We start from the raw sequence: 57523 nt of genomic DNA, 5'->3' as shown, positions 1-57523 counted from the left end.
TTATGGTTTTCAACATGCCGTGCATGCTGTCCAGACTTGACATGTCATTGGGAAGCACCTACAAAGAAATCCGTCACAATGAGAACATGTTCAAACCATTTGATTTTGTGACCAAAGGTGCTGGTGTAGTGACTTGTAATTGTGACAGCCCTGACACTTTGATATAAGTACTTGCTTTTGATGGATATATTATCTGTTTTGATTAAGGGACTTGCTTTTGAAGCATTGACTACTTATTTTGAACAACTGACTTTTCTTTTTGATGAAGTGACTCACTTTTGCAAGTTATCCACCATGTTTTGCAGTTTGCACTAATTGTTTTGAGAAGAGCCTTAGTAGTGGTGCAGAGATCAATTCTGTGAGAAATGCACCAAAGCAAATGAGGGAAAAACTGTAAAAGAAAAAAAGGCACTGTTAAGGAGTTTTTACTGTTTTATTTGATTATGCTTCAAATGTTATGTTATACTTATGTTCACATATTTCACCAGACAGTTTTCTGTTGAAACAAGAAGCTGACTCTGTGACCTTTACCGCAAGAGATCAGTACAGAAATACATATCCGTAGAAGTTGACTTGCAGTATCTTATTCTTAGAAATTGACTTGTAGCACACACACTCCGTGACACACACAGCTTACACACAGACAGCATCAGGACCTGCATAACAGGAAATGTGATTATATTTGCATATTGACGATGTAACCTATGAAAATAAACGAATACTGCAGTTCGGTGTGATTGCTCTCTGAGTATTTCACCCGTGCAGCACGTTAACTATCTCGAGTGTCTCAGTGTTGTTTATTCACCTGACTGTTAACTGTAAATCTCTGACAGGCACAGACCTCCAAAGTGGCCTGCAGAGTTACACTCTGTGTCGCCCACAAGGGAGCAGCAATGGAACACAGACAAAACCTGTAATCGGCCTGGCTGGTGTGACCCAAAAGGTTATAATACTTTTAAGTTATTGTAGGTACTGACGAGGCTTTTCTAATCATGTTTGTATATGTTAAGCCTTTGACTCTCCAAACATATTTTCTTTTAGCTTCAACCCTTAAAAACAAGTGTGGTTTTGGCAATATATTAATTTGTAACAGTACTATAGCACCACATGAATTTTACAAAACCACTGAATGGATAATAATCAGGTTTCATTCAGGGGACATTCGCACCTTTCAAAAATGGCCTTCTTTTTAAAGAAAATGTTTTACACTTTGACCAGTCGGAAGCAGTTGGTTTGTAAATGAGGTGTGGCTGTCAGCTGTAACGTATACTGACAGCCTAGAACCCACAAACACGTGAACGCACCCTATGCAAAGCTGGTTGGAGAGTTCTCCGCCGTAAAGAACGTCTTTATCGCAGGGAAGCAGCAACAGTAAGAAACATTTCTTTTTCCTGTACTACTGTCACATATCTTCTGAAAAAGTGCAGGCTGCTGGTTATATTCAGAGTGCAGTGGTTTTCTTTCATTTCCCTTTGTAATGGGGCTACAATGTGTGCGAATATGTTGTGCTAAATAGTTTTAATTGTCTAAGAAAATATGAAACGGAGCATTCTCATTTTGCCAAAAACTCTAACTAACATTTTTGAATGATCGTTTAGCCCCCAAGTTTATTTATCAAAAAAAAAAAAAAAAAAAAAAAAAGCGTTGTGGTGTACCAGGATCTAGTTAACTTTGAGCTGATTTGACTAAGGCTCTTGCTAGCACTGGGTTTTGCCTTCAGAGCTTCGTAGATTCAGCGAGGTTCTAGAAACATTCCTCAAACGACCATGATTTGAACTTCCTGTTCCACTGCATCCCAACGATTTTCTGTAAAATCTGTTGCGTCAAGTGACTCAGTGATCAATAAGAACAGAAACACTTTTTTAAAGTGTTTGCAAGCTGTTTTTAAAGCTGCCTTGCCTGGTTATAAGTACTGCAAATAAGCTACCAAGAGGTAAATAAATATAAAATAATTAGACAGCATCCCATTTCGGTAAGATGTTTTAATATATGTTTTAATATAAAATATTAATTTAATACAAGATATTACGTTTTCAGCTGGATAAATTAAAAGAAAGAAAATTATCTAGAATATATATATATATATATATATATATATATAGATATATATAGATATATATAGATATATATATCTATATATATATATATATATATATATATATATATATATATAGATATAGATATATATAGATATATATATATAGATATATAGATATATAGATATATATATATATATATATATAGATATATAGATATATATATATATATATATATATAGATATATAGATATATATATATATATATAGATAGATATATATATATATATATAGATAGATATATATATATATATATATATATATATATAGATATATATATATAGATAAGAACTGTTGCGCGTTACATCCTGTACCTGCTGATTTGTAAACTAAAGTCTGAAACTAAAGCCTGAAAGAAAGAGTACAGTAGCACTCCAAAATGCGAAGTTATATCTTTAAACACTGCTGTGCAGAAGTCTTCAACAAGCACTCAGTTCATTTGTAATATCATTGCTACATGTATATCCCCCAGTTCATCCAATACTGAGATGAGAGTGGGCATGTTTGAGTGTGAGACCTCGGTCTGAAACTTGATTGATAAGTGATCACTGTTAATAAGTGCCATACAAGGAAGCTACTGTAACAACCTCCAACAAACCACAGTGCGTGGTAAAAACCTGTTCCTCCTGAAGGTTGAAACGAAAAGCTAGTTTCATTACCTGACATATCCAATAATTCAGGCTATAAAGCAGGAAATACTATCAGCCAGTGATGAGTGGCTGAGTGCAAGTAAATAAATGATAGTTATTTCCCACATGCAATGCTAGTTGCCCTCCATATGACAGAAAGAGCAAACACATTGCACACTACACATTAACCCTAGCTCTAGTTTTTAAATGATAATGTCAGCACAGCAAAATTGTACTAATATTGTCATGTTTTCTAAAAGTAAGAACTAATTAGGAGGGAAGAATACGGACCAAATAAATCAAAGACATTAATTAAACTTCCCTACTGTAGTCAGGCTGATCTATTCCTTTGCATTGTGTGTTTCCTTCTTAATAAAAAATGTTTCCTTCCTTTAAATTATGATAACACTTCCTTTTGTGTCTTTTGGAAGCACAAATTTGACATCTTAAATTGGCAAGTCAGTAAGTCTGTATTTTCTTGACAATATCTTGGAAAGTGGAAACATTAAATGAAAGCAGATCTACAATTTTTCACAAACATAACCATTTACAGCTACATTCAGACTTCAGTTGTTAGGATTATGCGTCCGCTGGAGAAGCAGCCAATGTAGCTCAGTCAGTTATATAAAAATACCTATTAAAGACCAACATTGATTAATTGATGGTTACAAACGATCACAGATGGTCCTACAGACTTGACCTGCTGCCTTTCAAATGATTATCTACACAGGTTCTGTAGTTGTAGATTTTGTTTATTAAATCCCACAGAAACTATGATACCGACAAACTGCTGTTATTGTGTATATATATATTTATTTATATTTCTTCATACATTCTTATATAGTTCTATACTGTGTATTGTGTATTTTGTTGTACAGTTATTTCATTTTTAACCTTCATTTTTTTATATTTTATTCCTTCCTAGTTAAATTTACCCTTTTTAATTTTTCATATTTATTTCCTATCCTATTCATAGCCTTTTCCTTTTTGTTTTCTTTAGGTCACGAGCAGTTGTCTAAGCATTTCACTGCATATCGTACTGTGTATGACTGTGTACGTGACAAATAAAATTTGAATTTGATTGTGGTTACACAACCAATGATTTTCCAGTTCAGACCACATAAAATTGTGATGATTTGTGCATCTGCAGCATAATACGTCTTCAAATAAGGTTTGACAGTCCTAATAAAGTTAGGTAAACTTTATCTTTGAAATTATAAGTCTACAAGTTCAATTATTTTATGGTTTAGTACTTTGTACTGTAGTCTTCAGCACATGTTTGCAGTGTGCATGTCTGGCTTTCGGCCTTGCACCTAGATAGGTTTTCCATCGAGCACTAATAAAGTGTAGGCTCATTTCAAGTTTCCAATGACCCACTGAAACACAGTAATTCCAGTGTGAAACACATAATGTCTGTCCCTCCCAAGCCACTTTGCTTTATCAACCTGATGATATCTATACAAATTTTCTTTCTAGATGCACAACAGTTCTAGGAAGTGTGTTCAACTTGCTTTGCTTAGTGGAATTCTTCTGGTCGCCCTCTGTTATTTTTGGAAACCTAGCAGCAAAGAAGTTGACATAAGCTCAAGCCAGGTTACTGGGAAAATTGGAGACGCCACAAATGGTTATAAGGACATTTCCTACCACATAAAGGAGGAAATGGCAAGGTGTGTAAGTGTGACCTTTTCTTTTAAATTCAAGTTTTTGTTCCTATTACTTAACTCTTTGTTATTTCCAACAGTCATTTGGCTCAAAATGCCTGCGTATGCCAGGCTGATGAAGAAACCTTTCACCTACCATTGTCAAATCTGCTCTTTCCACACGTGTGGGCTCACAATCTTGATCAAGCATTTTTGGAGCTCCACCCTGATCCTGAAAGTGTAAAGCAGCACAGAGCTGATGAGTACAACAACCTTCAAGAAAGGTGAAGCATGTTTTGCATCTTTTGATTAAATAAGGAATGGTTTATAAGATTTTAGATGACAATCTGGAAATTTTCCCACATCAAGCAACCTTTTCGTCCAAGAGGCTTTTAATATACTTAGCAGAACGGCATTCTTGATACAATCTGCAATTGTCTATGATCATATTTTAAAGTAAGATATTTTATTTATTTTAGATATACAAGAGGATACGTGAATTTAGGTTTTTAGATGTCACCTGTTAAATTCACTATCAAGCCTGAGTTGATCAAATAAATTGTACTGCTCTAAGTGTACAGACTACAACTGTAAAAACTCACAGCTTTTATGTTGTAGTGTGTGTATATCATTGTCATGTTTCCAAAGGTCCTACAATCCTGCAGATGTGCTTAATGTAGCTGAGGCCAACAGTCCTCTTCAGTATCCTACCCAGGGGGTGCTGGTGCGACCCCTAAAGACAATCATCATTCCTGGTAAAGGCATATTTAACATGCAAAAAAACATTGAAACCCAGTCTAACTTTTACCTTTAAAAGGTCAGTTACACTGGGCCCTACTTTGATTGAAAACACTGTGCATGGTATAATACAGGATGCAGAACAATCACAGGAAGGTTAAGTGCATGTGTGGTCTTTTTATTTAAAGCTACAGAAAGCAAAACAAAACTTAACCGTCTGTGTTCTACATGAGCACTTTCTTGTTAAAAAGAGTAAAACTGCTATTTAAATGGGTGCATATTTTTAAATCTTCTATTTATATAATTTCACTTTGTCTCCAAAAATAACCGTTTCTCTGCAGGTTTAGCCCTTAAAGAAGAAACAAGATCAGTTCACATGGTAATGCCTCAATTATTGTCTTGCACTTTTTTTTTGTCATCATTTTAAATATGATTATTTTTAATTCTTTATTGCAACCAATGCTTATCCTGTAACAGGTATCTTTGACTGCAACACTTGGAAGTTTTGATGTTGCTGCTAAGGTGGACATGGTCTCCATCCAGGGAGTGGGAGAGAAGAACATGGTTCTGTCGAGTCCTCTTCTCTCTGCTCTGAACAAACAACTGCAGTTTGTCACCTATACAAACATCGTGTTTCATCCGAAGACAGCAGACACAAGTAAAGCTATGATGTGGATATGAAACTGATACTAAAAGTGCAATGTAGAATGAACCTGTTTGAACATATAAACAGTTAGTGCACCCCCACCCACAATGAGACGAAAGGAAGGCAAAGTTTGGTACGTAACTTTATACAAGCAATTATTTTCTTATCTATTAAATAAATAAATGGGCATTAGAATACAAATTTAAGGAGATTTAAACTCAAGTAGATTTTTTTAAAGCATTGACAGTATTTGATTAAAGAGCTTACACATGCTAGCTAAGCATTAACCATTACAGAATGATAGATGATATCCGTGAACTGGAGGTTACAGATGGCAGTCTGACAGCCGTGTGCATTTTACATTTACTGCTATTTCTTGACTCATTATGTATTTCAGGAAGTTAAAATGTAAGTGTACTATTCAGTTTTTTTCAGCTCCTAGTTGATGATAACATCAGCATATGTCACACTTGTAAAGACAAGAAAGAAACTACTTTAATCAGATCAGAATACTCAGAACTAAATTAAATAAATCGATATATTACAATGTTTATAAAGTATAAGAAATAGCTCTAATATATACAAATAGGACTGACCACAACAAAAATAAAAAGGAGTTGACCAATGTAATGTTTGAGGAATATTCTTGTCCAGAAGGTTCCAATAGAAATTCAACTTGACCACATGGTTTAAAAGCCAATGAAGTAGGTGAGTGAAGGCTTCTCCAGTGGGTTTTTTTAAGACATGTCATTGAGGGCGGGGCTGTGCTTAGGCAAATGCAGCTTACAGCTTCATGTGCAAAGGTTATTTTCACAACGATAACTGCCCATAAATTCTGCAGCTGGCCTTTATCATTTTGTTTGTTTGTTTCATTCTGCAGTTCAGTTTGCAACTAAAGATCACCAGTCATTTTTCACCATCAAAATTGAACACAGAAACAATCCGAAACTTTACAACTCGGGATACCAAAAAGGTTCGTGAGCAGTTACTATGAACACATGTAAAGTTTAGCTTTTTGATGCACAGTGTTTAAAAGTCACATGAGTATTTAATTTGTTGTTCTTGTTTCCCTTAGAGTACAATATTACAGCTCTAGTTACCATCGCCACCAAGACCTTTCTGCGCTATGACAAACTGAAAGATCTCATTGACAGCATAAGAAAATATTATCCCACCGTCACTATTGTGATAGCAGATGATAATGAACACCCTCAGCCCGTGACTGGTCCTCATATTGAACACTACATTATGCCATTTGGAAAGGTAAACAAGTTACTGTTTCTGTATGTAATAACCTGGGCCCTATTCCAGGAAGCAAGGTTAGTGAAAAACTCTGAGTTTGTTAAGCCTGAGATGAAGGACACTCTTCTGGGAGTTCCAGAAAGAGAGTTAACTTCAATAACTGGAATAACAGACTGTGAACTTAACCTGCTTGCTGGCAGGTTTTCTCCAACAATCTGAGTTGGTCTCCAACTCTTCCCCTTCTGCTTCACTTTAACCACCTTGTTTACTTTATTTGTAGGACCCAAATGCAACATATTTACTTTGTTTTTGTGTTTTTTATTCAATTTAAAAATGCCCTCAAACGTAATACTTTTATCTTTAGTTTGTGCCACCTATTTCCTTGTTGCTATGGTGAATCCTAGTATCAGAGCTCCCCTGATAATCGCTTTCTTCTCTCTGCCCAAAACTGTTCTGGAACCAAAACTCAGAGTTGCTCATCTCAGTCAGTTTGACCTGCTTCCTCAAATAGGATCCTGCTTTGCCATTTTTACTGTGGTTATTCTATTATTGATTGCTTTTGTTTATACAGGGTTGGTTTGCAGGTAGAAACCTGGCAGTGTCTCAGGTAATCACCAAATATGTACTCTGGGTGGATGATGATTTCATCTTTACTGCAAACACCAAGTTGGAGAAGATGGTGGACATCCTAGAAAAGACCACTCTGGATCTGGTAAGACGATGCAGTTGTTTTTGTTTGTTTGGTTGTTTTGTTTTGTTTTGTTTTTAAAGTGAGCTTAAAGGAGTGGCCTGAAACTTCATGCAAATATGCAAACTAGTAATTAGAAAAGCGCAATGTCACTGTGCCCTTACAATCTTTGATTATGAGCAGAATATTCAGTTGTTGCTGAAAGAAATTTAATCACTAGAATTACCATTTTACAAGATTAACTTGTAAAATACAAGTTAACTTCCTTTTCGTGTCATAATTTTCTGCCACTGTATGTTTCTATTTATTCATTCATTTATTACTTATAGTCAGGAGCAGAAGGGAAATGGTGACTGCGTTTTACATTTCTTTTCCCTGAAATTGCCCTGATGACAAGTCTTGGGTGCCAGTTTTGGAAGTGCAGTGGTGATGTAGATCTGAATTACCAGTCAAAAGTTTTAGGAAACCCAATTTTTTATTTATTTATTTTTTTAAATTGAAAGTCATGCAGTTTCCTGTTAGCCGCCTATCACAAAAGCTGTTGTGGCTTTGGGTCTGCCAGACCTCTTCCTGTCAGTTTGTCCCAGTTTCTGAGTCCCTTTACTTGTACTCACGCACACGTTGACTTTCCTTGCAAAGTCTCTGTGGGAAAGATTTTTTTTTTTTGCTAGCAACGCACTACTTTCTGCAGTACAATACTGTTCAACTGATGCTCACGAGCGTATGGTACCACAGTGTGTTTCAACACTGCTTTTATGCAGACAGAGGGGGTTTGTAAGTAATCCAGAAAAGCTGGAAAACCTGTAGCAACTTGTAGCACCAGCTTTCAAAGCTTGATCAACCTCCATTGCTGCAGAAAAGCTTTAAATTGTTATCCCATTTTGTGTTCCCTGAAAAGGCCTTTTTGTATAATTCTGAAATGTACATTATTTTTCAGTTTTGGGTAACCTTACCTTTTTTTTTTTTTTCCCTCTAAACCTCTGGCAGTTCACCACTGACCTTTGTACCATTTCAAGCTATTCACTGGGCTTCATGACACAAATTGCAATAAATAACGGGAAAAATTGGAGTATGCTACAACTTTTGATGGATAATTTGTATATTTGACACATTTTGTCCTCTTTGTCCACGGTGTTCTACCATGCAGGCAACGAATGCAAACAATGTAATTGTTTGTATGCCGGCTTGCACACATACGCGAGAGGCACGAGAGTTCTTCTTTACTGATGTTTACTGTGCTTCTCTTAACGTACACAGGTACACCGTAGAACTGGTGAATGCATATGTACAAGGAAATTATATTTCAGCAAACATATTGCAATATAAAATTCACAAAATATAAACAAACATACCACTTTGGCCTGCAAGTAGACAAACGGTGTATTTGGAACTTAGGACTTTTTATTTCTTCTTTGACATTCACCATGAGCAGCTTCTGACCTTTTTTCCCCAAAACAGGAAGTGACCTCTGCCCTTACCTTAAACTTAGAAAACTTTAACCGATTATTTACCATGTATCAAATTAACAGTACACCAATCTGGTATGCAAATAATAATAATATATTATCATGCTGTTTACAACTACATGAATGTACTAATTGCTGTGATTTATTACTGTTACTGAAGGTCCGCGGCTCCGAACCATAGTAAAGGGACCTCTGGCTAATAGGTCGGGCTCGTAGCCGAAAACTAGCTTTACTTTGTTGTCTGGGTCAACTTTGCTATTGTGACCAAGTGGTCGGCGGGGTTATAAACAAAATAATAAACTTGACAACGCCACCTAGGGGAATTGCACCCCCAGGAAATATATTTAAGATAAATAGATAAAAGGAATAAAAGGACTCCGCACAGATTCAAGGATGCACACTGAGGCAGGTTGGCTTCCAATACTAAAACAGTTTTATTTATAGAAAAAATAAATAAAATATTAAAAGTCAAGATGTAGCGTCATTATTGACAGTGTCCTACAGTAAAAAAATAAAACAATCGTGGAACTTGGACTTACCAGCAGCCGTGGAACCAAAAGAAAAATCACACAAAAAGAATCACTGCAGCCCACCCAGTGCTGTACAAAAGAAAGTGTGAAAACGACCCACCACCTGAGGTCCCAGGGCCACTGGCTCGTCCTCCGTTCACTGAAATAAAACACAGAAAAATATGTTAAAAGGATAAAAAGGACACTGAGCGTCAGGCTCGCTACAGATCATCAAAAAACTAAAACACACTTTAATAAAAGAAATCACACACGCACACACAGGAAAGGCTTATACCCCACGGGTCAAACTACCACTCGTGCTGGTAATAATTATTCTCAGGCGTAGGCCGGTCTGGCTCCCCACCGGCTGAGACCGGCAACCCAGGCGATTTGGAGTCTCAGCACGACGCTCGGGCAGAGTGTCACTTCCGCCCGATCACAGAAGCGTGGGTACGAGCAACAGTCCAAAATAAAATAGAAGAACACCAGGCGAACCAAAAAAAAAAAAAAAAAAAAAAGTGAGCCTACTTAATAAAAACAAGACAAGACAAGACAGCAGCTAGGCAGGCGTCTCGACTCTTTGCTTAAAAATCAGGCAGTTGGTCCCTGAGAAGGTGCAGCAGCAATCAAACCCTACAAACAAAAAAAGGCAAAGATAACCTTAATCGTCTCCAATTTACAAATACTAGCAGCTATAATATAAGCGGGCTTACCCCAAGACTGGAGGCGCTGTACTGTACGGTGAACGCGTCTCTCCACCACAGCTGGAGTAAAGACAGAGAAACAGCCGCGCTGTAGCGGGCCACAGAATTATGACTACCAGTTGCTGACTTTTGAGAGAAAGAGGTCGAAAGGAGGCCTACCTGTAGCAGTCACATAATCCGATTGTATCGGTAAATTAACCAATAGGCCAGCATTTACTGCTGTATCGCACCAGAAGCTCGGGAGGAATGATCCAACAAAAAACCGGCTTCCCTTTATACAGGTAAACACCCCCCTGTAATCAATATGCAGGTGGGTTCCTAATTAACCCAATCACATGATACAAGGAGCGAGTGCAGCGGAGAGAGAGCGAGGGTGGTAGAGCAAGCGAGAGAGAAAAAGAAGGGCGAGTAGCCCATCCGGCTACACTAGCGAGAGACAGAGAGAGGCGTTGAAAGACTGCTCCAACGGAACTTATTGTTTCAATAAGTTTCAACAAAGTAACTGTATTCTAAATACCACCTTTATAAACGGTAACTGTAACGGAATACAGTTACTCATATTTTGTATTTTAAATATGTAACGGCGGTACATGTATTCCGTTACTCCCCAACACTGAAGGTGTGTGGTGATTTGTGCTTTTACCAGTAAATGTCCTTTCTGAAAAGGCAAAATGTTAAAAAAAAATAAGTTTCATTCCACATCCTCTTAAAAACCCAGCACTTCCCCTCTGCTGTTGGACACATGAACAATAACCGTATGACTGTTCCCACCACTAACACATGACCCTACGCTGTGTTCACTGCATCATTCCATGTTTGGCACTGATCACTACCTGCACTCATGTATATATCATGTATATATCTATCTACTTAGCACTTTTAATTCTTATTCTTATTTTCATGTCTATTTAAGCGTAATTTATGACAGTATGTTTGCACTGAAGCACCGCAGCAATTTCCTAATGTTGTAAACCTGCTCAACATTTGGCAATAAAACCCTTTCTGATTCTGAGTTCACTTTTCCCCTCTGTGGGTGCCATGAATCTCAAATCAAATCAAAATCAAATCACTTTTATTGTCACATCACATGTGCAGGTACATTGGTACAGCACATGTGAGTGCAAAATACAATAATGTAAACAAGCAAAATACAAGAATGGCTACATCTGAAACTAATAAATATATGTACAATATATAATAGTATATGCATTTCTGGATGTGTATACTAAATATTTTTCTACGTGTGTGTGTGTGTGTGTGTGTGTGTGTGTGTGTGTGTGTGTACACATATTTTACAAATTAAATAGAGTAAACAATAAATAAAATATATAAAATAAAATATACAGAGTGAGACATGTGCAAAACAGTGGCGTTACTGTACAGTATGGAGTGCATAATGTTAAAGTTCCAGTAGTGAAGCTGAGGTGTCTATGACGTGTTCAGCAGTCTGATGGCCTGATGGAAAAAGCTGTCTCTCAGTCTGCTGGTACGGGACCGGATGCTGCAGAACCTCCTTCCTGATGGAAGCAGTCTGAACAGTTTATGGCTGGGGTGACTGGAGTCCTTGATTATCCTCCCCGCTTTCCTCAGGCACCGCTTCCTGTAGATGTCTTGGAGGGAGGGAAGCTCACCTCCAATTATCCGTTCAGAGCACCGCACTACTCGCTGGAGAGCTTTGCAGTTGTAGGCGGTGCTGTTGCCATACCAGGTGGTGATGCATCCAGTGAGGATGCTCTCAATGGCACAGTGATAGAAGGTCCTGAGGATGCGGGGGCTCATGCTGAATCTTTTCAGTCTCCTGAGAAAGAAGAGGCGCTGCTGCGCCTTCTTCACTGTTTTGTTTGTGTGTACTGACCACGTAAGATCCTCAGCCAGATGTACTCCAAGGAACCGGAAGCTGCTCACTCTCTCCACAGCAGCGCCGTTGATGGTGATGGGGGTGTGTACTTCTCTGCACCTCCGGAAGTCCACTATCAACTCCTTTGTCTTTGCGACGTTGAGGGTGAGATGGTTGTCTTGACACCAGTGGGTCAGGGCGCTGACCTCCTCCCTGTAAGCCGTCTCATCACCGTTGGTGATAAGACCCACCACTGTAGTGTCGTCCGCAAACTTCACAATGATGTTGGAGCTGTTAGTGGCTGTGCAGTCGTAGGTGTAGAGTGAGTACAGGAGAGGGCTCAGTACACACCCCTGTGGAGCACCAGTGTTCAGTGTGATGGGGGATGAGGTGATGCTGCCCAGTCTGACCACTTGGCGTCTGTCAGACAGGAAGCTAAGGATCCAGCTGCAGAGGGAGCTGCTCAGTCCTAGATCCTGCAGTTTCCTGTCCAGCTTCGAGGGAACGATGGTATTGAATGCTGAGCTGTAATCTACAAACAGCATTCTCACATACGTGTCTCTCTTCTCCAGGTGTGACAGGGCAGTGTGTAGTGTCAGGGCTATGGCATCATCAGTGGACCTGTTGTGGCAGTATGCGAACTGTAGAGGGTCCAGTGAGTCGGGTAGTGCAGAGCAGATGAAGTCCCTGACCAGCTTCTCGAAGCATTTGCTCACGATGGGGGTCAGGGCTACAGGTCGCCAGTCGTTCAGTGAAGAGATGGTGGAGGATTTGGGTACATGGACGATGGTGGCCATTTTGAAGCAGGCTGGGACTACAGACAGAGAGAGGGAAAGGTTGAAGATGTGCGTGAACACTCCAGCCAGCTGAGCCGCGCATGACTTGAGGACGCGGCCGGGAATCCCGTCCGGACCAGTAGCTTTGCGCGCGTTCACCTTCCTGAAGCACTTCCGCACATCCTCCTCAGACACAGTGTGCGCACTGACGTCATCCGCGGTGCGCACACTGTCCGGTCTCATGGTGTTTGCTGTGTCGAATCTAGCGTAGAATACGTTTAGATCCTCACACAGAGAGGCCGTGGTCTGCGGTGTGCTGGTTTTCCCTCTAAAGTCTGTGATCGTGTTTAGTCCCTGCCACATACTCCGAGGGTTGTCAAACTGTTGCTCCACCCTGTCCCTGTACTCACGTTTGGCTGCTTTGATCGTCTTCCGGAGTTGGTAATGTGCGTGTTTGTAGTCCGATGTGTTCGCGGAGGCAAAGGCGGTGCTCCGTGCCGCGCGAACATCTCCGTTAATCCAGGGTTTTTGATTTGGGAAGGATTTGACTGTTCTGGATGGGACGACATCTTCCACGCATTTCCTGATAAATCCGCAGACTGAGTCTGTGTATTCATCAATGTCCCTAGCAGCCACGTGAAACATTTCCCAGTCCGCGTGATCAAAACAGTCCCGCAGCGCAGACTCCGATTGGTCCGTCCAACAGTGCACCGCCCTCCGGGTTGGAGCTTCCTGTTTCAGCTTCTGCCTGTAGGCGGGCAGGAGCAGAATGGAGCGGTGATCTGATTGGCCGAATGGGGCGCGGGGGAGGGCTTTGTACGCGTCCCGGAAAGAGGTGTAGCAGTGGTCGAGTAGCCGATCTCCACGAGTGTTAAAATGGATGTGTTGGTGGAGTTTGGGTGAGACTTTCTTCAGGTTTCCCTCATTAAAGTCTCCGGCTGTGATAAACGCTGCCTCTGGGTGTGCGGTTTCCTCGCTGCTGATCGCGCTGTACAGTTCCCTGAGTGCACGGTCAGTGTCGGCTTGTGGGGGAATGTAAACAGCCGTAATAATCACTGCTGTAAATTCCCTCGGTAGCCAGAATGGCCGGCACTTAATCATCAGGTACTCCAGGTCCGGTGAGCAGAAGGATTTGACCGGGTGCACGTTCGCATAATCACACCAGCTGTTGTTGATCATGAAACACACACCACCGCCTCTGCTTTTCCCAGTAAGATCCTGTGACCTGTCCGCGCGATGCACGGAGAACCCCGGTAGTTGTATTGCGGAGTCCGATAGCCAGGTTTCTGTGAGGCAGATCACGCAGCAGTCCCGCATCTCTCGCTGGAATGAGATCCGTGCCCGAAGCTCGCACAGCTTGTTCTCCAGAGACTGCACATTAGCCAGTAATAAACTGGGTAACGGTGGTCTGTTAGTGCGCCGTCTCAGTCGAACCAGAGCGCCAGATCTTCTCCCTCTGCGTCGGCGTTTGCGGCCTCCGGGGCCAGAGAACAAAGGCGTCTCAGGTGAGATGAATGGGGGGTCTGCAAACGGAGCGTTCGTGTTGCAAAACTTGAACTCCGGAAAGTTATAAGAAAGACCGTCTTTTATGTCCAGTAAGGTTTGTCAGTCGTACACAAGGAGACATGTGCTACTCGCGAAAAAATGAAGGAAAAGTAAAATTAAACACAGAAAAAAGCTGTTGCTTGGGGGAGCTCGCGACGAGGCTGCCATACTCGGCGCCATCTTGTTCTCTTGTGAATCTGAAAGCTCTATGTCAAGCACCATTTGTGCAATCTCTGTGAGTCAACCTCTGTGAGTCCATCTCTGGGCTTTCTATTACCACATTTGTGGAGGCTGGGTTAACAGAGTACGTGACATTTCCTTTCAGAATAACAGGAATTGATATGTTTCACATTTTGTGGCCACAAGTGAAGTTAAATGATTCTGTTGCTAAAACCCAAATCGCTTCTTTAATGTCTTTGTCTTAACTTGGATTTTAGTGGGATTTGAGAAAACTACGGTAACTTTACCTTCCAAAACAAAACTTTAATTCGGTAACTCTGAACCACTACCATAGATTTTTAACCTGTGTCCATACTTAAAGAGGAAGAGAGACAGATGAGTCTAGAGTTTTACTTAAAATTGTGAAAGGGAAGTCAGACATTGGAACATGGAGGTGAAAGGTCAGAAGAAGACATGATATCATTATGAATGAGAAGACGTGTAGAAAACTAAATAAGAACCTTTATACACACACACACACACACACACACACCTTTATCACTGTAACAAGTATAACGAAATTAATTGCAGTGTCAAAAGAAAGTTTAAGTATAATTACAAAAGAATAGAATAAAAAAGTAGAGCATGATATTCAGTAATAATAAATAGAACCTTATTGCACATAAACACTATAGCACAGGATGTCATCCATTGCACTATTTGCCAGTTTGAATTGTAGGTGATTACTTGTGATTCAAAGCCCTAACAGCTAGAGAGTAGAAACTGCTATCTAGTCTATTAGTCTTTGTTCTGATGCTCTTGTATCTTTTGCCTGATGGCAGCAGTTCAAAAAAGATTATGAGTGGGGTTTGAGGAGTCTTTTATATTTCCTCCTTTCCTGAGACAGCAGAAGCGGTTGAGTATATCCAATGATCCCCTGGGCAATATTTACAATCCCCTGAACTTTTTTTTTCCTGCGCTGTCGTGCAGCTGGAAAACCACAGAGGGAGTAGCACAGGATGCTCTCAATAGAACAACGATAGGACCATAATGGAAGGCCTTAGTCATCACATGCTTAAACTCATCATATATTTTTGCATATGCTGAACAGGCAGTCAGACATGCTGTAACTGTGGGGTAGAAAACAGCATGAACACCATACAGCAGGGGTCTCAAACTCCAGTCCTCGAGGGCATGGAAAAGTTGCATGACACTGGCCCTTGAGGACTGGAGTTTGAGGCCCCTGTCATATGGAATATGACAGGTGTGGTTGAACTGCATGAAGACTCTGAAGTTTCTCTTCTCTTCTGGCAGGACAGGAATGTGGCCTTGTCCTGTGAGCCACCGTAAGGATGTACTTAAGAGTAGAACTGGACTGTCACCGGCCTCAGGCTCTTCACCCATTTCAAAAACAAAGCAGTCATTTAGATAAAATATTAGATATTGTTTACCTGTAAATGCACAAAGTAAATTTAGAAATGTAATTATTTTCAAGAATGAACAAGCACTGATAGTGTAATCTACAGCTGTGGCCAAACGTTTAGAGAATGAGAAGTGTTGTTTGCTTATTTACAAAGTTTGCTGTTTCAGTGATAGTTGTATATCACATTATATCACTTCAAACAGAGGTGATCCAGTAATGCTGCACTAATGAATTAGACTAACTATTCACTTTAGCTAAAGTTATTAAGTTAGCTAAAGAGTTGGGATGCTGTGTAAGACATAAATAAAGCTAAAATACAAAGGTTTGGACACCGTTTTGCATGTTTCCCTACTGTAGGGGTCTCTGCAAGCATACAGAGGGGGTACTCTGAGAGGGTACAAGATGACAACTTTGGAATTCTACTAGAAACAGTCGATCATATTTGTTTGTCAAAGCTGAATTCAGGGCAAACTACGCTAAATTAGCGTTTTTAGCTAACAGCTACAATAAGCATAACAGTTACTGTACGGCTATCATTTGTTAACATGACGCTTGTTCTTATACATGTAGTACATTTATTACCAACCTGAGAGTTTATCCGCTGGTCATTCGACATGACGAATGACTTCTGAAGTCTTAATTCAGCTCAAGACGCTGTAGATTCCCGTCAGTAACACTTTCGGTCCGCTAGTAAAACGTAGTTCTATTCATCTGCGCTTGAACCGGAACCGGATGTAAGTTCCAAAAAACTGAATTGTAGAACTGAAACTGAATCGTGAGAAGTGAAACTGAAATTATGTGAGAGCTGAATTTTTAAAGGATAAAATGCAGTTTCAAAGCAAATCAATTCATTTTCAAAATATAAAATTCAATTTCAAATTAGACTAATTCAAATTCAGTTTTCAAAAGCATTTATTCAAGTTACAATTCAGATTCAATCTCAGCAATTCAAATTTACCTTATTCAAATTCAGTTTCTGATGGCACAGATTTCTGCCCATGTTTCCACCCCATCTCCATTGATGTAAAGAGGTTTAATGTCCATTTTCTTTTTTCTGAAATCCACAACAATCTCCTTTGTCTTGGTTGTGTTCAGGAGCAGGCTGTTGTCCCTGCACAATGCTGTCAGCTGCTCCACTTTGTCCCTGTAGGCAGATTCATCCTCCCCCAGGGATGAGCCCGACCACAGTGGGTCGTCTGCAGATTTTATGATGGTGTTACTGTGGTGAGCGGGGGCACAGTCATATGTGTATAGTGTGAAGAGCATTGGGCTCAGCACACAGTCCTGGGGAGAGCCGGTGCTGATGCTGATGGCCGAGGAAATGTGGGGACCCACCCTTGTGTCCGGTTTGTCAGAAAGTCCTTAATCCATAGACAGGTGGATTATGGGAGTCCTAGGGTCAACAGCTTGCTCACCAATCTGTGAGGGAGGGTGGTGTTAAAGGCAAAGCTTAAATCAATAAAGAGGTGTGCGGAGCTCCTCTGCTTCAGGTGGGACAGGGTAGCATGGAGAGCAGCAGCGTCCTCAGTAGACCTGTTAGCCCTGTAGGCAAATTGGTGAGTATCAAACTACTGGCCGATACTCATTCAGGCAGGTTGTGGGTGATTTGTCTTTTTTCTTTTGGTAAGGGGACTATGGTGTAGGATTTCAGACGGGGTGACAGATTAAAAACATCAACTAAAAGTTAGATTTATTTAACTATTTACACTGTTGATTTCTGCAGTTAGTATCATAGTATGCAATAATAATGATAATAATAATGATGGATTGCATTTATATAGCGCTTTTTGGGGCCCTCAAAGCGCTTTACAATACCACTATTCATTCACTCTCACATTCACACACTGGTGGAGGCAGCTACAGTTGTAGCCACAGCTGCCCTGGAGCAGACTGACAGAAGCGAGGCTGCCATATCGCGCCATCGGCCCCTCTGGGGCTATAACTGCATTAGACACACACATCTCCTGTCTTTGTCAGTTCAGTTTCAACCATATAGAAATCTGCATGAAACATGAAAGCAGAACACCTGGTCACAACTGCCAAGAGTGGTAGCTCTCTGATAAGATCAAACAGTAAAGGTTTGAGAAAGACAAATGTCAAAGCACATAAAACACAGACAGATCAGCTCATCTCTGTAGATAGCATTTAAACTGAAAACATACCAGTGTTTGTGGAAAAACTCAGATAACCTAGAATCTGCATTTACTGGTTCTTTGTTTTAGTCAGTTCAGTAAATTAAGACTCTTTAAGATCAAAGTAACAAATGATCTTGATGTCTCTGGTAAGGGACCTCTGGAAGGTGAGACCTCTCTTAAACAGTATGCGACAAGGCTGTCTCAATCTGCTGAGACCATAGAAAGATGGGCCGCTGTCCTGTATGGCATTTGAGAAACCAATTCCCACAACTTCAGAGCCCTATACAATACTTCTTATCCATAATGAATAAGAAGTATTGTATAGGGCTCTGGATGTCGTCATTTATGCCCCTGCTTTCCTGTTCCTGCTTTAGTGCCTTTAGTGCCATCTCCTTTCAGCACTGACTGTGACTCATCTTCCACAGTTCTTCCTCACTCAGCTCGGTCATACCACGCATGACCATTATTGGTGCCATGGGTGATGTGATCTAACAACATTTAGGTGACTATTGGGTCAGCAGATTGAAGTTTAATCAAAAAGCTTGACTATGAGAAGTTATTGCTTAAAATTATGTTTTAGTGTTCAGATGCAGTTCTAATGTTCAGAAATCCACACATGGAAACGATGTCATTACATTACACCACATCATCCTGTGATCAAGACATGACCCGATGTCCACTACAAAAGACTTACGATTTTTTTTTTTTCAAAATCACAATTTTGCGGGGGGAAAAGCAATTGTAAGATATTATTTTCATGCAAAATAGTTAAATTATCTTTCAAAAAAAATAAAGATCAAAACATATTTTGCTCAGGCTCACAGGAGGAAATATTCCCCAAGCTGTGAATGACTTGCTATGTTTCTGTTTTGTCTTATTTATTTCCTCTGCACTTGATATCAACAGCAGCAAGGACACAGGAATGCTGCAACTGTTGAATGCAAAAGAATGCTGTTGACATCAAAGGCTGAGGAAGTTGGGGGAGGGTGGAGGCTGGGGGGGCTGTGAGTGGGTACCCTGTGGGATTGGTTGTCCATCAGCTCCTGTAGACATTATCAATTGGCCAAAATTGGAAATCTTTTCAAGTTACTATTCTCTCATATGTGCACTTTGCAAAACATTTGGATTTCTTTTTATTATTTACATTTCCATTCAAGGGCAACTCTGAGCACTGACACACAGGCTGTGTGAGTCAGAAACAGACATCCTGTAAAGGGATTTTCCAGATGGAAATGAAAACACTGGAAATAGTTCGTAGAAAGGAAATTCTCTACTGTGATAACACCATTTTATGTCCGCATATGGAAGAAGCACAAAAAAGAGAACAAGCAGCAAAAGAAAACAAATACTAAAGGAGGAAAATCCCTCAGACAGACCCAGAGACTGCGCAGAGACTGAGGTCACTGGCAGAGTCCTTTCAGCTAGGCAAAGAATATGCAGTTACATGAGATATGAATAACTCATACAACAGTGAAAGTAAGGATTCAGTTGTAATAGATGATGTTATATTTTCAGCATAGCTTAACTTTGATTTTCAAAATGTTATTACTCAGTTAGTCGTTTCAGCAATCCGATTACCTATAGACTGTGTTCAGGCAGTCATATGATATATTCTACCTATTGAAAGGCGTTAAGTAATATATATTTTTTGGAACAACAAAAATATACCTCAAATGAACTATGAAAATGCTTGAATAAAATATGTCATTGTCATTTCTACAGCAGATTTAAAGCCACAGGAGTTGATCCAAAGTGCTTTTCAGGTCTCCAAAAAAAGAAACCTGGTCTGTTCCAGAAAACATTTGGAAAAACTGTGAAGCTGTGTTTTGTTAACTTTGTTAACTACCAGTGAAAAGCAAAGGTCAGCTATTTAGTGCTCATTAAAATGTGCTCAGATTTAGCATTTTACTTGGTAAAACCAGGTTTGGTAGCTAATCATAGCTTTCTATGGCTGCCCATGCACATGGTTAACTGGGGAGCAACATTCACAAAGTCGATTAAGCCAGCTTCTATCAGTTTGTGCTCGAACTGAAAACTGCTAACAATGGCTTTCTTTCCGTACTGACGCACAACCCTAAATCAATGATCAGCCTTTCTTGAAGAGAAGAAACTCACAGTTGTCAGACTGTTTTTCTTTGTTTTTCTGTAATTTTTAAAATTTTTGAACACTACTCCAGAAATAGGGCCCAGATCCAAGTTGCAATGGTTGCCTAGTCAACGTATTGCTTCTTGAAACCATGCATATCTTTTCTGCCTTAACATTATTGTCTTACTGATTTCAGGTTGGTGGTGCAGTCAGAGAGGTGACAGGTTACACTGCAACTTATCGTCACACCATATCGGTGGAGGATGGCGGAAACGAGGGTGACTGCTTACATATCAGACTTGGCTACCACCATGCCATCAAAGGATTTCCCAACTGCGTGGTAGCTGATGCTGTCATCAACTTCTTCATGGCGCGGACGGTCAAAGTGCAGCAGGTTGGATTTGACCCGCGCCTCGCACGGCAGGCCCATCTAGGTGAGTTATTAATTGTTATCAGAATCACAATACTTCAATAATCCTTAAGGAATTTGTAGAACTTATAGAACTTGTAGAAATTACATTGATGAGTTTCTTCGCAATGAAAAAAAGTAAAGTGGCACAAAATCAAGGCTTGTGGAAAATGGAATACTTTCTTTTTGCAGAGTTCTTCATCGACGCTCTTGGCCACCTCCACATCGGCTCCTGTAGTGACGTCATTGTGAGTCACGCGTCAAAGATCATACTACCCTGGAGTAAAACAGACGTACAAAAAGCCTATGAAAAATTCCGCTACTCATCGTCAGCCACGAATGCTAAAACTCATAATGAAATCTTCTACTTTAAGAACAGGTTCAAATGCATGACCAGTCAATGAAGTGTGAGAAATAGTTTTGCTCGGGTAAAATAAGACAAACTGTTTATTTTGTTTTTTACTGACAAAAGAACTGGGTGGATTACCCAGTTATGATCTTTGGTATCCAAGGTTGGTGTTTGTTTGTTTGTCATTAAACATGATTTATTGCACAAAACTACTAAAGTAAAGATGAACACAGAGAAGCTCTTTTCTTCAGGGTCTCCAAGGCCAAAACAACAAATAAAACACCCTCTTTAACTATGAAATGAACCAAGAACTCTTTAGCCGAAAACAAAATACAATGGCTGAGCTCCCTGTCTAGCAAAAGCAGGAGAAAACGATTGAAACAAAAATGGCAGAGAACCCCTACCTGCTTCCACTGTGATTAACCAATTACCACTGTAAAGGCACACCGTTGCTCACAAGAAAGAAAGAAAGAAATGGGGGAAAGTGGAAGGGGCGTGGCGGTTTGAGATATGCCGTGGCTGACGAGCTGCAATACACCTCAGCTGCGGCTCATGAGGCAGACCTGGAACACAGGAAAGGGAGAAAAAAAACTCTGACAGAGGGAGAGCCACTAGAGGTCAGCGACCATAACAAACACTCAGGTCAGCACTCTTTGTTTTTTCCCTCTCCCCTAATGTCAGTGATTTCGCAATATCCTGCTGCTGTGACTGTGTCTCTAAATTTAATCTATGAAACCTTTAGTCAGTAATTTACGTAAACAGATGCTGTCTCTGTCTTTTCTTAACAGTATTTCTAAAAATGCTTGTTTAATATTTTTTAGAGTGTATCGTTTGTTTGTTTGTTTGTTTGTTTGAAAAAAAAACCTTAGCATCCATTTCCTGTTTATTTTTTTATATTAAATTTCTTGTTTTCTGGCTAAGTAATAACACAGAAAAACTGTGTAAGAGAGAGTGAGCACCCAACAGATTGACAGTCAATCTTTAAACAGAAAATATGACTTACATTTCGAGTTTAAGTGACACTCCTTTAGCAAATAGTGGCCTTGCACTTCTTTCCCAAATCCGATGGAACATTAAAGATGGTTCTCATTAATATCTACTACAGCCCCCTTCCACTCTAAGGGAGGCTCTTTTTTATGGTTAGTGGTTAAAGGTGTAATATGTGAATGAGTGTACATGTTTACCAAATTAGTACTTGTTTTTTTTCCCCAACATCTGCTGTTTCTTACTAGTAGAACCAAAGTTGCTCCTCAACTACCTCACTCAGTCTAGAGAGCAAGACAATCACTGGGCTGCAGAATCCTTTACATGACTATCATGACTTGTGAACTGAATCTGGTCAGCATTTACCTCTTTTACTAACCCCCCCTTTGCTGGGAGGTAAAGTTGGCAATGTTGTTAGTTCCACACCAGAATAGGAGCACATCAACCATCAGCTAAGTACCTACGTACACAGAAACAATCTAGCAATCATTTTGGGGTTGTTTTGTTCTGTGATATGAGTATTTAAATACAGCTTTGTTATATTTAAAATGATGTAATTTAAATAAAAAGCACAGATCCATTATGTGGCCATTGTTTTGTTAAAGCCTACAGGGCCTCAGGAGGAAGAGTGCGTCGTCTATCAATTAGAAGGTTGTTGGTTTAATATCTAGCTCCTCAAGTCAGCATGTCGAAGTATCTTTGAGCAAGACACCAGAACCCAAGTTGCCCCTGATGCGTTCATCGACACTCTTCGACATTGAACAAATGGGGTAAATAATGTTTGTCATAAAAAGCGTTTTGAGTGCTCAGTTAGAGTAGAAAAGAACTAAGTGGAAGTCCTTTATCCCTGTATTTTAGGAGAGAGGAAGTTTCCTCATCAGAGTTCATCATTTCTAATAACGAACACAAATTATGAATAAATAATGTGGAACCTATTTGTATACTTCTTTGTGTCTCACTCATATCGCCTCCAGCAATCCTCCACTCAAAAAAAAAAAATTGTGGTAACCTGAATATGATTAAAAATAATTAACAACACTTTTTGTAATGGTGTTAAAATCAGCCCAACTTTTATTTTCAAACACAAAGTATAACAGCCAACATACTGGACACTGTTCTGCTGAACAACAAACAATTATATTGCCATCACTGTTATAATCTTACAATGAAACAAAGTCTCAGATGTAATTATTCTGAAAATAAGTTTAGGCCTACCACAACTTTGTTTTGTACTTACTTATATAATCAAAATAAAATGTTTATTGTTCTGTCACAAGTGCAGTCTCTGATTTAAACAACACATTTGTTTTTCATTCCAACACAGGAGCTGGAATGTTGTAATGTTTTAAGGATGCTTGTTTCCAGTCCAGGCATTACTGCCTGAATGACTGTCATGGATCGAGGTGATCCAAATGTAGGTGCAGAAGAAAGTCTTTAACTTCCCTTAAGTACAGTGGCAGTGGATGTGGGTTGGAGATGCAATGAGCTTGAACCTGCAGGCGACCATCTTCACTGACCACACCATCTGTGACGGAGGACTCATCTTTCCTGGTGTCCTGCGAGCAAACAATCCTATTTTTTGGAACACAAACTTCATTGCCTTCTTAAAACATTTTTTCTGCATTTGGTATAAAACAGACTCCAATTTAAACAATCTCAGGCCCCCTCCCCACTGGAGAGGTGACATTCAACATCCCACTTGTCAGTCTAGATAGCCGTGACCACCACCCAACATACAATAATGTCATGAAAGCATCATTTTAAAAAGGGCTATGCAAACATGGCCAATAACTTTCATTCTAATGATCTTCAAAATGATTTGGGCAGAAAACAAATTTTGCTGTTAGAAAACTTGCAGACTTCACTATATGCAGTGTAGACCCTCTAAACTAAGTTTGGGGGATGTAATCTTTCAAGAAATGCAGACCAAACTGTTGTTTGTTTACTTACACAGCGTGTCATAAGATAAGATAAGATAAGATAAGACTTTGTCTGTGAAGGTTCTCAGTCATCCAGGTCATCGTAGTCAAAGGAGCTTGCAAAGAAAAGCGTCTGGACTCTTTGCAAGCTCCTTTGAATAAGACTTTATTGATCCCACAACGGGGAAATTTTTGTATCACCTCAGCTCAGGTACAGATATCAGAAGGAAATACAAAAATACAAATAAGTGCAATCAATGAAAAAAAGTAAGATAATACACTATATACAATGGTCGCATACACAGTATGTGGTTATGGATATGGTTGGAAATATGCAAGACATAAACTATATAGCTTGATATAGCTATTGTACCACTACTATTCCTATTTATAGAGACACACACACACACACGTGCACACTAAATATACATATGTGTATATATATATATATACATACATATATACCTGCACATGTCCATACACATGGAAGGTCCATTATGCATGAAGTGGTGACCGTGGATGTTCAGTGTCCAGTGACTTATGACATCGTGATTGAGGAGTTATAGAGTCTAACTGCTGTTGGGATGAATGATCTGTGAAAGCGCTCCTTCCTGCAGCGAGGGTGTTTCAGTCTCTGACTAAATAAATATATAAATAAAAATCCAACATTTACCTATTGGTAAATATTAGGGGGAAGGGCGCTAGTTAGTGAACGTGATTAGGCGGAAATCTCATCTGACATAATTAACACACTGCTGTTAATCGTGTCGCCACCTATAATGTATCTTTGGAGTAGTGGCGCCCCCTGGAGACAAGCAGTTAAAACTAGCGCCACCTCAAGTTAAATCAAATTCTGTTTGCTTGCTCTTTAACAATATTTTCGTGCCATCATTGGGCCTGATCTATAGACATTCAATTTCACTAGGATAAATGGCAACTAGAGGCTTCCCACCTGGCAAGACAGGCAACACCTCGGGGCCTCAGGCCAGAGAGTTCACAAACTTTAAACTGCACCAGTGGCAATGTGCAAATTTTGCAAGGATAGTATGAGAAACCTGGCCTCCCTAAGAGGGCCCTACAACGGAGATGGGAGGGGTCGTCTGTGAATTTTTGCCGAGGGTCAGAACAGATCACCACTGATGACGATGGAGCAGCACGTGACCATTTTCTCAGGCTAGACACCCGCAGACTAACTGCTGCTCCAACGTTTGACCACAAGGTGAAAATAAAACATCAGACAAAAATGCAATACAAGTTGCATTTTTATGAAGTGAATTCATCCATCCATCCGCTTCCGCTTATTCTTTTCAGGGTCGCGGGGGGGCGCTGGAGCCTATCCCAGCTATGAAGTGAATTCCAGCATATTTATTTTTATTTTAATTCACGCTCTTTATCTTCAAATTCCTGTTATTACCAGATACGTTTCAATTATAATCCACTTTATTTCTTGTTCCTGGTTTTCTTTCTTTGCTGCCATAATGGTACTCAAAGCGTGGGGAGAAAATTACCTTATTTTTCCCTCTCAGTAGTCAAGTCAGCTTATATGAATTATCTTCTGCACGCCTCCAGTTTTCCATGTTTGCAGATTATCTTAAAACAGGTATTCATTTAAATCCGAGTTTGATCACTACATCGCTGAAATTCCTGGGGGATTTTCCAGTGTTACTTTTATTTTGATTTAGATTTATTTTTTGGAAAGTGTGTGTGTGTGTGTGTGTGTGTGTGTGTGTGTGTGTGTGTGTGTGTGTGTGTGTGTGCGTGTGCGTGTGTGTGTAGGCAGGCCTGAGTGTAGAATCGGGCTTAAGTAAACATTTGGCCACAGCCTTGTGTATGGCGTTCTAATTAAAGTGGACAACTTCCTACTAATTAGTAAAACACTCCTTGAGCTTTAAAGGGAAAACCCAAAGGGCACGGTATCCCGAGGGCCCTTTGAAATATGCACAGGAAAAAATTAATAACTTGGCTATCCAACATCAAGCAGGGAAATAATTAGGGTTTTTTGTTTTTTGTCCTGGTTTTTGACTCTCACTACATGTAGTTTTATCAGGTCAAGGTAACAAGAATGTGATAGCAGGGAGGTTTTTACCCGTCGGACAGCAGAGGGCAGCATAACAGTGTGAGATGCTTTCAGTTATTGTAATGAATACAGCAGATTTCATCACATTTTTTAGAATATGTCTGCGTTTTGAAAGTAAAGACAGATACACATACCAGAATAAAAGTGGCATGTTTATGTGTTTCCAGTGAAAACTGCATTTTGTATCATAAATTAACCAGTAATCTGCAAGATTAATAACCTGTTTTTCTCCAATTGTTTTTGGGTTTGTTTGTTTTGTTTGTTTGTTTGTTTCATTTTTTTTATAATACTAAAATATAATTTTCTCTGCTGCTATGAGACTTTGTAGTATTTTTTAATCTTTCTCAGTCCAGACCGTCTGGTTTACAATGGCTGATAAAGTACAAAGACTGCTCTTCTCCCCCCTTCCAAATCTCAGAGTGGCATTCTTCACATTCCTCACCGTTTTCCTTCAAAAGTATAAGTCTTCACACTTAATAACTATTGCTAATCAATACATTGATTTAGAAACCTACAGATGACGTTTTACTTCTATTTATTGCATGTTTTTATTCACTAAAATGCTCCAGGTTTTGTTTGTAAGATGTATTCATTGTCAGAACAGCCACTGGGTGGCACAGTCGCCGCAGCTCATTCCTAAAGTCTTTTATTCAGTCTTTCTGGAGTCGCAGTGCTATTTACTGTACATGACTGCATACTGAAGCACAGATTTCAAAATGTATAAATATGCATAGTAAAAGAAAAATATATACAATGTGCATGAAATGCATTTGTATTAAAAACAACAAAAAATAAATACAACCAATGCTGATAACATGCCAAAATACATCATATACAACAATAAAAATACAAAATTATACAACAACTAAAAAAAAAAAACGGGCGAAAACAATTCATGTCAGTCATATATATCATTTTTTTATTGTTTTGTATTGATGGGTTTTGTGTTGTGGACTAATTCCTTCTGCTTGATTTGATTTTGATTTAAGTTTGGCAGTCAGTCTGATATTTGAAAAATAAAAAACATGGTAAAACTATCATGTAAGAAGTTAACACAAATTAAGACTTCATGCTACAACAGGCTACTGCGCCTTTCAAACACTGGCAAGTACAGTCTTAGCTATTACAGCAGCTAAAATGGTCTCTGCCATTTTAGCACTCAACACTTGGTTGAGGGGAACATAACTCATCACCTTCCTTCAGCCTCATACCCAAACTGTCGTGGTGTTCGCTGAAGGTTTTTCCTGCAACAAACAAGATAGTTAACATCATTGTTCTTATCATCAGAATTTAAAGTCTCATCTATTTATAAAATACTCTGATATTGATATTTACCTTCTGCTGTTGGATATACACCACAGCATCGTGGACGGTGACAAAGATATGTTGTGGATTCATGTATTTCATCAGCCCACTGGACGTTAGGATCTTTAAAACACTCTCTGTGCACAGAGAACAAGCGGTCAGCATATATACTCTCTCTAGAAAATATTAAAGCTTCTACATAAAAGTTTGCACAGAATAAAACAGAAAGAACACAATTAGGAATAAAATATTTGGGGTACATGGGCCTCACCATTGCAGTTAGCCAAATATACATGAACTCCAACTTTCTGGCACTCAGTACACATCTAAAGGGGGGAAAAGCAATAAATTGCACTGATTACAATGCATCAAGAAATAAGGAAAAGCCTATATGGTGACATGGTGTAATTCAGGCTCATTGTTTTCAATTAGGTCTTACTTTCACCGACTAACCTGTGTCAGGAGTCTTGCTCCAGCAACATCAACAAATATCACGCTGCTGCAATCGATTAACACTGCCTGGTCATAGCTTTCAGATGTTTCTGCAGAAAAAATGTATTCATTTGAAAGTTCAAACTATTTGCAATACAAGAACGTCTTCAGAAAATGTTAATATGGTGTGAAAAAGTCTCTTGATATTTTTTTTTAAATTCATGAAATAGCAGTTGTATTTAGAATTGTTTACTTAGCATACACTTATTCAAAGTCATTGCTTACCTGATTTGAAGAACTCATTTTCTGAGGAAAACGATGTGTTTGCAATCCCTCTTTCCTACAAAAAAACACAGGGGGAAGCGGAAAGTTACTGAAGTATTTTGTATTTTTACCATGTATGTGTACTCTATTTTTTTTTATATTTTGTGACTCAGATTAACGAGGAATAGCAATAATCATACCACAGTGCTGACAGTGGTCTCCCTCTCCCGTTTCTCCAGGGCTTTTATGGCCTTCTCCCGTCTGCGGATCTTCTCTGGTGTCAGGCCCAACAGCCTAATCATTTCCTCCCTGAAGAAGCTACGGTTGCCGTAGTAAATGGGCCCGTTGTAAGTCAGGATTTTCACTCCAGGCACTTCGTGGCACTGTAAGAAAAATAGAAATGCATCACCTGTATTCTTGGATATTCATACTGCAAATCCACATGCAAATTTGACGAGATATTGACAGGGTGAGAGAAAGTTTGTATATTTCTGGAGCTGGTTGCTCATTTTCATATTTCAAAGAAGAGAAGTAACCCTCGCTCACCTTGTTATGTTTCTCCAGAGGTCTGTAAATTTCTGTGTTGCTGGCCCGACCAAGCACTGAACAACCAGCCCTGTTAAATCATAAACTTTAGATTAATATAAGAAGTTATGATAGACCACATATGCTACTTACATACATGAAGTATGATGTTTGTGTTTATGTGAGTTTTATTTTTAACCTTCCAGATGTGCACATTTTCCCTTATAAGTGCTTTTGCTGGATTGCACTGTGGTATTTGTGCAGAGGGAATGGAAAATGTACCTTTGTGTGCGGCAGATGACAGTCATCATAGAGAAGACCACCCCGATAGCCAGGCCAAGGTCCACATTGAGTATCACCACAGAGAGCCAAGTTACAAGCCAAACCATCTACACACAAACAGAGACACAATAATGCATTGTCTTGTCAGGATATAACAGGATATAAATTATGATTAATTCTAGCCTAGCAATTAATGCGAAGGTGCAAGGATCAAGCAATTTATGTGATGTGCTCCCCGTGTTCCAGTAGGTCAGGATTCCAGGGTCCTGATTAATGCTTCTTGGCTTCAGGCAGTGTTTATTTCAAAAAGTCTGGCAACTGATGATGCCGTACTTATTGTTTAAAGACAGTACAGGTGACATCAATTTGTCAAATGAACTTGGAATAATTGAGTGTTAGTATTACAAAGTATGGAAGACGTGCATGGAAAAATATTCACAGCATTTCTTTAAATGGCACATACTTTGACACAGTTCAAAACTGGAGATACTGTTATCCTGCATGATTAAATTAAACATTATAATATACTTCACCCCACCTGTGTAAAATGTTCACTAGACCAAGGAAATCTGTGTCACTAATTCTTAAAGTTACATTAGTTGCTGCACTAATTACTTAGAAGTCTGGATGACAGCTATGAGGCCAGTCTTCTATCTCCACACTGCCAGCAAGAACTTCTGCTGCAATTCTGGAAATTTGAGGAAAAACCCAGCAATATGACATGAGGCTTTAACCCTGTAAAGCCTGAACTATATGAAAATGGCCAGAAAATTCTCATTTTTTTAAACTGGAGCATTTATTTAATCTTCAGACCTTTTTTAAAAAAAAAAATAGAAATTAAAATATCAATTTGCATATATGTGTTTGCTACTGCCAGCATTTTTGTTCAATTTGTTGCTCAGAGGTTTTTTTGTTTTTTTTTTATCATAAACAAACAAAAGCAGGTTATGGTTAAAAAAGAAATCCTACTGATGATGTAGAGCAGGGATGCCAAGCTCATTTTACATTACACTTTGATCTCATGTGGGCCGGACCAGCGAAATAGTCCTTTCTGGCAGCGTACAGAAGTTTATCTATATATTTAATCCCTGAGATAGCTATTTATATGTCTATTTGCAGTGTTTTAAAATAAATAAAGATTCTGGCTGCATTAAATAATCATTCTTCTGTTTTCTGGTATTTATTTGTCTTCATAGGTGAGAAACACTTATCGTGTTATAGCTTGCTTTTAAGTGGCCTTACAAAGTCAATTTTACTGATTCTCCACAGGTCAGGTAAGTCTTGGAACTGCAGGAACATCTGTCTGAGGCTGGTAACATTGATGCATGCCAGGACTGCCTGCAGACACAGACAGAGGATAGGATAAGTGAACTTGCCCCCTCTCCTTCTCTAAAGGTTGTTGAGACACATATTTAAGCTCACCTTGGGTAGGAAGTAGAACAGTGGTCCAATTAGCAGAAGAACAATCAGGACAACAAGACTAGTGAACAACCCAGAGAGCTGCACGAATACACCAAAAGACACAAGGATTTCTATGTTAATAAATGTAAAATTAGCATTTTGTATTCTCTGTGCAGATTGTTTGGAAATTGAAGCATGTTTTTCTGCTCCTATTATAACATCAGTATAACATCAGGTGTCACATTTTCTGCTCCTTGGTGAGAACTCTTAGTGGAAACTGAATATCATGTATGCTACCTGTGTGTATCCTCCAGCACTCTCGAGTATATTAGTGGTAGCTAAAGTGGCTGAGCTAGGGAAGCAGGTAAAAAAGGATGACACTGTGTTGGAGATCCCATGAGCCAGCAGCTCCTGAAATAAAACACAGGTTCAGTCCAAATACCTGACAGATTTGCAAGAATCGAGCAGTGACATTCCTACATTTTACCTGGTTGGGGTGTATAGAATATCCATGTTTATCGGCATAAATCATTGCCAGTGACACGGACACAGCATAGCCAACAAATGTTATGGCTATTGTGTCCCCAGCAATGGCAGGGAACATGTGAAAGGCAGGCAATTGTGGCCTCGGGAATCTGAAGACCACAAGATTTGTGAAAATTAGTCAGAGCACTTTTAACTACTGAATGAATCAGTCTTTTATTTTATTTTATTTTTAAATTTAAGTCTAAAAGCTTACCCAGCAGGGATATGGCCAACTATCTCAATGTTGTAAGTGGAGTCCAGTGAGCAGGCATAAGCCACACCTGTGGCAATAATCACCTGAAGCATAAAGTCAGAGTTACAACTGTAAATTATTAAATATATCTTTAGTGTTCACAAAGCTAGTTAACTAACCGTGAGGATCTCCACAGGGATAGGTGTTCGGAGGCGTTTCCTGAAACGCATGTTGAGCTCCTTAACTGGTACCAGGATGGCCAAACACACCAAAGAGATCAGCAGCTCCGCCATGTTAGTGTGAGGCAGGTTTTCCATCACTGATGCTAAAGTCTGAGCACACAAGACCGTGATAAGACTACAAAAAATAACTCTTTGCTCAAATGGGAACACTTCTTCTTCACCAAGAAGCACTGCTTTTTACCTTGAAGAGAGAGAAGGCCCCATTGTGGCGAGGGAGCCGCAGGCCCAGCATGCTTTGCAGCTGTGAGATGGTAACATGGAAGGCGGCAGCACTGGTGAAGGCCTTAACAATTGGCTCAGATAGGTAGGTGGAGAGAAATCCCAGCTGAAGAGCAAACATGCAGAGCTGGGCGAAAAGAGTTTAATGTAACACTGTGAGTTTGATACACACATACACTATTATTTCACTTTATTGACTTTCTGTGTCTGTTTTACCATAATAATTCCTGAGAGAAGTGCTATAGCTGAGGCCACTCCAATTCTCTGGGCTTCAAAGTCACTCGCTTCAGAAGAACTTGAGTTAATCTCCAGAGGACTGGGAACCAGCTGCTCCACCACAGAGCCAGTCATCAAACTCACTACAGCAAAGGTCCCTGAAAAGAGGCCAAACATATCCATAAAGCAATATAAAAGTAATCTGACTTTAATTCCAAGAGATATGCTTCAAATCATTTAACCCTCACATACAGGTGGGGTAACATTGACCTGTTTTTCATAGCCTGAAATGTGATGACTTTTCCTAAAATTAACCAAAACACAAAAAAGGGAAATATATTATTTACAAGCTAGAAGATTCAGTATATTTAAGGCTTGGTCAAATTTGACCTGCATCCATTGAGACATTGGAAATGGTGTTTTTAGGGAATCTTCAAATTGTGAAACTGTCTGTGTGTATTTTTATGTGATACTGGTGGTTCAAGGGGGACATTGACTGTCCCAACAACTGCCTTTGTTCGTCACATTTACCCAGGTTCCCCTGGTGTCAGACTCCAGCTGCTCTTTGAAACTGTGAAATAGGAAAACTGTGTAGCAGCAACCATTTAAGGTGCACAGAAGCCCAGAGGTCATTAAATCTGCAACTGCAAGCACGAGCAATGCCATAAAATAATCTAATATATATTCTGAGATAAGTGAGATTACAACCAAGATCAATAGAACCATTGTGAGTTTCATATGATTACAAAATTTCAACGAATGCACTCAGTAGTTTGCAATAAACAAAATAGTTGTTTTTTAATAAATACTGATGATATAGATCGTAGTTATGATTGTAATGGCTTTTTAATTGTAATAGTTTTACATTTATATAGTAAATCCCAACAGCTCTAGAATGTTCTGGACATATTCAAATAATTATTGCTGCTATAAAACAGGACATAAAAACAAACAAACAAACAAACAAACAAACAAACAAACAAAAACACTCCACCTGCTCTCTGAAACATTAATAAAAGATTAAGGTTCCGTTTAATAATGACATGCAGGGTATTTTACAGAGATCTGTTGTTCGAGATTCAGTATAGACACTTATTACGTGGAAGTTCTTGACCTCATCAAAACTTACAGAGAGGGCATGAAATATGTACAGTATGTGAGGGTTACATCTGATCATGACTCTGCTGTTGTCCCAGATTATTGAATTTCATCTTATACACTTCTCTGTGAATAAATAGACACCCTGTGGACTAACATCTTACCTGTGGATACATGGCGACCCGTGCCAAAAAACATATAAAGGACAACAGGAAAGAAAGAGGTGTAAAGACCAAATATCGGAGCCACGGATGTGAGTAGAGCAAAGGCCATGCCTGTTTAGAGGGGGGGGGGAGAAGAAGGAGAGAAGGAAAGGACAGTTAATGGTGTGTTGCTTCTCTTTCATTTAGGAATTTACGATCTGTTCCTGTTCTTCACACTAAGGCGATGAAGGTGCAGTGTGACCAGATCAGACACCAACTATGTAAATGTACATTTAAGAAGTTTGAAGTTTACAGTTGAAACATTTTTGAAATACTTGTTCAAAATAAATTTATTTCAAAGTATCAGTATTAATAATGAACTATGTTTTGTCGTGAGATGCTTTTTTTGTTAATATTAAATTTTGGCAATGTAGGATTTTAATAAAAAAAAAAATTAAAGTACGAGAGAAGCTCCAAGTAATTAATTCTAACGCAAACTTTTTTCTTTTTCTCGACGCAGTGTTCTCTCACCTTGAGGAATATGAAGAATACCGACTGTGAGTCCTGCTATGGTATCTCCTAGAATCCATTTCTTTAGCTTGTATCTTGGCAGCCAGCTGAAAATGGGCACTCTCTCCCTCAACAGGTGAAGGCAGGCTCGGTTTGAACACCTGCACCTCCCTGCGAGTTTTTCCCGGAGCCGCAAGCTTCCACTGGCGTTATCGTCAGAGCCGTAAGCCTGTTTGAATCGGTCCTCCGTGTAAATGCTCCTGTATACAGCAACAGAAGCGCTCATGTTGTCCCTGCAGAGATGACTAATGACACCGTGCAGCCGCAGCAGTTGACTCAGTAGAGGTGTTGTCAGTTATAATACATTTATAGTTGACTCTACTGTGACCTCAAGAGCCATTCCATTTTCCTGTCAGACTCTAAGTAGCCAATGACATTGCTCATAGCTCTACTTTTTTTTCTTACAGTAATCAACAAGTTTTTTCACATCTTTGTCCAGCCTCAGAAATCATAAAGGTGTGCTGGTCGATTTTCCCCCCGAGAGAAATCCTCTGGGTCCTACTGCTAAAAGTTTTTTTTGTTTTTTTCCCCAGCAGAAGATAGAAAGCCAGACATACAATCTTCCTGTCCTTCACTCTCAATACCTACTTCTAAACACACACATAGGGGAGACCGGGGATAGTTGTAACGTGGGTCAGTTGTAACACTTCAAATTTCTCCAATCAGGGCTAAGTTTCAAATGATGTGACTCATCCTGTGCATGCCCAATTCAGTTCTGCTATCACATGTGAAAAATCAGCACATTTTGTCAAACACAGACAATTTAACATGAACAAAAGTCATTTGTATGCCAAAAAGTAAGTTTTTCTACTTTTTTCAATGTTTAATAGCATTATCTGCTTTTCAGCTAAACTCATCAAACTTAAATTTAGTTATTTGTATGTCTATGGGGATATATTCTGTGTAGGTCTTTAGTGCTAATGTTTTAGCCGTTGGCTGTAATGTTAGCTAGTTCAGTTGTAACAATAATGCAGATGTTACAACTTACCACACTTTTACTTTAATTTATATTAAACAAGTTGGGGCAACGACATCAGCAGAGAGAGGTTCACTGGTCGCATTTGTATATGTGGTTAATGCCATTGGCAACACTGTTTGTGTTCCCACACATACATTATGCAGACCACTGTGTCAGAGATGGACCAGTAAGAAATATTGGTGGAAATAAGTCAGGATGGGTGCAAGAAACAGATTTCCTCATCTTTCTGAAGCAAACCACACCAAGGTAAGCCAGGATAAAAAGTAATGGAATTGCGATGCTGGTGAACAACTACATTTTTTCAGCTTCATTGTTATGTTCAAAATTGGTGCAAGAGTTGTAGGTTATAATGCCCACTGAGCCAATGAGGCCAAACTCAAGGAAGACCAACCAAAATTAATGAAATATTCAGTTGCAGAAAATTCCATAATTTGACTTTTTTGGGGGGGTTGGAATATGTTCAAAAGCTAGATTTCTGCATTCTGTCACACACACACACAGCTACATAAATGGATGTAAGTGCATTCATGTGTTGAATAAACAAAGATTACATGTTAATGTTTTGTTAGTACCCTTATTTCATTGTGTTACATTTCACCCCAGGATATGTTACAACTAACCCAGACTATGGGGTTAATTGTAACATTTCACTCTTTGTGTTTGAGGCCATACCATGCAATGGGTAATTGTGCTGCAGAGAAAATAGCTGCACTATTTAATAGCAGAGACATGTAAATACTTTGGATTACATTTTGAATCCACTACCTTAAACGAGCTCCAATTTACAGACAGAAATGTCAAAAATGTTACAACTATCCCCGGTCTCCCCTACACACTCCTTCACACTGCACAGCTATGTGGGAGGTCAAAGGAGGCACAATTGATAAAGTCATACAATGTATAGCACTGTGAAACTCCTAAAGACATCAAAGTAGTGTCGCTGGTGGAGCTGAGGTGTAACCTCAAACCATGTCTGTTAACGAGGAGTTCATTTCCGAGAAGGATAAATGTCTGTAGTGGAGGGGGTTGTTTAAACTGTGTAGCCATAAGGAAAAGAGTCTGCATGGTACATGAAACCTCTGTGAAACTCAATCTTACATGGCATCCTGGTTCATGGATCAAACCACACCTTGACTCTGATCACAGATTGTATGTGATGAGTGAGATCTTCTTTGTCAGACAGGAGTGAATACAAGGGAGCTTTGGATAAATACAAGATAAAACGGGATCTGTATGTTTGTGTGTGTGTGTGTATGTTTGTGCGTGCGTGCGTGCGTGTGTGTGTGTGTGTGTGTGTGTGTGAGTTAGCCTGCTGGCCGTATTCTCTGCAAGACGCAACTTGGAAATCTAACCGTATAATCAAAACAGAAACGGTTTTACCGAATGTGTGAGCAAGGGCGAAGCAGAGGGAAATCACAGTCTCAAGAAAGGACTGGTCTGAATGGTGGAGATAAAACTAAGGAAATGGAGAATTTATCTTAAAAGTAAACCCAGTCTTGGGTGCTGTGAATGAATCTCTTCCGTCTCATGAATAAAGTCTCCCATTCTATGAGAAGCTACGTGAGGTAGGGAAGGCAACGCCACTGCTTTCTATTGTTGTACAAGGCAACACCCAGGGGTTTCGGCTTGAATGGACCCAGACCTTGGCTAGAAGGGCATCAAGTTTAAATTTGAAAATTCAAAATGTACTGTAACACACGCCCAAACATCAAAGATAACAAAGCATGAGCTACAAATGTTACTGACCATGAACCCACACGCACACTGTAATATCATTAATATAGAGCACCATACAGGTATAACAATACACTGTACAAGAACTATTATCCCAGTGTGATACCAGAGACAGGTGATCAAAATATTGTAATTATTAATGCTAAAGTTTCACTTACTTTTGAATGCTCAGTCCCAGATATTAAATCCCCCTAAAGAGTTGCAGTTCTATAAAAAAATTATCTAATTTGCTCACACTTACTTTGCTCAGAATCGAAAAATGCTTTGTTGGTAGATTTTAGATTTCAGCCACTGAGTTCCATAAAGCAGTCAGATGTTTTGAAGGTCTTTAATCTGACACTCCATTCAGCAAGGCAGCACAACAATCACAAAACAACTTTGTCAGGTTTGGGAAAAGGTCAGAGTTAGGGTTAAATACGTACTTGGGGGTTAGGTGAGCTTCTAAATGCTTACAATAATTAACTTATCTATTTATAACTATTACTGCACAATGCAACCAAGCTATGAAGCTGCACACTTTGCTCTCGTAGATTTCATCACCACAGTGCATCAGACACATTACATGCAGTCATCTGAGTAATTCTTAAAATAAAACTAATCACTTTTGGAGTTTTCATGAAATCATTTTCACATGTCATGTCACCTCAGCCCAGGGGGTGTTAGGTAATCTCACATACGGCGACAAAGCTGGATCCAGGTCAAGTGATTTAATTCTGAGAAATCTTTCATTCTTATTACTGCGGTTCATTCTCATTTTTTTAAATGAAAACATTAGCTAATTTGAGCTAAAACTTCCCCATGTTGTTGTTATTCCCCGAAAGACAATTCACTGCTAACAATGCAAGGGGAGTCAGACAGGGTGTAGGTGAAAGGTCCAAGGATGTGTTGCAGATGCAAAGCGCTGCATTGGCAAAGTGTGATGTATTCTTGCCTTTATAACTGAATGAAATAAACAGACATGCATGTGAAGACTTGTTTTTGTTCTTGTGTCATATTCCTAGAATTTCTGTCTCTGGTGGAGAAGCGATCCAGTGATATTAGGGACTTCCTTTAAATGCCAGGAATGTGGGCTATTGTGTTGATTAGCTCCAGAGGATTTATAAACATGCCAGCAGAGTGATGTGTCTGCGACTGTTTAAACAAGATATTAGTCAGCTGTTAAAGGAAAAATGCATTGAATAGAAAAGGATATTGAATGAAAACCCCAAACTACAAACAGGGTTCTTTAGGAATGGTAACAATGAAAATGTGAATAACCGAGGGGCACAGTAAGCTACAAACCTGAGTCCTTTACACAGTTAGAGCCACAAATTATTGGACAAAGACAGAATTTCTATCCACCATAGTGGCTCAAACCATAATTAGACTCTCAGCTTTATTTCAAGGGGAATAACACAATAACAGTACTACTACTACTACTACTACTACTACTACTAATAATAATAATAATAATATTAATAATAATAATAATAATAATAATAAATTGTTTGGGAATTGCAGCCATCTTTAGTCGCTGTCCCCTGTTTTCAGAGGGTGAAAATTATTGGAAAAACTAACACAATTTTAAATATAATGATTGTTTTTAATAGTTGGATGAAAATCATTTGTAGTCAGTGACTGCCTGAAGTGTTGAATCCATGAACATCACGAAATGCTGCCTTTCCTCCTTTGAGATGATCTGCTTGGCCTTTACTGCAGCCACTTTCAGTTGCTTTCGCAGTGCAGGTTTGTGTTTAATAAGTGAAAGCAGGCTCTGCTGGCTGAGTTTAGGTGACTTGCTCGGCCATTTCTTTGACTGGAGAAACTGTCAGTCATACACGGCTCTATTATAACATTATCTCCACCATACTCACACTATATATTTTGGTAATGTAATGGATTATTATAGTGAATTCATTAATCACATTGCATTTACAGTTATGTTACTTACATTACAAAAGTTATTCAATGAAATGCAGAAAACACCAGCATCCAATTCTTTTATAAGCACACAGTGCAGTCCTTGGTATTTTTGGTTTCTGTCACTTTTGCAGCTGTTCCATGACATTAAGTGTCTCCCCTAAATGACTTCACCTGTGTTTTATGAGCGTCTCTTTTATTTCAACTTCTGTTGTGTTTTGTGTGCATGCTGGTATTTTCTTAGGTTGCGGTGCATCGGACCTCTCAGGGACGCTGTAAGAATGGGTGGATTAAAAGAAAAAAAACAACATCAAGCGTGCCCTTTTTCTTCCTTTGTAGTTTCTATAATCAGCTCATTTCAGTTTGTGCACAGAGAGGAGGGAAGTGGTGGACATCTACAAATTTTGAGGATTAAAATGCACAATATTTTTTATTTTTAATGCATAAAAGGACAAGAGCAGTTTTGTAAAGTGCAAACTGCTTCCAGGATAGAAACACCTGCAACACATGCTGCATTCAGTAAAGCCGCTACTGCCAACACAACATCAAAGATAACAACAGTGACACAACAACTTTGCAAATATCTGCACACACAGCATGCTAACAAAGGAAAACAGACCAGTCTTAAAAATTTGCATGTACTGACCCCATCCTAGCAGCCAGTCTGATCTTCAACATGTAACAAAATCAAGCAGTGAACAGTCAGACTTGCAGCACCGTAGCCTCGTTTCTACCTGTATTTGTTTCTGTATGCCTTCATTAGGACAGGGATTTGTGTCAGTGTGTGGGGCTATAGCCTGTGTTTTACACTATTCATTGGTAATTATGTGCTAATACGCTTCAGGCCATTTTAGGGAGTAATGCAAAAGTAATACAACAAGTAGCATGCTTCATGTCATGAGCTGTTTCTCTCCTTTTCCATAGTTTTCTCTTCCCATCATTTTCATATAAGGTAATCTTGCTTTCATATGTCTACAGATGCGTTTTCTGAACTGTGCTGGCTCTTTTAGACGTTTTCTGACAAACTCTAATCTTGTTTTCTTGTACTTGATTATAACCAGTGGTTTGCACCATGTTGTAAACATTCACGAAGGTGTGTCTCGATTGTAGAACTTGACAATGATTACTTGAGTTAAAAAAGGTTCTTCACTTATCTTCATCAAAAGGCAGATAGAAAGAGAATAATATGCTTTTTCTTACAGCACCCTTTCACTACAGTCAGCTGATAATAGTTCGTATTCAAAGAAAGGAACCATTACTGTTATTTTTATTGCAAGAAAGGACAAGAGCATCTAAGACAGACACAATGCAACTAAGCATCTGCACCGACAGCATCCTAACACAAAGCTCACAAAGAACCCAGGCCGATGTTGCAGCTGAGTGTATGCTGAGCCCTGCAGCTGGAGCCTGATCTTAGGTACAGGTAACAGAAGCAGTGTCGAGCAGTCAGGCGTGCAGCATTGTAGCCTCCATTTCTACAGTACAATCAGAATTAAAGTCTCTTTGAGCTGGTTTCAGCTTTACATTTTGTGTTGTCGGTGCTGTGTTCATATTAAAACACGTACAGAAAGCTCTTGTGTGTCTCCTCATTAGAACAGGCATTTATGTAAGTGTGTGGGACTGTTATTATTATTGCTAACTGGTAATTATGTGACAGTGCGGTTCAGTTGATGTTAAAGAGTAACGCAAAAATAACATAACTAGTAATGTAGCAAACTACTTTCTCCAGAGAGTAATAAATGTACTGCATTATTTTTAAGAAAAGTAATGAGTAATGTGTAATACATTACTAATTTGAGTAACACTGACTACAACATCGGAGTAAACCTGCTGACACAAAACCAAAAACTATGGGTCCCAACGAGCTTTTTTTACTTCCTTATTTTTTTCTAATTTTTTTTTTTTTCACTGTTGTTGATGTTTTTGAAGCGCAGAATTTTCCTGGAAGAAAAACAGTTATCTTGTCTAAAAAAAAACCTCTACAGTTCAGTGAGGCTTGGAAAAACATCCAATCCGATGGCAGCTGAAGTTTTGTTTGGCAGCGCACCTCATGATCCCACTTTCCTTGTTGCAATAGCATTAATCACATTATAAAAATACCTCATCCAGCCTGTCTCCTTCATGCTGAGTGTGTGTCCTGATCTTACGGGGTCTTTCAATTATTCTCTTCCAGGGAGAGTCTCCAGTTACTTTGTGGCCTATAGTTCCTGCTATTGTTCTTTATCTACTTTATGGGACGCTTGTCCCGACCCCCCATGGCATGTTCCTTTGGAAGTGACCTTGTCAATGAGGCTGACTGCTAGAAGCCAAGCCTCTCCTTGTGTCTCCCTACCTCTCCCAACCCTTTCCGTCTGCTGCTCGTCTCCATCCATTAGTGCCTCTCCTTGTCCTGTCCAAGTATTGTCTGACTTCAGAAATCATCTCCCTTACAAAGCATAAGATTGAGTCATAAATTTATGGTAATTTGTCACTTACATGTCAGAAAGCTCCTGCAAGGGTTAAATGCCAAACAAAAACTAGGATTTTTTCAGACAACCACTTGATTTGCTTCAAAAAGTATATTTTTTTTAAAGAAGCTTGTTTTTAGAAAATACATTAATGAAAGCAAAAATTGCATATTTTTTTTAGCTTTTGTTTTTCTTCTAATAATTTTTCCATGCTTAAATACACCTGTAATCATCATCATCTCTGTCCCCGGGCAACACACTATAATTTAATTAGTGTCAGAGATGTGTAGTGAATTCTACTCGCATGTCCCAGATCTCTTTGTCTCGCTTGGGAAAGGCATGTCATACATAAAGGTTTTCAGTTATTAGTTCAGTGCTTTTAAAGCAGCTTTCACCTTTGCGTGAGTCGGGAAGATTTCGGAGTGGGTGGCTTTTCCTGTTCATTTGTGATGAACGTCTCTTGACCCCCACCACACCTACACAAGTCATGTCCATTCATCAAACATCTGGGCCATGCATCTCCTGGGCGGTAAGGGAGTACCCGCCTATATCAAAAGTCCCCCTAACGAGTGAGCACTCAAAAAGCATCCTCTGAGATTAGATTTTATGCTCTTGTTAGGTAACAATAAAGATAATTAAGCACATGTTCATACTACAGTTCCCATATGATTAAGGCAATAATGGATTTATTGAGTACAGCAAATGTTTGGTCCGCTGGTGGTGAAGGAAGTAAACTTTTACTGCTCTTACATTTGGGAAACCAAATGGTTAACGCTTTGCCTAGGCATGCCGCCTGTCATCTGAAAAGAACAAAAGGTGAGAGCTCTATTCCCAGCTGACCTTCCTTGCTGTGTCATGCTGGCTGTGTCGTCTTTCAGGATGTGCTGTCACACACATGCACAAACACTCACTTTTGTTCAGTCTCATCTGGAGGATTTCTGTCACAGATGAAGTGCACTGCTTTTCCTGTTCACATTTACTCTGCCATGATGATTTTTGATGATTTGGCCACTTAGAATAACTGTTTGATTGAAGTCATGAAGGAGAGTTGTTGTTGTTTTTTTTTGTTTGTTTTTTTTTTGTTGTTGTTTTTTCACCTGTCCCATTTGGCTCTTTTGCCATCAGAATTGTTGTCTAAAGGCAAAGAAAGATGCCCAAGTTGTTTTGACCGGGGCTACTGAGGCTCTGGGTTGACTGGAGAGCCTGGGTTTTGGGATGTGTCACTTCCTAGCCTATACCAAAGCATTGTGCAGCTCAAGTACACATTGGCGACACAGCCTTGAACCACATTGTAAGAGCTTTGACTGCATTGTCTGTTTCACCTCAACACTTCTGTCAACACTGGATTCACTTTCAGCTTTAGAGCACTAAGAGCATTCCACACAACAGGGAAACAGCATTTCTCTGCATTGTCATTTGTGGCGTTGCACACTTGAGAGTAATAATCACTCCCACAGGCATTGAACAAAAAATGGTGGGCTTGAAAAGAGAAGAAAGAAAGATGGGGGATGTTTCTGTGCAGCATATGGGGGAAAATAGCTTATGTTTTCTATGTATTGTGAAAGATTCCTGTACCCATCAAAGTTTCCCTTTTTGCATTTTTGTCATCATAAATAAGAAGTACGCATGACTCAACTATGTGTATGATATTTAATTTTCAATAAGCCTTATAAATAAAACTTTAAACATTAAGCATTAAGTTATTGTAGGGACGGGGGAGTTTCATTTTCATCTGTACAGGAAAGATCTGCACTAAATATTCTGACTGCAACCTGAGATCTTGCGTCCGTCCTCTGCAGGGACTCCTGTACTTTATCTTGTGCGTAAGACTCTGAGTGGTCCTTGAGAATCACTAGTGCGGCCAGGCTTACCTCACACAGAGTTCATGATGGTTATGTTGACTCAACAGCTTAGTTGTGGGCACCAACACAGTGATCTTTACAGGCTGCTATCTCCATATTGAACACATTATGAGCTGTAGTGGCATCTAGTCATGTTAGTTTTGAGATTTCTACTAAAACTTTACGTAAAATGTATCTTTCCAAAAATGTATACTTGCTAAAGTAAAAGATCCTCTATTACTCCCTGACTCTCAGACTTTGGATTTCTCTACATCGTGAGGTGGTGTGCTCAAGGTTGTGGATCAAAGAGCTATATTTCATAAAAGGCTCGGAGTGTAGGGTCTTTGTCACATTTTTAAAATCATTAACAGTAAAAGTGTCAGAAAGTAGCGGAACAGTATATTAAAAAAATATATGATATGCTTCCCAAACTGTCTGGTTAAGTTTGGGACTTATTCTAAAACAGTAATACTGGCATAGTGTCACGTCCAAGCTGAATGTCACTGTTAGTTCACTACAGTACAATAGTAAGTTAAATGTGCGGGTTTCTCGTACGTGAAACAAAACATTGTTTTCTCCATTGCATCACTTGTGTGCACTTTCATTTACAGTCTGCTTTAATAGTATTCATTAACACTGGATTTCCTGACTTGATCTTGTCAGCTTGAGGGATTGCACGGCAGCTCTAGCACCAGACACCCTCTCCTGCACGTACCAAGCTGAAATAAGCAGGGTGGAGAGGGCAAACAGATGCAGGGGCTGAACTGTACCGGCTGCCACTGCCAAACCACCTTCCTGCCACACAGGGACATCACTCATGAAATCACATTTGAAGCTAGACAACAATAGTAAAACCAGAAAACTGTTTTAGCTTTTTTTTTTTTATTAGTCTACTTATTGTTAGATGTCGAAAACATTAAGACAATAAATAAATAAAAATGCAGTGAAAGAAGCAGTGGGCTTCTTTGATGTTCAAAGACCTGTAACCCTTCATTATGTTACGCCTTCAGAGTGTTGTTTATATATAATGCTTATCAATGCAAAGTAGTGGGCTGTAAGCATTCTGAAATATAAGTGCAGGGCAGATTTTGTAGTGTGCGCAGTGAGTGAGCTCGGAAGCATCATATGCGCGATACAGCCAGGGGAAAGGGCTCAGGGCATACCATCAGTGATGTACAAGGCTGAGAAAATATCTTTCAAAATATCTCATCTCTGAAAACACATTGGTGTTGAATGGTTTTTGTTTTGCACATTCCTGTGAGGTGCACACCTACACAGTCATCAACTGAGTTCTGGTGCATTTTCCCCCTGATTCTAGGCCAGTGAGGTCTGCTTCAGCGCTCTCCTTGTTTCTTCCTTTTCCCCTTGTGCCACCGCCTTTCTTTTCCATTTCTTTTCTAACTTCTCCTTATTTTTCCTCTGCCTCTTCTTACTTCTCCATCACCTTTACCTTGCTCCCAACTTTACTTTCACCATCAAAGGACACCCGTGGCTCCAGCTGGGTGGCTGCTAGCTTCTCATTTCCTCTCATGCTCTCCAACCATTCAGCAGTGGTGCTCCATCAGGGCTGAGCAGACCCCAGGGAGTCCACCAGAAGCCTCCGCTAGGCGCTCACCGCCACTTCCTGCTCATTTAAGTGAGCCCTCAGAATGGAGCACTATTGTCCTGGCTGTTATCTGATGGCTCCACTCAACAGAGAGACAAAGCCAAGGGCCTGCCCCCCTCCACCTCGCAGGCTGCTCTGAGTTTTTTTTAAACATATCAATAGCTCAAGAAGGGAGTTCTGCAAACACTGTTAAGTGCATAAAGGCACCGCACGAGTAACACAGTGACAGTGAAAAATCACAATTATGATGTTCACAGATTGATTATCCTGCCTATTTTAGGGAGAAAACACATAGGATTTTGTGTAAAATGTAGGGAAAAAACAGAACGCCTGAATTTTAAAAAAGATATATAATTAAAACATAGTGAAAAAAAAGCATTTCCCAAAAATTGCATTAATTAATTTTATTGGTTTATTGCTAATATACAAGTTATTAACACGTTTTATAAAAGTTGAGGGAGAGGCAAATAAAACTGAGACAGTTATGTAATACAGATGGAACAACTCACGAGTAATTAGGTTTTCTTTGCACTTAAAGTCACTTTAACAAGCAGTTTCTCTTTAAGCAGAAATCAAAAACAAATCTAAACCACAATCATGGAACAACCTCAAAACATTGCTGATTAAAGTCACCCCAAATGTGAACACTGGAAAGAAGTGCTTTGATAATTCATTTTCTGCTGAGCGGCTCTATCCTGAATGAACATGATGAAATTTTCACCAGCATTTTGTTACTTTTTCAATCACAAAATACACGTCACCAGGATTTATTGTATGTGCAGATTTCTCTAAGAAATTTAGGATGCACTTTTAAAATTTAGGGGGAAAAAAGAAATAAGAGAAAACTCCAAAAAGGGAAAGAATTTCAGGAAGCGAAACAGTACTCATTTTATCACAGAAATTGTAGCATTTTTTTTGTAAAATGTCATTTTATCACAGCAATTGTAGCATTTTTTTTTGTGAAATGCTCTCACAGTACAGTAGGGCCGATGCAAGTTGGCAGTGTCCTCTTGTGGAGAGATGGGGTAAAGCAAATCCAGTGCTTTCCTCCTTTAACCAGAACGTTTTCCCTCTCATTTGGAAGTTTTTTGTGCCATTTTCTTTTTCTGTTTGAGAGTCTCCCCCCCAACACACACACACACACACACACACACACATACACAGACAGAGGTAAGGGGGTTTCCTATAGAGACACCATTGTTTGTGCTGCATCAAAGGGAGATTTGTTAAAGGAGCTTTGGTGTGCTGCGATATCACCCACATCAGTCAGGACTACCTGTGCAGGTGCTTGCAACCCTGGGGGTGAGCAGGGGGTCTGGGGCGTGGGGGGCTTAGAGCAAAGCTGGTCTCACTGTCTGCTCCAATTTCAGAGACTTCTGACATGACAGGAAAGCCTGTAATAGCAGAAGGTAAAGAATCAAGAGTGCAGAAGAGTCAGGTTTAAGCCAAGTTAAAGCAACAATTGCATGAATCACTCTTTTGCTTCAAATCTATACCCGGAAGTGTAAATATTTGCCCCACAGAGATGTGCTTCTTGCCCTGTTATTTATATTTGCTCCTCAACAGCTCTCCCTAGTGGGGCAAAGACAAACTGTATATTACCTTAACACGTGTGCTCGTTTATTCCTTATAATGTGGAACTGAGAAAACTCTGTTACTGTATTATTAAGGCTGATAGTGAACGAAACACAGGCCTGCCTGTGTGTACAGGATGTAAGCACGAGCAGGCTGAGTAGAAATTTCCCTTAAATATAAAACAGCTGCTGTTGCAGTTGAACAATTAGTGTTAGTGGTGCTATGATTAAAGTCACCATCTCTGCCTGATTACCTATCTAACCTTTGTAGCTCTTATTTTTATTACATATTCCTGTATAGTATGCATTCTACACTGTCTATTACTTACATTAAAAAATGGACATTTAACAGGCCGGAGAAAGACTTAAAAATAAAGGGTTAGATTAATTGAGCCAGAGGAGCGAATCCACTTTTTAACCAGTGGTAATCTCACTTATCATGCAGCTGTTTTACCTGCGAAATGAAGCCAGACACAAGACATTAAAGTCATAATGTACAACTAAATACACCAAATGAGAAAACGAACACTCCTTCAAACAACTGAAGAACACTCTTAACTAAAACTCATTCATCCATCCAGATTTTCTTCTACTTTTTCCTCTCTTCTTTTTTTGAAGATCAAGCAATGGCAAAAAGTTGAATAATTCCGCCTCTTTGATCTGCACACACAAGTGAGAGTTCATTTCCATTTTTGATTTTTTTCCCCCTTCCTTTCTGTAAGAGTGCCAGCATCAAGATTTACCTTGGTGTGCAAATGTGCTGGAATAGGTTAAAAGGAAATCTCGCTGCTCTCTCAAAGCACAAGTGCAGATGTTATGAAGTTAATTAAAAATTTAGCAATTCGTTTCTCTCGTCCCAATTTAGGCTGCATCAAATAGCAGAAAACTGAAGGGAAAAAAATGACTTGTGAGAGGAGTCCGTGCAGTCTGTCTTTTTACATGTATAGCAACATCAACAAGGAGGAATACTTCTGTAATGTAAAATTCAGGATGATACACCGATCCTATCCACCTTTTTCCTTCATGCAGCATGCATTATCAGGAAATATGTTACATCCTGTGTGTAGTACATGTATTTCCATTTCAACAAATAAATCCAAACACTGAATATATAGCTCTCCAGTTCCATCTTCCTAACTCTTCCTTTCTCTTTCTCTAAATCAATAATTCTGGACTGAAGATGGGAAATTAGTCCAGCCTGCTCATCTTCTGTTTTTTCAGACACTTTACCTCGTTTAGAAGACAACAGTGATGAACACATTTTTAAGCCTCCCCCAGCCACCAGTCTTCCCAACAACTAACCCAGCTTTCCATGTTTTCTAAAATTGCATCAGTGTGTTGACATAGGCCTGGTATCTTCTACCAACTTTTCCATCCCCTCCCAAATAATAGTGCCATCCACAGAAAGGATGTCAAGTCTCAAGATGCTGCCCACCCCTCTCCACTCCCCCTGTGTGGATGATGCTCCAGGAGGGAGGCGGGCGTAGTTTCTGCACAGGTGCTGCAGCTGCATTCGTACATAATTCCTTTCTGCGCGAGCACGGCTCGGTGTTAGCCTCTATGTGCTGCTTCCCCCCAGTGGGACCCCCTCCTCCACTGAGTGATATTACAAGCGGCAGCCGCGCGCCTCTGATCTACATGCGCTGGGCTCTCTCCTGGTCCTGGGTGAATAGCGCTTGACTTGTTCAATTTGTTTAGAAGCCGCGTTCGACGCTTTGAAGCCACACATTTTAGCATAAATCATAACCTGTCTCCTTGCTAACAACTGCTTTGAAATGCAACATCTGCTTTTGAATCCCCAGCTTTACAATTAGTTAAGCAACATCAATAGATTGACTCCCTATAATTTTTCTTGATAATGAACTCATGAATGAACGTGGGGGGGATTAGTGCTGGGCCCATTTGATTTTTCAAGGCCACGGTCCTGAGCTGGATCAGCCTTCATCAGCCTCACTTTGCTGGGATGCCGTTAACTTCCTGAAGTTCTCTGGATGTTCTGACTACAGTCAGACACACCTGTTAAATTGGGTTACCCTCCGTGGTAACCTACTTAGGAAGTGTCATGGTTGTGGGGCATGTTACCGGGCCATGTTGTTTACTCTTTCATCACACTCTTCAGGATCCCTGTTTGTTGGTTTGTTTTGCAAAGCACAGCCTTCTGTTCAGCTGTGGGAAAAGAGCGGAATCAAACACCCGGAGAGCGCCCTGACGTTGACATTGATAAGCTGGGCTTGTCACTTTCCATTTATCTGAATGACACTGATACTCAGGTTGGATCTCTGGAGGAAGTTATGCATACACAGAACCCAGGTGCATATGCTGCAAGTGCTGCAAAAGGGAAAAAATATACGTCTTCTAAGTTTGCTTAATCAAATGCATCTAAAGTCATTGCAGTGAATAAAAGAAAATGCACATGATATTGGCAGGAGCTGTGGCTCTTCACTGCACTGTACTAAAGTTAAAACGGATCCATCAGTTGGAAACCTCTCATCAGGTGCATTAAGAATTCCTTTTGCAGGTTGAAGAGGAAAATAACAATCCCAAAGATTTTATTTTCAAAGGCAAGCATTTGATCAGTAGTCATCAATTAAACTTACTGAGGTGCAAATTATACCACAAGGATTAGATGAAAGAGCCTCTGTGTCATTTTCTCCCCTCCTCCTCAAAGCTTGGCTTGATTAGCAGTACACACAAACAGCAGGCTGATCCCTGGCATGGTGGTGACAGGGTGACACTTCCCCTCACATTACGCAGGCTGAGCTGACGGAGGGGCTTAACAGATAGTGGCATCACAGGCGTACATTTACAAATATATCTACTGCTCGGGCTGTGCAGCACTCCTCTGCACATGTAGCCCTTGTATCTCTGCTCCTGCTTTGCATTTCTGATTTCAGCTGGAGCTTTGCCATAAGATCCGGTTACCATACTGATCTCAGTCCTTCTTCCCAGATGGCATGTTTGGGCTTCCTGGGTAATATTTAAGAGACAAGATACTATGGGCCTTTGCTAATGCTAATACAGGCCTTCTGTTACATCAATATTCCAAGTAGTCATTTTCTCCAGCATATACTCATGATACACAATTTTAATAAAAACACAGACTTTTACTAACTCTTAAACTTTAATTCCTGCTTCCTTTGGGAGTGAGCAGCACTAGTTTATATCAGATCAGCTAATATTACCATGACAGGTGCTCGTGTCTCCCGCAGCCACTGAACAACGCTATAAGATCAATTGGCAGAGGTCCCTGCATGCTACAATACCCACATTAACTTGATGGCTGTAAACTGTATTGTCAAGTGTTAAAGGTAATTGTTTACCTGTGTCGTCTTTGTCTAAGTGGGTTTGCATAGGCTCTGTGATTGATAATCCCATTGTTTCTTTCTCATTTTGTCTCTGTGTTTGCTTTTTTATTATTCATTTTGTGTCACATTGCACAGACAGGCAATTGTAGGGAATTCATCTTTTTAGGGAATTTACACAGCAAACCCTATGAATAAACAATTCATTTTTTTCCCGGTAAATTAGTAATCATTAATTTTAAATGCTGTGCTGGGGAAAATAAATTAACATAAAGTTATCACGCTCAAAAGTGCAACAATGGATACTTTAAACGCAGAGAGGACGCCACACGATGTGTAGCACCTTCTATATAAACTCTCTCAATCATAATGACAAATTCACTGGTCATGAACAAATATACAGTATATATCTGATGTAACTTCATGAAATACAACTGAAGACATCCCCATAAATAAACAGATCATTGGCAAATTAACATAAAAACCTGAACCCTTCCCCTCAACATCGAGGGGACCCGGCTCTGTTACAGTGCAGGAGTGTGACATCTCGACCCATGTTTGCAACTGTGTGTTAATCGTGCCACAAAATAAATAAATTAAGTAAATATATACATGCATAATAACAAAGTGTATGAAAAAATAAAAATGCTGTTTGAGGAAATATCTTTTAGAGAAACTTTCAACAGAGTTCAAAAGGCTGAGAGAGTCAGTGCCACACCTCGTTTTGTTTCAATAATAATATGCCTATGTTACATAATAATTTAATAATACATAATAAAGATTGAAACTTTAAGTGTATTTTGTCATCTTTGAACAGACCTTGCTGTTTCCAGCCTACGAGCTAACCAGCTACTGCCTTTAGCTTCACATTTACCACAAAGATATGAAGCAGTGGCTGTTGGTCTTTTCATCTTATTCTCATCACAAAGAGCATAACCTGTGTACATTTGTCACTTTGTTTGTCTTTTTAAGGTAAAAAAAAAAACAAAAAACAAAAAAGAAAACCTTAAGTAGCAGCGTCACTTATGTTTTGAATGACTACATGTCTCGTCATGCAACTTTGTCACAACTCTCTTTTTCAGATCAAACGCAATATTTTATAGGCCAAAACCTTCAAAGCATATCATATCCTGTCGAGATGATGAAATGATCATGAAGCACCATGAAAGTGACATTTGGCAGATGGACTGCATTCATCTTTATCACTGCAGAGTTCCTGTACTACTTTCCTTTGATAAAACATGAAACACCTCCTCTGCTCAGATTTTCAGACTGTGACAAGTGTTTTAGTTTCAGTACTCAGGACTCTGCTCTTACACACACAAACAGATAGATAGATAGATAGATAGATAGATAGATAGATAGATAGATAGATAGATAGATAGATAGATAGATAGATAGATAGATAGATAGATAGATAGATAGATAGATAGATAGATAGATAGATAGATAGATAGATAGATAGATAGATAGATAGATAGATAGATAGATAGATAGATAGATATTGGGGTTGGAGTTGTTGCATGATTAACCTTCAAGAATTACATTAGTGTAATTTATCTAACTTGGCTATGAAGGTGAAGAAAGCAGTAATTTCTTCTCAATCCATTTCTTTTACTGTATATGTATTTCACAAACCCCCCTCCATCTTCCCTGGATCTCTCTTGCTCTCTCTCCCCCCCCCTTTCGTCTTTCGTCTCTGGGAGTATGGGTGCATGTCAAGTGATTGTTGAATTGAAATATTGATGTGGAGTATCAAAGCGTGGCGTAGCACTCCTGTGTTTCCAGAACTAACCACGAAGCGCTTTGATCAGATACTCCTGTGATCTGACTTCTGAAGTTGTTAAGAGTGCTGGAAAACAAAATGCAAACAAACTTCAAGTGCTCTTGGTATTGATAAAAGTTTTCTTTGACAAGTGGAGATGCGTGCTGTCTGCCTGTGTCTGCCCAAGACAGGAGATTTTGGGGTTTCTGTACATGCTAATGGACATGAGATGAGGGAATTATTATAGTTCTCTGCTTTTCACACACGGAGCAATGTAAACTGTGGTGCAGGGGTGGGAATCACCTCAGAATCCCGCTGTGATATCAAGACTCCCGAGTACCAATTCTAAGTCTGGGAATTGTTTTAATCCAATTCTGATTAAACTTGTTAGAATTTATCATTTATTCCATTAGCAAACTAAAAAGCTAAATGAAGACACTTGTGAGTAAAGCTCTTTAAGATAAATCTCTTCATGCAATCAAACCTACTGTGCTTACAGGGGGAAATGAATAAATAAATAATGTGGATGTGTTTCCACACCAAAACATCATATTTATTAAATAACTAAATATGATAAGAAAAAGAAAATGAAACACTTTCATCAGTTTCTTTCCCATCATGCTCTAAAAAAAGGAATTTGAAAGCTAGAGAAAGATATTAAAATCTTTAAGGTTTGAGACCAGTTCCAATTACTGACTGTGCCAATTGGAAAGAATCTAAAGTTTCTGGGCTCCACGGTATTCAACGCTTAGCTGTAGAAATGGTCTGGCTGTGGTAGAAATCTGACATATGGTGTCCCTGAAACTACAGAAAAGAACCTTATTAGTACCTTGCAGAGTAAACATCAGTCTTTGTTCAGTATCTCCCTCTGTGCCTCCCACTCCAACATCACACACATTTCTAACTGAGTATGAAGAAGAACTGACTCCTGAATGAGGTATCAACTGATTGCACTGTAAACTCCATCTGTAAGCGCTGCTCTTCATCCTAAAGAAACTGACTGTCACGGTAATTATGACCCATCGTGTCCCGTCTTGTCTTCGTGAATGGTTGAAGAGTGAAGCACTAAAGTTAGCTGCAGGCTTCTGCATGCTGTCTGTCTTATCCATTAGGCCACATTTGTCACACGAGGGCCATTGAAGCAGGCCTGTGTTGTAAAACAGGCTTTCTGACATAGCCACCAGTACAAAGACTGCCTTCCTCTGTGGCTGCCCTTTTACAGTGCAGATGGTCAAGACAGCTGGGACAATTTAGTGATCTGAGGCTTTTAAAATGCCCCCCAGGCATGATAAACAGCTTGAATACCCACTTGCATATTCCACGCAGGCAAAGATTATGTCTGAAAACAAAAACAGCACCATTTGTGTTCTGCAATGGGCAAAAAAACTGAAAAACTCCTCCAAGACTGCGAGATTTTCAAAAATACTAAACTATCACGAGCATCCCTGTAGAGTTTAAAATCTGTTTGTTTTTCTTTGACATGTTTTTGACTGGAAATAGGTGCATGAGAACATCTGCATCATCTTGCCGGGATTTTGAAGTCGCTGGTAGCCACCCAGTCAGAAGCAGCGTGCGATGTATGACGGGGCGCGCCTGATTACCAGCAATCTCACCAGCTGTTTAATGAACACAGGGACCTCTTTCTCTGGAAATTAGTTTTCCCTTGAATACTGTGGAAGCCGTATCCAGGTCTATTTAAATGAGGTAACATGGGGAAGGTAAGCACCACCACATGAGCATTGTTTTCACAGTTCAAAGTGAGGAGAGAGTACTTTGCACTTCAAAGACACTCATCTGGGAGGCAGTACAGTGGGGGTGGGGTGGCGTGGGGGAGAGGGGACAGGAAATAAGAATCAGGGTAATTAACAACTTCTGCTCTGTAATAAACCAGAGACATAGTATACCTCTGCCTCCAAGATACATTCCTATATTCATGTCCTCCTCACTCTTTTGATTCTGCTCTTTTCTTTCAGCCTTTTATTTGGAGTTAGAGAGCTTTTTTTTTTTTACCTAGCAAGGCTGCATGTGACTACATTATATTTGTTACCTCATGCACAGGTAATTAATTATCAAGAAACAAATCCACGTTGTTTTAATCTAACTACAGCATTGATTTGCATGCCGAAAAGCACTGAAAAACATTTTTTTAATCAATAAATCTTTAAGGACAGCAGCACTGGCATCTTTATCCTTTCACATTTCAAAATAAAAACTATAGGTGTGATTTAAGTCTGCATGTCACATCTTTTTTGGATGTTAAGGAGGCTACATAACCTGCGCTTTCCGTTTGGCTTTCACACCAGTAACTTAAAAAAAAGTCCCATAACCAAATGGTACAGTTAGGTGATTAAATCGCTGCCTCCCATGTATTTTTTAAAACCTGCTAATTCACTCACCGGCTAAGAGGAATGAAAGGAACTTTACACTTGTGTTTAAATGTATTTCTAAAGCAGATATATTTTTGTTCCTCATTTCAGATGGCTTCACTGTGGGGTGTGTTTATTTAAGGATCACAGCCTGTGAAACAGTGAGGAGCAGATAAGTGAGGAACAAGGAATTTACATGAGAAACAGGTTCCCGGCCTGGATTTAAACTCTTAACATTGTAATGGTGAACAGACTTACAGAATAAGATTAAGATTCAATCTGCATTTAATGGAGCAGATCTGAGGCGGCCTCTACTTGAACCTTGAAATGTGAGATGTCACACAGGGCAGCCTATTTGACATGTCACCTACTGGTGAGAACTCGGAGCCTTTGATTGAGTTTTATCAATTACGGAAAATACTGGGACTTTCTTTAAAGTTGCGAGCCTTACGTGGCCAAGAAGCGCCTGCTGTTGTGTTGAGGTACAAGTTTGTTAGGAGAAAATTAACAATCCTCTAAAATGTCCAGTCAATCTATACAAGTAAGAAAAAGGCTTATATTCATTGTGCATTGTTTCCTTAAGTGGTGCACTTTGTTTTACTGCTGCCCTGTATGATTGTTTCTGCTTCTGCTTGTTGACTTGAGATCATAGTTTGGCCACCTTTTCATTTAACACTGCATCTGTAATGGTTGCCAAAAATAAAAATCCACCCGCTTTCTATCTTTACTTGACTTCCCACAATGGAGTTAAATCAGCATGTAAATACTCCCAGAGTGAGAGAGGTTTTTTTTTTCTTTTCTACTTAGCTGGCTCCGTTTATCTTAGATCTTTTAACAGACTAAGCATTTTGTTCTTGTGCAAAATTTAGTCCTAAATGCACTCAGTGAAAGTTGCTGAAACACATAACAGCAACTTGTTTTCTTTTTTTCTCTTACTGTATAGGGTAACAGTTGCGTATGCTTTTTTTGAATTATTGAAGTGGATCTCAAACACACCATGTCAGCTCAAATAAACGCTTTTCTAAAACACAGATTTTACATGAGCCTTTTTAAAATCATTGTTAGAGTCTTTTTTTTTGTCTCAGAACAATTGAGGGAGGAGTCAGTTGTTGGGGTCAGCGTTTGGTTGAAATTGAGTGAAATTATGAGTAGCCCACCCCTTCACCTAACAAGCCCCCCTCCTTCCTCCCTCACATCTCCTCTCTATTGACGGGCTCGCCTGCATCATACTGAAGACCCCGTTGAGAGGATCTTTTCTCACTATATAGAGAAGATGCAGCTCCGGCGCCTTTGAGATGATCGCCAGGATTTACTCCGCGCCTCTCTGCCCCTAAGTTCTCTAAAGGGCAGGCACCTTCGGCTGTTTTAAAATAACCACCTGGACTGCTAGCACTCTGAAAACATTTACCTAGTGGAGTGAATGTGAATGAACTTCCCAGTGTTTGCTGCCAAAGCGTCGGAGTCATTCAAGACTGAGCATATTTTTCTTCTGCGCGACCAGCTGTGGTTTAGCGCCGGTGCGTCGGTGCCTCTCGGCGCAGTTTGTGTTGCAGGTGCTTGGAGAAGCAGCGCGAGGACAGATGGCTGCGCTGACGATACAACGGACCGACAACTTTTTGCACACATTTTTACAGGTTTGTTAGATTCTTCTTTATTTTATTTTGTTTTAAGGCGGATGCGTTTGTTTGCTCCTCCTTTTCTCTGTTGTGAGAGCGCGAGTGTTCACAACTTGTAAAATAGTATTTAGCTTCTCGGATGGTAAAATCATTTTATGACAACTGAAACTAGCAGGAAACGAGGGGAGGGAACTAAAATAGTTTGCACATATTTTTTTGATGTAAACTTTTTTTTTTAACTTCAAAGTTTAATTTTCAATTTGCATGATTGAAAAAAAATTTAATGCTTGTTTTTTTTTAAATCAATTTGTTGACCCTGAAGATCATCGAGTAGGACAGGAAACCTGATGTGTTTTTGTATATTATTACACAGGACCGGACGCCCAGCTCTTCTCCAGAGGGGGCACCCAACGCCCTCTCCTTTCTGGCCACCACCTGCAGCCAGGCCTGGCAGGTGGGGAGCACAATGGGCTCAGAGGGTTCTCAGTTCCCCTATGAGGGCACCGTCAGCTCAACATCTGGAATGTTTCAGCTCTGGAGCAATGACATGCCACCCAGCACAGCCCTCAGCACACATCAGATGACCTTCACGGTGCCCAAGATGCAGTTCCCTGGACACATGCAGTCTGGCCTGGGTCACCATCATCATCACCATCACCCCCATCATCACCACCATGAGCTGCCTCTTACCCCTCCAGCTGAACCACCATCATCCTACTCCTTTGAACTCTCCCCTGTTAAAGTGCTGTCCTCACAGCCACAGACCAACAGCCACTACTATCCTCAGCATAACAATGTGGGACAAAACTTCCCCAGCTTCCTCCCAAATTCATCAGGTAGGCATCATTTGTCCGGAGGCCATGTGGAAGAAGGGCAGCAATGGTGGAGCCTTCCCCAGACCAACGCTACCCCTTCTAACCACCCGTTCTCCCTGGGCAGACAGCTGGTTTTGGGGCATCAGCCCCAGATAGCTGCTCTTCTCCAGGGCACCTCCAAAGGTCTGCTGAGCTCCACTCGCCGCTGCCGCCGCTGCAAATGCCCCAACTGCCAGGCAAATGGCGGAGGGTTGGAGTTCGGAAAGAAGAGACTGCACATCTGCCACATCCCAGAGTGTGGCAAAGTGTACAAGAAGACCTCACACCTGAAGGCTCATTTGCGCTGGCATGCCGGGGAGAGACCCTTCATCTGTAACTGGCTCTTCTGTGGTAAAAGCTTCACCCGTTCGGATGAGCTACAGCGGCATCTCCGCACGCACACCGGGGAGAAGCGCTTTGGATGCCAGCAGTGCGGCAAGAGATTCATGAGGAGTGACCACCTCTCCAAACACGTGAAGACCCACCAGACGAGGAAGAGCCGATCTGGACAACCTTCACAGAGCACGGACCCTCTGCTCACCAACATTAAGAGAGAATAATCGCTATGGTTCTTCAATCAGAGACAAGAATGTGTGACTCACACTCACTGCCATAGGTTTGCACTAGAGGGTAAGCGTCAAGCTCCCTGAATATATTCTGTTGTCAAAGCTCTGCTTTGGACTTCAAATACTACCATAAAGTATATTTAGTGATCATTTTGAGTTAATAATTATGTGCTGTTTGGAGCCACGCACCTTTAAAGAAAACTTGAAGCCTTTCTAAGCGATATTGTGAGAGTTTGTGCTGCATTCAGTGTACCTTTCTTCAAGCCACACAAACGGATCTCGCCTAGAGTTAACTTAATTGTATCCCTTTCACATTTTCAAATTAATTTAAATTTGATCAGAGTTGGGGTTTTTTGTTATTTTTAATTTTGTGATGTAAATATTTTTTTCATGTGATGAATTTGCAAGACATGAAAAACATTTCAAAAGGCTTTCCTAATATGTTCCTAAATAAATGTATGCCTTAGTACAGCTCTGATTTCTGTTCCCTCGAGCGAATGGATGAATGCCTGTGTTACTGTTGATCGTTAGAATTTTTTTCCAAAACATATGCTAATTTGTCTACTGCAAGGTAAGAATCTTCTTTTTTTTAAAAATATAAACATGAGTGTCTCCGAGCCGCATACGTATCTGCCCTGAAGCAGTAATGTTCATTGCTGCAGATCAGCAAACATGTTACATTTTTAAGTTCTCTGTAAATTGTGTATAAATATCATGAACAGTTTTATTTGTATTATGGCAGCATGTAAATTTGAATAAACATTGTCCTTAAAACGGTTTCTAGCAACGTTCTCGTTTTTACACCTACAAGAAACTGAAGTAAAAAGACAGTTGGGGTCAGTCACAGTTTTAAACTTCTTAGCAACTCATTCAGCAAACAAGTGAATTTCTCAGGGCAATCTGAAGCACCCACTGAGCTAACCTTTTATTCAAATGATATTTTACTGCTTTCAGAATACAAGTGCTGCTCATTGTGCTGTTGGTGTGTGGGGGGAAGATCCTCATAAAGACCTAACATGGTGGCTGTTCAAAGATTTTCACACCTCAAAGTAAATACTCATCCCATTGATGGAGCTGTTTGTCTCGCTCGCTGCAATCAAGTTCACAGCCATGTGGCTTTTAATGAGTGTTTTCATTCTCTCAATGGAGAAAATTGAGTCAACAGATGCAACAGAGGGCACTGGAGAGGAATTCCCTGTGAATAGGACCCCTGTTGTTGAGACCCCCTCAGCAGCGGCAGGAACTCCCTTTGATTTTGCACCCTTGTGAAAGTTAATACCCCCTTCCCCCCTACTCCGCCACAAGCCTCCATATATCACAGCCACATTACGATCGGCCTCGCTTTACTGCCCAGAATGGGGCTTTATTCAAAGGCCAGCCAACCAGATGTCTGCTCATCCAGGGGTTTCTTCCCTTTGTTTTTAATCCTGTTTGAACTTTCTCCAGCTGGGATGCAAAAGCAAGCAAAATGCTTTGTCTTTGTCAGAGGTCCCGCGGTGGAG

The 57523-nt window shown here is 39.9% G+C and overlaps 4 protein-coding genes across 4 annotated transcripts; 2 read left to right on the top strand and 2 right to left on the bottom strand.

Moving 5' to 3' along the window:
- The first annotated feature begins 1250 nt into the window (after positions 1 to 1250).
- Positions 1251 to 23331, top strand: b4galnt1a (beta-1,4-N-acetyl-galactosaminyl transferase 1a). The gene is made up of 11 exons (XM_085259188.1): positions 1251 to 1371; positions 4202 to 4392; positions 4467 to 4649; positions 5014 to 5120; positions 5445 to 5482; positions 5581 to 5761; positions 6630 to 6722; positions 6825 to 7012; positions 7563 to 7703; positions 20516 to 20753; positions 20921 to 23331. The coding sequence occupies exons 2-11, from the start codon at positions 4202 to 4204 to the stop codon at positions 21130 to 21132; spliced, it is 1572 nt and encodes a 523-aa protein (XP_085115314.1). The 5' UTR covers positions 1251 to 1371; the 3' UTR covers positions 21133 to 23331.
- LOC146550056 (uncharacterized) lies at positions 9170 to 14694 on the bottom strand. Its single transcript, XM_085259187.1, has 2 exons — positions 10368 to 14694; positions 9170 to 10287 (listed from the first exon to the last, which is right to left on the bottom strand). The coding sequence occupies exon 1, from the start codon at positions 14286 to 14288 to the stop codon at positions 11787 to 11789; it is 2502 nt and encodes an 833-aa protein (XP_085115313.1). The 5' UTR covers positions 14289 to 14694; the 3' UTR covers positions 9170 to 10287; positions 10368 to 11786.
- Positions 23332 to 26528: 3197 nt separating the features above from the next.
- On the bottom strand, positions 26529 to 33894 carry slc26a10 (solute carrier family 26 member 10). The gene is made up of 18 exons (XM_085259382.1): positions 33434 to 33894; positions 32924 to 33034; positions 31662 to 31819; positions 31408 to 31572; positions 31164 to 31316; positions 31006 to 31088; positions 30754 to 30901; positions 30564 to 30677; positions 30288 to 30365; positions 30108 to 30203; positions 28866 to 28972; positions 28605 to 28674; positions 28259 to 28441; positions 28080 to 28134; positions 27816 to 27904; positions 27634 to 27688; positions 27393 to 27499; positions 26529 to 27301 (listed from the first exon to the last, which is right to left on the bottom strand). Exons 1-18 carry the CDS (start codon positions 33696 to 33698, stop codon positions 27263 to 27265), a joined length of 2076 nt encoding a protein of 691 aa, XP_085115508.1. The 5' UTR covers positions 33699 to 33894; the 3' UTR covers positions 26529 to 27262.
- Positions 33895 to 54263: 20369 nt separating this feature from the next.
- sp5l (Sp5 transcription factor-like) lies at positions 54264 to 56798 on the top strand. Its single transcript, XM_085259408.1, has 2 exons — positions 54264 to 54619; positions 54975 to 56798. The coding sequence occupies exons 1-2, from the start codon at positions 54566 to 54568 to the stop codon at positions 56013 to 56015; spliced, it is 1095 nt and encodes a 364-aa protein (XP_085115534.1). The 5' UTR covers positions 54264 to 54565; the 3' UTR covers positions 56016 to 56798.
- Positions 56799 to 57523: the final 725 nt, after the last annotated feature.

Source organism: Mchenga conophoros, linkage group LG20 (genome assembly GCF_057382185.1).
Source record: "Mchenga conophoros isolate Kocher_MC1m ecotype Shallow Benthic linkage group LG20, M_conophoros_male_GT1.1, whole genome shotgun sequence".
Classification (NCBI taxonomy): Eukaryota; Metazoa; Chordata; class Actinopteri; order Cichliformes; family Cichlidae; genus Mchenga; species Mchenga conophoros.
This window is presented reverse-complemented; position numbering and strand designations above follow the sequence as displayed.

Excerpts from the sequence above, each read along its gene's own strand:
- slc26a10 (XM_085259382.1), bottom strand. The coding sequence starts at position 33,698 with ATGAGCGCTTCTGTTGCTGTATACAGGAGCATTTACACGGAGGACCGA. Across the intron at positions 33,035-33,433 it reads TATTCTTCATATTCCTCAAG|GCATGGCCTTTGCTCTACTC; the intron begins GTGAGAGAACAC and ends CCCTCTAAACAG. Across the intron at positions 30,678-30,753 it reads ATTCTATACACCCCAACCAG|GAGCTGCTGGCTCATGGGAT; the intron begins GTAAAATGTAGG and ends GTTTTATTTCAG.
- sp5l (XM_085259408.1), top strand. The coding sequence starts at position 54,566 with ATGGCTGCGCTGACGATACAACGGACCGACAACTTTTTGCACACATTT. Across the intron at positions 54,620-54,974 it reads TTTTGCACACATTTTTACAG|GACCGGACGCCCAGCTCTTC; the intron begins GTTTGTTAGATT and ends ATTATTACACAG.
- LOC146550056 (XM_085259187.1), bottom strand. The coding sequence starts at position 14,288 with ATGCGGGACTGCTGCGTGATCTGCCTCACAGAAACCTGGCTATCGGAC.
- b4galnt1a (XM_085259188.1), top strand. The coding sequence starts at position 4,202 with ATGCACAACAGTTCTAGGAAGTGTGTTCAACTTGCTTTGCTTAGTGGA. Across the intron at positions 6,723-6,824 it reads CAACTCGGGATACCAAAAAG|AGTACAATATTACAGCTCTA; the intron begins GTTCGTGAGCAG and ends TGTTTCCCTTAG. Across the intron at positions 7,704-20,515 it reads AAAAGACCACTCTGGATCTG|GTTGGTGGTGCAGTCAGAGA; the intron begins GTAAGACGATGC and ends TACTGATTTCAG.